Raw genomic sequence first — 72,089 nt, forward strand, 5'->3', positions numbered from 1 at the left:
GTTATGGCCTATTCGAATAGTTTAACAATAAATCAGCCATTATATTGAGGTTCGTGGAGAGGGACTACTTTGCTGTTTTTATTTGGTTGATTTCAAACAAGTTATCTTTTTTAGATCTTTGATTCTAAAAGGAGACCGGACTCAGTTCGAATTTCTATGTTCTGTGCTTGGATTCACTCTGTCTCAGAATATATATATGAGGTTAAAAGTGAGAACCATAGTTTTCCTAATAGCTCTATTCTTTCAATCCTAATACCTAACAAGTGCCTATCTAGATGACTAATATATATATGGGTACTATTATCTGACTAAATAAAAAAAAAATTGGCACATGCTAAAGTTTCCTGAATGCCTGATATTACAAACGAAGTTGGAAAAAATAAAGTTACTGAAAATTTACTTCAAAATTCCTACATATTACATCGACTTTTCATTATTTAACAATGAATCTTGAATTTCTTTTCTACACATTACAAAACTTGTTGCACTTGCACTGAGCGTTCAATCACATAGCACATCTATTAGATCCTCTATTGTGATTGAATCCATGATGAGAGCATGAAGACCTGCAACCCTGATGTCCATAGATGCTTCGCCTATAAAGTCTATCCAACACTCTAATGTCTTCAGGAGACGACCAACACAACTCCAATCCACTTCATCAGTTGTCAATAGGACGTGTCTAATTACATCACTTGCCAAAACCATACTCCCACTAGTATCCTCCCCATCACTACCATAAACCCGCATCCATCATCTTGATCAGGCAATCTATAACATATTGCAGCCCTTTGGTTGAAGCCAGAAGTTTACATCCTTCAATGGAGGCTGTTATTTGAATTGGGACAATAAGGGAAGCATAAATAAAACATAATAGAATGGTCTTGGTTCATCATCACCCTTGATGGAAAGAGAATGTACTTGAGAAGATCCAGAGCCTTTAGCATACTGACAAAGGGTCATGGATGGATATAGGGGGGTGCGTGTGGGGGCGGTCGCACCCCTTGAGATTAAAAAAGCTCCACTACCACATAATTAATTGTCTAGAAAAATCTTCAAACTATAAGGACTCGCGACCCCCCCCCCCCCTCCAAATTTTTTTAACAAATTTCTACTACCACACCCCCAAAATTTTCACAACTGTAGTGAGAATATAATGAACAAAAAAAATAGTATGAAAAAAAAAAACTAATAAAAACATTCCAATAAAAACATTCCAATAAACCAATATTTTTTTTACTTCTCTTTTTGCCCTTACAAAATTATCATTTATCATTTATTTTGAGTCCAAAACCATTAAAGGGGACAAATGTGTCTTTGAATGTTTGAAGGGTTAATATGACTAAAACAAATAGCCAAATGCCCAAAGTCTAACCGGTCAATTTGTATAATTCTAATCACTCATCCTTTCTTTCACTCTCAATTCTTAACCAAGCGTCAGACCCTCAACCAAAAAAAAAACAAAAAACAAAAAACAAATTCAGAAAGGACTTGAGGTGTAACTTGTTGCACGCTTGTCCTAATTATTTGTAAAACTCGTTATCATTATCAATAAAATTTTCACTAAACAAAAAACAAAACAAAACAGGGTAATTTTTTACTTTCAATGTTAATCGTTTATAGTTTTCTCCACATGATAGTAGGGTTATATAGACTTATAACATTATAGGAAGTTAACAATTTGTTGAATTGTTGTAGACTTGTGGACTAGATTATGTAGATATATATAGGCATAGTAATATCAATTAATGGCTTAAGTGCTTAAGTAGTTTACTTCGTCAGTCCATATTCAATTCTTAGTAGTCAACACACTTTAGTTTTGTGAATTAAAATAAATACATAATTTTGTTGATATTTATTGTGTAGACTTTCACAATAAAATAAAATAAAATAAAATAATTGCCATATATTTTTTTTTTTGTGGGGTGGGGTGTCCACATACATAATCTCGCATCCCCTGGTTTAGAATCCTGCCTCCTTCCTTGCAAAGGGTGATTCTGCCAAGTACTTCCCAACAAACAATACTGAAGCAAGAAGATCCTCTCCTTTTCTATGATCATGATATTTTGCCTCTTGCAAGAACTCTAGAACCCTACTATTCTGGCCCCACAAATGTGGCCCAATAAAAGCCCAATTCAATACAAACCCATGCTCAGAGCCTATCTATAAAAAAAACCCCCGCTCAGAGCCCATGCTCAAAGCTTATTTACAAAAAAGCCCATGCTCAAAGCCTACATACCTACACGTAAAATCAATATCAATTGCGCACATGTTTTGTGAGTCAAACAACTTCCACCAACTTCATCCCACGATCCCCGCCCGGTTCTCCAACTTCATCCCACCACAAATGACAATTCTCCAACTTCATCCCCCACGAAATGACAAATAACCCCCCCCCAGCCTCCAACTTCATCTCCGCGAGGTCTCCTTGGGTTGTCCCGCCCGATTCTCCCCACTTCATCCCAACGAGATGACAGTTGTCCCACCAGTTCTCCAACTTCATCCCACGAGATGACAGTTGTCCCGCCAGTTCTCTAACTTCATCCCACGAGCTGACAGTTGTCCCGCCAGCTCTCCAACTTCATCCCATGATTGGACAGTTCTCCCGCCAGTTCTCCAACTTCATCCCACGATTGGAATATTGGAGAACGAGGAAGTGACTATCACTAATCCTACCTATAAAATCCAACATTCGTCATTTTTTCAGAACTACACATCGAGACTTGATCCCAAGCAATACATTTGGGTACATAGGCAACTTCAAAACCGAAGTCCAGTCTCATCTTTTCCCAACCACAATCTCCTTCACCATTTCCAAAAAAACATTACTTCCGACCTTCAACTGGTGTGTTTTGGCAAATCTTGCTGAAACATATTTGGTGCCATCTGTGGGGATACCCTAAACCATAAAACAAAAGTTACGTCAATGGCTTCTCAAAAACAAACAACGGTGAAAGTATCCCTTTTACGCATTGAGTTCGAAGATTCACCTTCTGGCGGGAATTCACTTTCCAAGTCCGATGGTCCTCGGCCATCTGCGACTGAGAGAGTGGGTATTCATGTATCCGATCCATCAACTCAGGTAGACCGTCGTCTCCGACAATTGGAGAGCAAGAATAACAATCTGAAGAAACAGTTTGCGTCAACTTCTCGAAGATGAATCAGGGTCCACGGCAAAAAGTGTTTGGGATCGTTTGAACAATGAAGCATCTCACAAAGACTCAGGTACAAACTCCCACACCAAGAGAAACCGTGCGAAGTCGCTACTACGAAGGGCTTCAAGAAACAAAATATGCAACGCCCGAAAAGCCTACACTTTCTAGTGTAATCGTAGTTTAATCCACAAACTCCTCTCACCGACCTTGATGCCGACCACCCTGTGAGGGATCACCAACTCACAAAAGATCTCATGACGAAAACCGGTTTTGCCGATTCGAACCGTACCAAGAGAGATCGGCAAAATATCTATATAAGTCGGCAAGATAGACTACCCAACCAACGAAAAACCAATGAAGTTCCTACCCCAAGCTCTAGAAAGGGTAGGCAAGCCACTGCAAGTCCTCATCGCAACAGTAGTATGTGTCGATCTCAACAGCAGCACTATTCACCAAGCAGTTCCAGTTCACAACCTAGTCGCTTGATATCCACTTTTACTACGTTAGAGATTGTCTCTCTAATTTCACAAAAGTGCAAATTCAAAGTTTCTTTACTCACAAAATTTCGTGTTCATATAGTTGGAGTAAAGATTCGATCTAACCTAAAGTCTAGGACAACTACAACTTGGTTTTTACTCTTAGGGAACTAGTGAGTAAGTTTAAATACTAATACTATATTTCTTTTCTACACAAACATAAAAAAAATGAGTTTCAAGTGAATGCAACTAAAACACAATACGATTTACTAAAAGAAAATATGGAGAGTTAATCCTCCTTATGTGAAGTTAACTTTTGTTGTTGATTTTAATAAGTTTATTTTATTCTTCCTAGAACTCATAGACAAGTCTAATAGAAAAAAACTTGATCCCTAACATGTATGGCTCATCTCTAAGCTCATACATGCTAGCAAGTGGAACCAAAGCAATGACTTATCTCTAAGCTCATCACTTTGATCCCTAACTAGACACTACACCAACTATCATTTTGGGATAGGGTGTAGGTCTAGTTGTTCTTCCTAAATAACCCACCAAACCAACAACAAAGATTTTTTCCTCACATGAGTTTGATTAACTCCCCAAAGGGAAGTTAGCTCATGATCCTTGGGATGAAGGATTACAAGTTAAAAAGTACAAAAAGAGAGAGAAAAAAAGGAAAAAGAAGACTAATTATCTAACTCACTTGCTTTTGATTTATTTTCAACTATAAGAAAACCAAAGTTTTCTCCATTAAAACTATTACAAGCTTTTCTTACCAAACTAAAACTAAATAATAAAAATGACTAAAGAACTAAAATAATACAAGGTAAGGAAAAGAAGTCAAGGGAGTAAATGGAGTGTCCCCCCCTTGTTTTGTTTTCTTCTCCATTTGAGAGAAATCTCATTTCCTCCCATGTGAAACATCAAACCACATTTATTTCATTTTTATCCACCACATTAAAACAAAGTGACACCTTGCCTTTTTTTCACTATTAACACCTAATCTAATTAATTACATGCAAGGTGTCAACTTTGTTTGATATGCAAGGTGTCAACTTTGTACTAATAATTTGTCATTTTTGTCTTGACATGCTCCATGATTGGTAACTCATCCAATCTTGCAGGCCCGCATAGTGGGTCCTATGTGCAGTCCAGTGGCGGTCCAATCTTTGGTCAATTTTACAACTTCCCGCCTATGCGTAGAGTTCATTGCCCTGATTGTCTGAGCAGCTCACTTGTCGCATTCGAGTCCTGGTTCAAGAGGTAGGAGCTTCAGAAGTTTGATGCTTCTGTGCGGATTTGGAAGAATTCATATATATGTCGTTCCTCGTGCTTTATCGCAAGTTTAAATAATATTTCCATGTTTACTGTGAATACCTGCAAAAGTATGAAAATATATTTATTTCATGATTATTAAACACATAATTAACCAAATTTATATGTCTCAATGGGGTTTCATAATACACTTTTGGGTGCTTATCACACTACCCCCAAACAACACTTTGCTTGTCCTCAAGCAAAAAAGAGACATTAAAACAGATAAGTGGCCAAAAATGTGTAGTCCTAACTAATTCTCATTTTAGCGAGTCGAAATAGTTTTTTGATAAGTGCTCAAAAAGTGCTATTTAACCCTCGATTATGCCTCTTGTTTAGCCATCTTAGTGGACTAATAGTGTTTATAAGTTGTGTTTAAGATTCTAAAACTTTTTGTAGAATATTAGAAAATGGGGGTAAAAGCGAAGCAATTCGACATCAATGATCACATGGGAGGTCCGTGGACAATCATGGAGAAGGCTAAGGAATTGGAGCTATTAAAGATGTGACTTGGACCTATTTTAAAGCTTATTTGGAAGCCCAAGGCCAAAGGATTCGTTGCTTGGACCAAAGCCCGCAAAAGAGGATAGAAGGATGGAGCCTAAACTCAATGCTTTGCATCTATCGTGAGTCGGGACGCGTTACTTGAGTCAACGCATGGATAATGAGTCAAGACGCATGAATTGGCGGTTTGGAATGCTTCTAGAGCTCATTGTAACCCCTATAAATAGAGGACCTAAGTGCCTCATGTAATTTGCCAATTCACTTATATTCTTGTCTCGAGAACTTGAGGCGGAGAGTTAATAAATTAGTCTTTCTAGTCTTATGTTCTTCAACTCTTCTTCTTCTTCTGGTTCTTCGTGTTCTTCCTTCTATATGGAAGGCTAATCTTCTCCTTCAAGGGAGGAGATGAAGCCGATGTTTAAGGTTTAATGATTCTTCCGGTTCATGGTGTTCTTCAATCAGGGTTAGTTCTTTATGTTTTAGTTATTAGTTCCAATCTTGGGGACGGGGGATGGAAGTATAGAAGAATTAAATATCACGCTAGTTTAGGGTTTTATTTATTGCAATTGAATATTCTAGTGACATGCTTTTATTTATTGCAGTTGAATATAATGCTAGAATAGGGTTTTATTTATTGTAATTGAATATTATACTAAACTTTTCTTCTAGTTGTGTAGTGTTTTAGAGTAAAGGGAAGTATTCCTTGTGTTTGCCTTAGATGGTGATTCATTGAATAGCTGCCCAAGCTCACATAAAAGGAAAGAAGATACTAGTAACATGAACATAGGAACAACCTTAAGTAGAGTTAATTGTTTAACCCAAAAGGCATCGGCACTTTCGTTGCCCGATTGTAGTCTACTTAGAGAACAACATGAAGCAAAAGGTCATTGAATCAAAAGCATTGGTGGATTTGAATCTCTTGAATCTATCTCTCTCATATTCTCTCCTTATTTCCAATTCTTAGCTTTAGTATAAGTTTAGTTAGTTTAGTTTAGTTTAGCATTAGAATCTACAATATCTATAATCATAGTTTTTAATCCCTCAAACCCCCTTTCCAGTCCTGTCCTTCATATAAACATACACTTAAAAGTGGAACGATACCGTGCAAATCCTTTACTTATTGAGGGATAATTAGGTTTTGAAACCATCATCTATCTACATCATCCATATACCACATCTAAACACACAAAAAGAGGTTGGTCAATTGACCATATGCAACAAGGCCTTAAACCACTAGGAATTCCCTAGTTGACGAGTTATAGCCTCGTGAGAGTTTTCCAGAGAAGATACTCACAAACTTCATTTATATTACAACGACTCAGTGACAGAAACTCGTTTCCTAAATTAATATCAGATATCCATACATCTCCTTAGCAGGGAACGAGGATTGATTTCTTTGAAACTCAAGTTAATATGTATTCAATAATTAAAACATCTACATATGATCATGCATGTAGTGAACTTTTCATTGAAATGTACTAGCAGTGTTGTTTCTGAATCCTTTGGAGAGTGTACCTAAATGGGTTCTCACAGGTATGTGTCAAAACATAATTTCACTCAAAAATTTTCCACTCAGGTTTTGTTAACTCCAGTGTGCAGTGGGCACACGTTTCCTCATATCTCAATGATAGTCAGAGGAGCCGATGTCGATCAATCACGTCTACTACTTATTATCACACCACCCTACTCCTAATTGAGCTAGAGGTCTTTATTATGTATTGTGGGGCTTAGGTGATAGTGTACAAGAAAATGGAAATGGATAATCAAAATTTATGAGTATGAGAGAATAGGGTCTTCATATATTTACACTAGAGAAATCCTTATTTTCTTTCCTTCTTCTAACTGAGTTTTCCAACCTTGTTCTTAAGCCTCTAATGGATTTTTTTTTTTTTTAGATAGCTTAAGAACATGATTCTATTTTTCTTTCCTGAAGCAAGTAACTGACTTTTATTTGGGACAAGTCTTTCTCTTTATTCTTTCCACATTTCATCCTATTTCTCATACTCATCACTTAGGTAGGTTCTTTTATTTGGTTTAATAGATGGGTAAGGATTTTTTTTTTTTTTTGAAAGTGAAAGGTTTGATGAAAGGTTCAGTGGAATGACTAGCGGTAAAATTTGTAACAGGTAACAATTTTTAGCTATATCGATCCAAAGATGGCCTAAATTTTCGCCTAGGGTTCGGGTGGTGATCAAGTAAGTAGATGCGTGATTTTCTCTAATCAGAAAAACTACTCCTCTGTGTCATCACACACAAATCACTCATGTCAAGGTTTTTGGTTAGATTCTCACAGGATTTATAGTTTAAGTAACTAACCGTTGGTTTCAGAAACTTACTGCTATATACAATCGATGATACTCAGTACATGAATATTCATGAAAAGATGTATAAACTATTGCATACGTATTATCTTAAGTTTCTTAAAAACAAATCCTAATTCGGATACTAATGTGAGATTTCTAGACAATTTTCATCATTGAAAAGGAAACAAGTCTTTGTCACGCAACAAGACTTTGGATTCCAAGTGTAGTTAATGACCCATGTGATTATGAACAGCAACAATGGGGATCCATAGTAAGTCTTGTTATGTCAGATTTCCAAAAACAATTAATAAGATGTTTCAATGTTAGAAAATATGGAGGAAAGTTTCACAAGGTAGTTAGACTTACACGTAATTTCATAAATGATTATCAGACCTCAGTAATAGCATATGGATAGAATAATTGAGATGCATGTGTGACAAGTGTTATGCGTACCTTGTAGGCGTCTTGTGATCTTCTCTCGAACATGAGTATCAATTAATTAATTTGGTGAGTTTTGGATGGTCTTTCTTTGTTATGGTTTGTTTATTTATTTATTTATTATTATTATTTTTATTTTATTTTTTTAGAGAGGAAAAGACAACTAATATACACAAATATTTAATACGAAACTTCTCCATTTAATACGTAACCCGTACAAATGTGTGAGAATTATTTAACACACCATACTAATATACAAAATGAAAGTCATAAAAAGAGATGGTTACATAGATCTAGATGTTCTGGATCATGTTATGCATGAGTGACAGGAGAATAATGATAAACACTGTTATCACGAATACTGTGATAGCCCATTCTCGTTGCTCCTTTTCCCATCGCTCGATTGGATTCATTATGATCAAGAAAATGAGAATTTGTGTGTGAAGTGTGAAGAGTGAGAGAAAGGGATGGGTGAAGGTGGAAAAGGAGAGTTGTATTTATAATTAGATTTTTGACCATTGGGCTTCTGACCGTTTGGATCAGTCCGTTGGGTTCTGACCGTTGGGCTTTGAGAGTAGGCCCAATGCATCGAGGAACAAACTACTATATTAGAAAGTACAATAATTGCATAACATAAATAATTTCTCATTCAAACCGTCTGGAGATACAAAATTATGAGAAATCAACCGATATATAATATTTTTATCATAAGAAAACTAAAAATGCAATGCATAAGGGAAATAAATGACATAGTCATTTCTAAACCAAGGGAAATAAACAACTATCGGGAATCTTCCCGTTAGCGTAGATGAACCCGGTTTCGTCGCCGCCGCCACGAATTTAACTTCTTCTGGTGAGCCGACCGGTCTAGAATGTGGCCTATAGACTATAGCAATTGATCTTGGAATCACCGCTGATTTGCCATCATCATTCTCTGGAAACGGCCTTGGCGATTACGCATTTCTTGCTGGAAGTCATTTTGGGAAGTAAGCATCTTTCCTAACGAAGAAACATCCTACGCATACTAGTGTTCATGTGTCTCAAGGCTTCCATGGGAGTGTTGATTTGGGCGATGGTAGCCTCATTAAAACAAATCGGGTGGGTGAAAGGGGAGGAGGAGGTACGTTATCACGCTCAATATCATCTCTAGCTCTTGGGTCCCAAATGGTCGAACACAAGTCTCGAAAATTCCAAAATTCTCGAAAGACCTTGTTGGAATGAAAGGAGTAGCGGACTGGAACCCTAAGTTAAGCATAAGTTGAGTAACAAGTACAGCAAGAGGAGCTGACCTATTTGACGCGGTCGTAAGAATATGGCCCAGGAAATGGACCATACAGAAAGTGTTCTTCTTCTCCTGGAGGATCCATAGCAGGTGCAAGAATGTCTTGTTCACGTCAGACGTCTTTGAAGTTCCAATGACGTTGTACGCCAGCCGTTGAGTGACGGCTAGTTGGTTTCGTCTGAGCGAGTGCTGGTACACGTAGTTCGAGCCATTATTGTACTCTCCCTCGAGAAGCATGTCAAACATTAAGTCCCTCATAGTCGGATACTCTGATAACAACAGGGTCGGACTATCAGAGTTTATTGGAATCTGTGATGTATTCGATATTAACTCCAGCGTGAGTTCACGTTCCAACCCATCCGCCATAATCCAAAATTCATCACCCTGAAAATCTCCATTGTCGTAAAATTTCAACACCAAATCTTCTAAATAATCAGTTGGAATTCGATGCAAGAGATATTCCCACTCTCTACTAGCAATTTCCTCATCGAAAAATGGATGAAACATCCCGAAATTGTAGAGATTTTCAAAATTTCTCTCAACTGTGATTCTCCTTCGTGTTGCCATAGCAAGGTCTAGATGAATTTCTGAGGGTGGAAATTGCTAGGAGTGATGGAGGAGATGGTGCTGGAAGAAGGGAGTTCGAATTGGTGGAGTTTAGCCCGCGTGCGCGGGTTGAATTCAGGTCTGTCTAGTCGCGTGTCGCGAGGTGAGTGTGAGGGAGACCAAGATTCGGATTTTAAGGGGGAAGAAATGTGAGGGATGGACGCGTGGGTGCCCCGCGTGTGGGTTTTTGTAAACGGGTCCGTGATTTTGGGTCAGGTCCAATTTTTTGCCCAAACCCAAATTAATTCCAGAAATTCCCCTTATGTCCCGAAATGTTCCGAAATTTCAAACGTGGAATTTCGATTCGTTTTAACTCCAAATTGAAATAATGATATATCAAAACGATCGGTATTAAAAATGTCATTCACTGGAATATGACAAAATCACATTCAAACCTTTTTATTTATTTATTATTATTTATTTTTAATTTTTTTTTATTTTTTTATTTTATTTTTTTATTTTATTTTTTTATTTTTTTTATTATTATTTTTTTAGTTTTTATTTATTTACAATTTTTATATACAAATGTACAAGTCGAAAGGAACGTGTCAACAACACCGGAAGTACAAATAAAACAACACATCACAACAAATTTTAACTTTCGAGGCAACTTTCATGTCGGCTGCAGGGCGAACCCAATCCACCCGGTCGTGGCCTAACCTTTATGTTTTAGGGCCTAGGGTTCGGGGCGGTACCATCCCCTCGACCAATGTGCAATGGTCTAATAATAATATTACCCTTAGTACATATGGTATAGCCTCAAACCCCCCTTGATACAATCCAAATAAAACCGATCGGGATTGGCACGGGTGGAATCCATTGCCCGCACGAACTAGGAAATGTCCGATGTTGCATATCACGACTCTCTTTGGGCACCATGCTTGGTGCTAAGGGAAAAATAAAAAACGAGTATATACATGTTGAGTCTTTTTACGTCAGATCCACAAGACGAATGTGAGTCTTTTAACGTCAGATCCTCAAGACGAATGTGAGTCTTTTAACGTCAGATCCTCAAGACGAATGTGAGTCTTTTAATGTCAGATCCTCAAGACGAATCCCAACCTGTGGGAACGATGGGACGATGACGAAGTTTATCCTGCTGAGTTGGTGTCAGACAATAACATACCTTATACCAGCTCATCTCGGATAGAAGATCAAGACCTGGATAGAAAGGAGTTTGACAATTCATACACCACCCCATCCTTTTCGCCCGTCGCTTTCGAGCAAAAGTACTACGACCATTACCTATTAAAGATGGGTGAGATTTGCACCAAATGATGAGTTGGAGTTCGCGAGGAAGAGAATAGAAAAGGGAGGAGAAAGAAGGAGTTGAAATTTTTGGTACCCATTGTTTTCTAAGAGGCACATTTGCTCGATTATCAGAAGACATTAACTCAGTTCTGAAGTAGAGTTTTTGTGGACTATGGTTCCAGCGCTTACAACCACACACTCTAGGGATTTTTTGAAAAGAAAATAGAAAAGGATTGCAGTTAAATGAGCTTCAGTAAAATGACTCCATGCTTCCGTAAAGGATTCATGAGGATTTTGACGAAAGAATTGAATTTTCTAAAGCATTTCAGTTGTTTTCTTCTTAGTGTAAAATTGAAGCATGAAAACTTGAACTAGTTTATTCCATGTGTCTATGGACTATGGCTGTTGTCCTGCTAGCCAAATTGACGCTTTTTCCGCTAAAGTGAATGGAAATAGCCGAAGCAAGAGTTGTTCCTTAGAGACTGCTGGATGGTGAAATGTTGTGGCCACTTGTTGCAGCCTACGAAGATGATTGTAAGGTTTTTCGTGATCCAAACCATGATATATAGGTAACAAACTAAAAACGTTTGGCGGGATACGAAAATCACCGACAATGTCCTCAAGTTTGATGTAGGAAGAAGGTCTTTCCTGTAATGCAGTATAGAAGTCCGACAGGGGCTTCTCAGCTGGTGGAGAATCGTTAGCCATAACGACAAAAGTTAATGGCGACGAAGGATCGTGATGAAGGTAATTAACAGAAGAAGAACAATTTTTAGGTGAGAACTTACGCAATTGCTTATCCTATTTTTTTTCCACGATAGGTATGTTCAATTTCTTTAGTGGAACCAAACCTTAATCTCATGCAAACATAAAATTAGATCTAATTTACAGAAGGAATTTAGTAGTACTCGAATTTTATTATTATCTTTAAGCATAAGAGTTGAACAACGTAGCAGTGAAGCTAGGAATACGTGTGCATAAACCAACAACCAGGTCACAAGAGAGATATGAGAGAGGCTTTCCGTGCGAGCACGGTTCTAATTAAGTAACCTCAATCTTTCAAGTTTCCTAGACACCGTTGGAATATAATTAAGATTTATGGAATTAAAATTTATGCAAAGTCGGTATTAATTTTAATTTAATTTGTTTTTTATTTTTTTTTATTTTTTAAGATTTATGCAAGGGTGAAAATACAAACATGCAAATACGATCTACTCATACAATACTAGGTGCAGTAGCATGTGAAGATACTCTACTCATACGTATAGCTATAAAAATAGGCAAGCTTGTGTCATCGATAAATACTTCCATACGTACAGGCAAATATACATCAGTAATACGTATATGTATGCTAATTTGTAAATCGATATTATGTAGACGTATATCAACATGAATGGCAAATTTGAATCACTCATAATTATCTAAATACATTAGCATGCTTAATATAATATAATGCGATGTAGATAAATCTGAAAAACTAAACATGCAAGGTATTATACAAAAACTAAAATATTTACTCTTGTATTGCATAATAATTCGATTTCGACAATACTCATTGAGATTGGCGGGTGTCATATAGAGAGCATCTTCACCCCGTAGGGTTTAGAAACAACTTATCCAACTCAGATTTTAACCCTCGTTGGAATGTTCTCCTCTTTCTTGACAAAATCGACTTATTAAACAATACCTTGTACTTATACGTAGAAAAATACTAAACATGCAACAATAGACACTTATACATAGACAGACATATAACCATGCAAAACAGTACCATTTATATGTATATATACATTGATATGCAATTCATGCCCAGTTAAACGTGTATAAATATTTGCAGGTGTTTGAACATGATACATGCATATTTCTAGGCTAATACGTAAATAGTATTCCATAAACTAATTTATAATAACTACGTACATGGCATTCATGCAACAAAATAAAAATAAAATAAAATAAAAAAAGTAAAACTTTGGAACCTGTAGCTTTCTGCTAGTTTGCCAAAGAAATGAAACAGACGTTTCAAATCGTCGACGTGATTAATCCCAATAGAATAGTCGAATTTTCAGTTACAGGTCTAAAGAGTGAGGCCTGGATATGGATCAAGATAGATCAGGGGATGCTGGAGGTAAATTATGAGCACCAACAAAACAAATACACCCGCAGACGCAGGTTAAACCTGCGGACGCGTGTTCAATACCGCGCACGCTTGTCAATGATGTCACAATGAGTTCAACTTTTCACAGAACCCTTAGAATCACCTGCAGTGTACTTTCTCAGTCCTAACTTTTGGTACCTGAAAGTACATAAAAAAAAAAATTAGACAGGTCAGTTCATTTGGTTTTTGACGACGAAGAAATAAGAAAAAAAAAACATAAAAATAAGAAAAACAAGGGAGGATGAGAGGGGTGTTTCCCCTTGGAGTAAAGTCTAATCCGTAGCACTCGTCCTATGCCTTTAGAACAGTAGCGGCGCCATTTTGATATCCACTTTTACTACGTTAGAGATTGTCTCTCTAATTTCACAAAAGTTCAAATTCAAAGTTTCCTTACTCACAAAATTTCGTGTTCATATAGTTGGAGTAAAGATTTTATCTAACCTAAAGTCTAGGACAACTACAACTTGGTTTTTACTCTTAGGGAACTAGTGAGTAAGTTTAAATACTAATACTATATTTCTTTTCTACACAAACATAAAAAAAAAATTAAGTTTGAAGTGAATGCAACTAAAACACAATACGATTTACTAAAAGAAAATATGGAGAGTTAATCCTCCTCATGTGAAGTTAACTTTTGTTGTTGATTTTAATAAGTTTATTTTATTCTGCCTAAAACTCATAGACAAGTCTAATAGAAGAAAACTTGATCCCTAACATGTATGGCTCATCTCTAAGCTCATACATGCTAGCAAGTGGAACCAAAGCAATTACTTATCTCTAAGCTCATCACTTTGATCCCTAACTAGACACTACACCAACTATCATTTTGGGATAGGGTATAGGTCTAGTTGTTCTTCCTAAACAACCCACCAAACCAACAACAAAGATTTTTCCCTTACATGAGTTTGATTAACTCCCCAAGGGGAAGTTAGCTCATGATCCTTGGGATGAAGGATTACAAGTTAAAAAGTACAAAAAGAGAGAGAAAAAGGAAAAAGAAGACTAATTATCTAACTCACTTGCTTTTGATTTATTTTCAACTAGAAGAAAACCAAAGTTTTCTCCAATAAAAAAAATTACAAGCTTTTCTTACCAAACTAAAACTAAATAATAAAAATGACTAAGGAACTAAAATAATACAAGGTAAGGAAAAGAAGTCAAGGGAGTAAATGGAGTGTCCCCCCCCTTGTTTTGTTTTCTTCTCCATTTGAGAGAAATCTCATTTTCTCCCATGTGAAACATCAAACCATATTTACTTCATTTTTATCCACCACATTAAAACAAAGTGACACCTTGCCTTTTTTTCACTATTAACACCTAATCTAATTAATTACATGCAAGGTGTCAACGTTGCACCAATAATTTGTCATTTTTGTCTTGACATGCTCCATGATTGATGACTCATCCAATCTTGTGGGCCCGCATAGTGGGTCCTATGTGCAGTCCAGTGGTAGTCCGGTCTTTGGTCAATTTTACAACTTCCCACCTATGCGTAGAGTTCATCACCCTGATTGTCTGAGCAGCTCACTTGTCGCATTCGGAGTCCTAGTTCAAGAGGTAGGAGCTTGAAAGTTTGATGCTTCGTCTTGGTTTGGAAGAATTCATATATATGTCGTTCCTCGTGCTTTATCGCAGGTTTAAATAATATTTCCATGTTTACTGCGAATACCTGCAAAATTATGAAAACATATTTATTTCATGATTATTAAACACATAATTAACCAAATTTATATGTTTCAATGGGGTTTCATAATACACTTTTGGTTCTTATCATCGCTCAAGTTGTAGTCCCAATCCAAGAGCTCATTGTCGGCCAAAGTATGTTGACAATGGTAGCCATGGAGATGGAGACTCACTTGCATCAGGTCAAGAAAATGGTTGTGATGATCCAAGACTCCCCGTCATTATTCTCCGATGTTCACCATAGGAGACGAAGGAACCGAACTCCTCTACTGGTTCGGTCACTTTCACCTGCATGGACGGGTCGACAAGAACTCACTCCACCTCCTCCGAAGAAATCTTGGCCAAAACGTCCATAGTTCGGTCGTGACCATCGTCAAGAGAATGTTCCATTTTCTGAACGACGTCACCACGAAATGATACTGAAGGCTGTTAATGATAAGGAGTCCACGAGAAAACAAAATACGGAATCTCGTTATAGAGAGTGGTATCGATTCTCCCTTCTCTCTCCGAATCCAAACAACCGTTCATCACAAGGACTTCAAGCAGCCAAAATTCGAAAAGTATGATGAGATTGATGGAGATCCTTTGATGCATCTTGTTAATTACAGAAACAAGATGATCTTATGGACTTTCGACGATGCTCTTCTTTGCAAGTTATTCCCATCCACACTCATTGGAATTGAGTCGATGAGATGGTTTAACATCCTTCCAGAAAGATCCATCCACAATTTTACTGATCTTGCATATAAATTTGCCGAGCATTTTCGTCACAATTGGAAAGAACCAAAAAATATTGATTCTCTATTCAATATAAAACAACAAAAGGACGAAAAGCTCAGTAAGTTTGTTGCGAGATTTCGGAAAGCGGCTGTTGAAATTCCCGATGCATCTGATATTCTTGTCATTTATGCTTTCAAGGAAGGCATTAATTATGACAGGGACGGCGTTTACAACTCTATTGTAAAAGACGTCCCAACAACTCGTTAACTTTTTGCTCGAACTCAACAGTTCATTCGAGTTGAAGATGATGCATCAGCACGAATTCACAGAGATAGGGATCGAATAAGCAAGCCGCAAGAACAGAGTCAAAAACCGAAGTTTGAACAAACAACCGATCAAAAGTCCAAGAGTGATGGTAGGCCACAACAATGGAAAGGCAAATAACAAAAGAAACTTCCCGAGTTAAAGCTTATCACCCTTAACGAGAAGTATACTGTTATCTATGAGAAGATTAAGGGAAAGAATATCTTATCTCCACCTTTTCTTCTCTCAGAAGATACTAAGGCTACACGTGACAAATCACTGTGGTGCAAATTCCACGATGATTTTGGTCATGAAACTGAACAATGCCGATCTCTAAGGGGTAGAATTCAAGGTTTGATCGAGAAAGGTATGCTTCAGGATTACGTGCTGGGTAAAATGAAACAAGCTTTAGTCGTGACCGCACACAATGTAATCAAAGTCGGTCATGCCAGAGTTGATTCAATGTCTAACACCCAGCGCAAGAATTTCAATCACTCCAAGATTATTGATCTCAGCCACCACTATATTTATAGTGGATACGATTTTCTCCACGGCATGGGTACTGAGACTTATAAGGAAGGACCTCTCTGTTGGACTGACAACGATCTAATAGGAGTGCACCATCCTCATTATGATGCTATTGTAATACAAGCTTTTGTTGGAATTCATCGTGTGCAGAAAATCATGATCGATACAGGTAGTTCGACAAGTGTGATCTACAAGCGTTGTTACAATGGACTCAATCTCCCCGAGAAAATGATAGTTCCCGATCCAAATCCTATCATTGGCTTCGATGGAACAGTAGCAAAATCAATTGGTAGATGCTCTCTTCCGGTGACATTAATGAACAAGGAAGTTACAATTGATTTTCTTCTCATGGATTGTAACTCCTCCTACAATGTCATTCTGGGAATAGATTGGATCCACTCAATGGAAGCTGTCGTTTCTACTTTCCATCAGGCTATCAAGTTCTGGTGTGATGGTATGGTAGGCAAAGTTAGAAGTGATCAAATAGCAGCTTTGAAATGCCATGAGTCTATACTCGAAGATTATAAAGATTCGGAAGTCAAGGGCAACTCCATCCTAAATGTCGATGGGGGAAAATAGCAATTACAGAATTCCATTGGTCGGGTAAACGCTATGGAGCAGCGTTTAGGTGGCCCCCCGACCATCGACAGGCTCCTAAAAGTACAGATCGGCAACAAGGAAGAAGAAACCACTTTTATTTCTGCGGAAATTTCCAAGAAGGAACAGGATCAACTCATTGAGCTTTTGAAGAAAAATTGCACAGTGTTTGCATGGACGGTCGAACAAATGCCTGGGATTGATCCTTCACTTGCATGTCACAGGCTGGATATTGACAAAACACAAAAGCCAGTACGTCAGAAGCCTCGCCGAATGGCTCCCGATCGAAAGCTCAAAGTGAAAGAATAGATCGACAAACTTCTAAGTGTTAATTTTATTAGGCCTGTACTATATCCGAAATGAATATCCAATGTAGTAGCAGTCCCTAAGAAAAATGGGAAACTTAGAATCTGTGTTGATTTTACAGATATCAATAAAAAAATGTCTTGTTCACCCGTAACCCTTGCCTCGTATTTCTGAAATGGTTGATGCCACTTCAGGGTTTAAACGAATTTCTTTTATGGATGCCTCAATGGGATTTTATCAAATTGCATTAGCTGAAGATGAACAAGAACTTACAACTTTCATAACAAACCAAGGCTTATTTTGCTATAAGGTAATGCCTTCCGGTCTAAAAAATGCACCGGCAACATATCAGAAATTCATAAATACATCATTTTCAAACTTCTTAGGCAAGTTTATGGAAGCTTATATTTACGATATGGTCATCAAGTCGCATGAAGAGTCTTCTCACCTTCATCACTTGCAAAAATTCTTTGATCGGCTTGTGCATATTCGAATGCGTCTAAATCTAACAAAATGCACATTTGGGTTAGCATTAGGTAAATTTCTGGGATATCTTATGACCAAACGAGGCATTGAAGCTAATCCTGATCAAATTCATGCAATTACCGAAATGCCCTTGCCAAAAACAAAGAAGCAGATCCAGCAACTTACGGGTAGGATAGCAGCTTTAGGTAGATTTATCTCAAAATATTCAGATCGGCTCCACCCCTTTTTTCAAGCCATTAAGGGATCCCCACAATGGACAAATGAGTGTGACGTAGCTTTTTAGAAAATGAAAGAATACCTAGTACAGCCACCAATTCTTGCTAGTCCGACCACCGGACAAACAATTGGCATTTATTTGGCAGCATCAGAAAAAGCTGTGAGTGTCGTCTTATTCATTGATGATGAAAATGAACAACCAATTTTCTTCATAAGTAAGACCCTTACAGCTCCAGAAGCAAGGTATTCACAGATTGAGAAAATAGCTCTCTCACTTGTCTATAGTGCACGAAGATTGAAGCCTTATTTTCAAGGGAGTATCATCAATGTCTACACTGAATACCCCTTGAGAAAAGTTCTTCGAAATGCTGATTCGAGCAGATTAGCAGAATGGGAAACATATTTGAGTGCCTACGAGATTATCTACAAAGCCCGATCATCTGAGAAAGGCCACGCAATGGCATCACTTATGGCCGATTTTCCTGTCAATGACATACCGACCATGGAAGAGCAGTTTGAGGAACCTCCTCCTAATCCACAACAAGGATCGGCTGATCCATCCACAAGTGCCGACCCTTCTTTATGGATTCTACACACGGACGGTTCCTAGAACAAATCAGGTTCAGGTCTTGGTTGTGTTTTGATCCGACCTGATGGCGAGAAAATGGAAAAATCTGTTTGCCTCGGATTTTACGCATCAAACAATGAAGCTGGATATGAAGCGGTTCTTTATGCAATGCGAACAGTACTTGAACTTGGGGGGACAAAGATCGAGTTATTCACTGACTCAAAGCTTGTTGTGAATCAATTTGGCGGATCATTTGTTGCTCGAAATGATAGGATGGCTGCATATGTCTGAAAAATGCATGAGCTATCCATTCATTTCAAATCCATTGCAGTTCACCAACGCTCTCGCAATGATAATCGTCACGCCGATGCCTTAGCCTATCTCTCTGTTGCAGTTGATGTTAACAATGAAAGAAAAATCTATATTGATTTCCAACCTTTTCCAAGCATAACTGTTATAGAAGAAAATGTTCAAAACTTATATATTGCTCATCTATGCTATTTCTAAACGACATCTCGGCATTTCAAATTCGAGCAAGTAAATGCCGTAACAACAAGGAAAAGAAAAAGAGAAGAGCTAGCTCAATCAGCCGGCACAAGTTCAGAATCTCACTCAGAGGAAGCAGCTTAAGAAGATTTAGTCAACCATCAAGATTTGGCCGATCATCATTTTGAGAGTGATTCTCCACTCACACAGGATGCCGACCAAAGCAATGTTGATATGGAAGATAAGTCCCATGAAGCAGATAATTCTCCAGAAGTACCACATTTGGATCTCCAATCTATCAACGGTGATTCTTCATCAGATGATTGGAGACCTACTTATTTAGAATTTCTGCAACATGGAACTCTATCTGAAGATTCCTCACTTTCCTACAAAATTAAGAGAGATGCCTGGAAATTTGTCATAATTCCAAATTCTAAAGGCAAGCTCCTACTTTATAGGAAAGCAAACAACTTCAGTCCTCTTCTCAGATGTCTTTCCAAATATCAAGGTCATCTAGTTCTCGAAGAAATACACTTTGGACTTTATGGAAACCATTCTAGGGGACGTAGTCTTGCACATAAAGCCATGACTCAAGGATACTGGTGGCCTAGCATGCAAAGACACTTTCGGTTTTGCCCAAAATGCATACCATGTCAAAACATGCAAATATGGGTAAACTCCCAGCAACGGAACTCCACCCAATTCTAAGCCCTTGGCCTTTTGCAAAATGGGGCTTGGATATTGTGGGACCCCTACCAAAGGCTCCTGGAAGTGTACGATTTTTATTGGTTGCCATTGATTATTTCACTAAATGGGTAGAAGCTCAACCGCTTGTCAACATCTCAGCAACAGATGTACGGCGTTTCTTATGGAAAGACATCGTTTATCGCTTTGGAATTCCATCTAACATCATCTCTGACAACGGTAAACAATTTGATGCGGAAGAAATTCACAAATTTTGCGCTTCACTGAAAATTCAGCATAATTTTTCTGCTCCATATTATCCACAAGCAAATGGACAAGCAAAAGCAACCAATAAGACGATTCTCTCGACTTTGAAGAAGAAGCTTAATGAAGCAAAAGGAAATTGGGTTAAAGAGCTACCAGCAGTGCTTTGGGCTTATCGCACCACTCCAAAGTATTCTACCAATCTTTCCCCTTTCAACCTAGCTTATGGCATGGATGCTGTCCTCCCGACAGAATTAATTGCACCAACTACAAGGACAGAAGCGGTACAAAATGGAAACAATGATGCTGCTCTAACTTTGGTGGAAGACTCAATCGATAAAACTCGAGAAGAAGCTTTACAATGTCTAATAAAATATCAGGCAGACATGAAACGCAAATATGATAAAAAGCTTCGCCTCAAGAGTTTTGAACCATAAGATTGGGTACTTAGCCTAAAAACGTAAGCTCATTGAATCTGGGAAGCTGTCAGAGAATTGGGAAGGACCGTTCATCATTGATAGGCCAGCATCTAAAGGGTCTTATTTCCTTCGTAGAATCACTAGAGGAAAATTTGTCAAGCCATGGAATGCTTTTCATTTGAAAAAGTTTTATCGTTGAATGTTTTGTTCTTCATTCATTGTAATCATTTCATAATTCAATAAAATTCGATCCATCTTTCGTTTTAACTAGGAATCAAATACCCCAAATTTCATTACGTTATTATTACACTTACACTGTGGGGGTGACGACACCCCAAATTTAATTACGTTATCATTACACTATGGGGGCGGCGACACCCCAAATTTTATTACGTTATCATTACACTATTTCATTATACGTTATCATTACACCCCCATTTCATTTCATTACGTTATCTTGGGGGCGGCGACACCCCAAATTTCATTACGTTATATTAGGGGCGGCGACCCTCCAAATTTCATTACGTTATCATTACACTATGGGGGCAGCGACACCCAAAATTTCATTATGTTATCATTACACTTTGGGGCGGTGATACCCCAAATTTTATTACGTTATTATTATATTATGGGGGGGCGGCGACACCCCAATTACGTTATCTTTAATACTTATATCTATTTTGCCGACCTAGCTCAAGGCCAGATTACCTAACTCTTATATATTTTGACCGACCTATTCTGATTACCAATCTAATAAAAAATATATAAAAACCAAATATCATGAATACAGTGGAAAAAATAAACATAATTGAGAAAGAAAAAACCGTAACCTAACCTCACATCATCCTAACAATAAAAAACAAAAACTTCACTCAAGAAGTTGCGGCATAATGATATCCTCCACTGGAACTGGAACACCTTTTAGATCCGACGGTGATACATCTTCCAACTTCCTATAACACATAGTATAATAATCGGCAAACTGCGCAATTTTTCCGTTTCTCAGAATCTCTCGATTTCCAAAGTCCAACACTTGCTGATGCTTCACGCAACAATGCCCCAGATTTCTTAGTTTCAACTGCATGCTTCTCAATCATATCATCCTTCTCTTCACACCCAACCCTAAAATTTTCCACCCTCTCATGATATTCATCTAACTCCTTCTTCAAAAATGCATTCTCTTCCAATAGTACCTTGTAGTCTCCTCTAATCCCCTTAGCCTCGTAAACTCGTTTTGGCAATTCCAATTTCTCACATTTTAAAATCTCAACTTCATCACTCAAAACCTTCTGCTCCTTGAGAACAACAATTTCTTGATTCTGTTTCGACAATTCAGCTTTCATGATATTCATTTTCATCTCATAGTCGTGCAAAACTACTTCATTTCTCATAAGTACTCCTCTCATACGTTCATTCTCCTGAAAAGTGAGCTCTCTCTCCTTCCAAATATTTCTCAATCTCGAATATTCACTGGTTTTAATCTTATAATTTTCTTTTGCTTCTAAGATTTCTTTAGCACAATCTCCAATCTTCGATGCCTAAGAGAACAAAAATAATGTGTTGATAAAAAATTAAAATAAAATAAAACACACACACACACACACACACAAAATTACCTCTGCAAGCTTTGAATTCAACATATTAACGGTTTTTCCAAAATCTACACTTCGTTGATAATCCAAACACAATAACTCTGGATCTGAAATATTAGACAAAATAATTTAAAATAATAATATATAATAATAAGTCAATACTATTAAAATAACTATTCAACATCTAACCTTCAATTGCCAAGGCTTGCGTGCGGAGTGATGAGCACAAAGTTGTAGAATCGCTTGCTCATCCCCTCGGGCATTGAAGAAGATGCGATTGAGCCAACAATGATGTTGGTACTAACCACAGTAGACACTTCTGTTGATATGCCTGCATCGATGTCAATAGAAGTCGGCAATCCAGCACTAGTGCCAACAACAGTTGATACTAAACTCGACACACCAGCAATGGTGTCATCTGCAGAAGTTGTTACACCAGCAATGGTGCCATCGGCAGAAGTTGCTACACCAACATTGGTGCCAACAACAGGTGTTGGAACTCCAAAACTACTTCCACCAAAAGGAGTTGGCACTCCAAAATTGATCTTGACAACAGAAGTTGAACCCATTGTATCTCCACCATCAAAAACTTTTTCAATCTACATTACCAAAAGAACCATTAAACAACAATAACGAATATTATTCTAAATCACAGAAACAAGATCAACAATAACATCAAGTCCAGATATACTGTTAGTCATCGCTGACCCACCGATATCATCATCATCATCAATATCAAGCACATCAGTAGTTTTTTGTGCAGGAAGACAAAAAACCTGTCATAATGAAACATCATTTCAAAACATATTATAGGTATTACATATATGATATTTTAAAATAAATATTATATACGTACCATTTCTCGACTCTCAATCCCTTCCTCAATTTTACTTGAGTTATCCCCAATTTTCTTTTCCTTCTTTTTTGGACGACACTTCTTTTCTTCTTTCTAATATTTTCTTATCCACTATCCTCAGAGTCATCTCCTTCTACTTCTTCATCATCTTCACTGCTATCATCTACAATAACATTCTTTCTCTTCTTTGAGCCACAGTAAGGTGTTAATTCCCTAGGCTCATTAAGCAGTCCAGTTTCTATATCATGATAATAATCTACAATATCGTCTGGAAACGACATATCATAGATATCTGCATTATGACTAAACAAACTAACAAATTTCCTTTTTATCATCTCGCTGCTAAACACTGATTTATTTGGAAACTTAAAAAAATCCCCTATAAAAATTTTTAAAAAAAAATGATGCTAACTATTTAAAATTATAATTATAAGAATATTGAGTTAACATCTTACCTGATATATTGTTAGGATAATCAATATTTTCGAACCTCTAATTGCCTTTGATCTTAAAACCATACAATTTCGCATTCTTGTAGTTTGAAGGCATCCCATAAAACCTATAATTCTGGTTGTGATGGTTATGATATCCCAACGCATAACTTTTAGAAGAAGCCTTATTTTGCCGCAGAGGCTTCAATAACTCAAACAAAAGGTCTAACGACATACTCTTTTGATAAACCTTACAAATTCTCGCTACACAAGCAAATATAGCCCAATAGCCAGGAGATAATTGTAAAGGATGTACTCTCCATTGAGCTAATAACTCGAAAACTGATTTTCAAAATGGAACACTACAATCCAGCCAAAAATGTGAAAACAATAAAATTATCTCGTTATTTTCACACTTTTGTTCGATATCGCTACCAACATACTCAATAGAAACATCATCTCCAATATCATACTGTGCTCTCAAACTATTAGAATCAATACCCTTCACCACCCTATTCATATTAAAATCCCCTTTATCACCCCATCTTCTCTTCAAATTATAAGCTCTTTCCATTAGGCAAAAAATATCAGACTTTGATTAAAAGAGAGATCCAAGCAGAGAATAGACTAACTATAAACAAAGAAGTCTCGAACACTTAACTGACACTAGACGAAGAAAAGAAGATCAAACCTTTTTGCTCCCTCAAGTTTCTCTTCGGTCTAATAGTCTGTAACTCCAACCCAGCAAGTTCTCCTTTTATCTCTACTCCAACACACAATACCTTTCGTCTCCCCCTTTTATAAAATAATCACAACCTGCAAGCTAGAGTCTCAAACGGTTATTCCACTCTCCCACTTCACTACGTTTCTAGATATATATCCTTTGCAACAACTCTCCAAAAATCTATCTTCAGATATATATCCTTTCACAACAAATCTCCAAAATCTCCGCTTTCCAATTGCCGATCAGCAATCACAACTGATCGGTCTATAACCGATGAGTTTGTTTTCTTCAAACCGAACCGATCTCATTGAATCGAAATATTCCTTAGTTCAGTACTCCCACAAGTTTACTAATCTCTTCTACCTCTATTTCCCAATCCAATTAACAAATATCGATAAAAATCCCCAACTGTTTCTAATAGATCAACCTATCTTTCAGAATGCCGCGCACAATACCCCTATTACCCACCTCTATATATATAACACTTTGAGAGTTTGAGCCGCTTCTATATTAAAATCCTTCTCCACATCGGATTAGTATTGTTAAACTTTATTCAAAATTTGACCGACCAGTTCAAGTTGCCGCCTTGTTTGTCGATCAAAGATACCGATTTAATATAAATTCCTAATTCTAACGGAATTTGGAAACCACTTCTGTCCAGACCCTCTACTTTGATCGGTTTGCACTTTGAACTGGTGTAGCTATGAATGGCAGTTCGCTACTGGCGCTTTCATGGCAGGCACTGAACTCAAGAACACATGCCCGTTATGAACACTGATCCATGGTACTGAAGGTGCTGAAGGTGGTACTCAAGGAGCTGGGTTGTGGAGGGAGATCCATGCAATGGCATTTCATCAACAGATCGATACCACTGATTATTGATAAGGAAAATCAAGTTGATAGGATTTTGCCGCTGGAAGAAGTGCCGATTAAGTTGATAAGATTTCTGGTGAAAGGAAAAAACTCGTACAAAGCATTGTGAATTATTATTTCCTATCTCATATAGAGAGAAGCCGGTCTCAGCATGTAACACCATCAACCATTGAAGCTGGAGAGAAAAAAAAAAACGCAGTTCTTTACCCCATGCATAAAATGGATTTTGGAGATGGATCCCCAGTAAAAATGGTGGAGTGTCGGATTTGCTAAAGTGCCGATCAAGTTGTTGGGTAGAAACCCTTCCAATTTAATCCTTTGCTAATGTATGTCGCTGCTTTTTTTTGAATTGCCGCTGGTTTCAAAAAAAAAAAAAAAAAAAAAAAAAACTACTACTCAGAACTTGTGCAGCTGGTTTCAAAGCTTGTGCGCCAAAGATACTGCTAATGGCACCAAGATATGGTCAGATGGCTGGAGATATCCTTCGGAGACAAATTCAACTAGTTGAAAAAGGCTGTAGTAATGCTGACGGGTTCCAAAATGCCCATCAGATGCAACAATGTGAGTGCATTGGATGAGGATGTAGATGGACAATCACTATTCGCCGATCTAAATGTGAGTGCATTGCCGATCCTGTTTTGCCGATCCCGTTGAACTACCGATGTCGCTCGATACTTTGAATTGTCGCTGGTGTGCTGATCCTTTGAATAGCCGCTGAAGAACTTTGAGTAGCCGCTGGTGTGCTGATCCTTTGAATAGCCGCTGAAGAACTTTGGGTAGCCACTGGTGTGATGATCCTTTGAATAGCCGCTGAAGTCGGCAATATCTCAACTGATTTAGTGGGGGCCGGTCCTTTTGTTAGAATGAACAAGCCATTGACAACAAGTTATCAAGGATTTGAGACCATCTATTTAGCTTTTCACATGTCCAGTTTTTGTCAATGGGTCCTTATTTCCCTAAGTTGATATATGCTGAGTGCTACTTGCAAAGAGGGGAACCGTTGTCTTCAAGAATCTCAAGCAATTTAAGTTGGATGGCAAAATAATTGATAACTTGACATTATATGGCATCGTCAAAATCTTTTTTTCTATGGTTATCCTGTGCTGGAGAATGTTACAATTGATGTTTGGTTCCCTTATCTACAAGGTGCATGGATTTCGGAATTTATGGAAAAAAAGTGTGTGCAAGGGAGACTACGTCATGGTTTTTTGCTATATAACCTTAAAACTGTTAGGATCGAACGGGTTCTCGTGTCGAAATGAAGAAATGATGCTCATAAAAGTTTTGTTCGATAAGGCTATTGTTCTTGAAGAGTTATTCTTGTACTTTCGATGATGGCTTGCACGATGGGGAGTATGAGTTCTTTACAACGGTTACCTAAAGGATCATCTTGTGCCAAAATTATCATGGAGAATGGTCTACGGCTCAAATACTTTTGAGAACAAGAAACGTATTTCCTTCGCTAGCTAGCATTTTATTATGAACGATATGTAATGAACTGAGTCATCTATATCAATCCTTTGTTATAAGGATAAATTTTAAAAAAATAAATAAAAATACTTCTTTGCCACACAGGCGTTGCCCATGTAACAAAGAGAGGGCGATGTTCCGGCCCCACAAATATGGCCCAATAAAAGCCCAATTCAATACAAGTCCATGCTCAGAGCCCATCTATAAAAAAGCCCCCACTCAGAGCCCATGCTCAAAGCTTATCTACAAAAAATCCCATGCTCAAAGCCTACATACCTACACGTAAAATCAATATCAATTGCGCACATGTTTTGCGAGTCAAGGTGTCAAACAACTTCCACCAACTTCATCCCACGACAGTTCTCCCGCCAGTTCTCCAACTTCATCTCCCGCCAGTTCTCCAACTTCATCCCACCAGCTAACAGTTGTCCCGCCAGTTATCCAACTTCGTCCCACGAGCTGATAGCTGTCCCGCCAGTTCTCCAACTTCATCCCACGACAGTTGTCCCGCCAGCCTCTCGACTTTATCCCACGAAATGACGGTTGTCCCGCCAGTTCTCAACTTCGTCCCCACGAGCCGACAAATTTGTCCCCCAGTTCTCCAACTTCATCCCACGAGCCGACAGGTTGTCCCGCTTAGTTCTCTAACTTCATCCCATGAGCCGACAAATTGTCCCGTAGCTCTCCAACTTCATCCCATGATTGGGCAGTTCTCCCGCCAGTTCTCGACTTCATCCCACGATTGGAATATTGGAAAACGAGGAAGTAACTATCACCATCCTACCTATAAAATCCAACCTTCGTCATTTTTCCGAACCACGATCGAGACTTGATCCCAAGCAATACATTTTTGATGCGTAGGGCAACTTCAAAACCGAAGTCCAGTCTCATCTTTTCCCAACCACCATCTCCTTCACCATTTCCAAAAAAACATTACTTCCGACCTTCAACTGGTGTGTTTTGGAAAATCTTGTTGAAACACCTACCCATCGTCTTGTTCAGACCATTGACCACCATTATTCCTGTGCTTTTATCAATATAACTCTTATTGGCGTTTTCTGCTAAGACTGATTTCATCATCTTTTCTTATGATGACTCCTTCACGTATGAATCTTCAGCACAAATGCGTGCACACAATAATAACTAGCCCAACACTTCCAGAGAGATAAGAGAACGAAGATAACAATAAAACAATCAAGCGAAACAAATTATATAAAGTACTACAGTGGAGAACCGTATTTATAAACAAACTTCACACCGCCACTTCAGTTTCCTATTTCGTTAATAAAAAAATTAGAAACGATGTATAAAACAATTACAATGTATATAAAATTGGAACTTGGACATCAAGACAACAATTATGATGTATAAAACATGTGTAACTTCTAATTAGAAACTGACCAACCTTCCTGGTTGGATTCCAATTAACTTTTGATTTAGAAACTATAATAAAGGCATTTTCTTCAATGCGCCAAAAGTCAAATGCACTCAATGTGCACCAATCCACACCCCTCATCCAGTGGCGGAGCCAGGGGGCCCAGGGTACACCCTGGCGTACCTTCAACTTCATTAAAACAAAAATCTACATATATCACTTAACATGTTTGGAAAGGGCGTACTCCCAACTCTACTTATATGACTTAACTTGTTTGGAAAAGAAACCAAATAAAAGGGTGCACATATGTACTGACGTACTTGATATTTATCACTTAATTTGCTTTTTGAAAGTAAACCAAACAAAAGGGTGCACATCGGCACATGTACCGATGTACTTGATGTACAGACGTACCAAAAAAGCTAAATAGCATTCACTCAAACTAAAAATCCCACCCATATATAAACCCAAACAAAGAAACCCTCTTCTATTTTTATTTTAAAAAAAAAAAAAAAAACATACTCTACTTATCCTATCTCTTTAAGTCTTCTACTCTTCTACCCAAACAAACACCTTTACACCTAGCGGTTTTGTAGAGACAACTGGGTGACCTTTATATTATTTAATTCTTTATCATCTTTTTGATTTTTTTTGTATTGATTCCTAAACCATATTATTTAGATTTTTATATGTTTGTGATTATTATTTTATTTGTAAACATCATTGGTGGTTTATTTTAATTCGTGTAATTTCAATTAAATTGATTGGTGGTTTATTTTAATTGTCATGTCTTGATCCTTGTGAGTCATTTGTTGCTTTCGATAAACAAAAGTTAATCCATTTTGCTCGACTTTATCTCGATGATTTTTCAGAGATAGATCAGATGGAATTAGCAGATCAGTTTGAAAATTATATCATTGATGTGCGTTCCGATACTAAATTTGGTAAAGTAAATGGAATTAACGGCCTAGCCAAAAAAATGGTTGAGACGAAAAAAGACTTGTCTATTTGTTGATTAAGTTGACGCTGATTTTACTTGTTGTTACTGCTACCGTTGAGAGGGCATTTTCTGCTATGAATATCATAAAAAATCGTCTACACAATCGGATGGCAGATAAATGGTTGAATGATTGTTTAATAACATAATTGAAAAAAAAAAAGTTTTTGATAGCACTGATACCGAGTTGATCTCGCAACGCTTTCAAAAGATGAAGGATGACAAAAAAGAAGGCCACCGAGGACAACTAAAAAGAAGTAATTATTTAGATTGAATTTTTTTTTCTTTTCTTATTTTTTTTATAATACATTTATTGCAATTATTTTATATGATTTCTTTATGTTCAAAATATACTTGTTTTGTGATCGAGTTTGAATTTTTAGTTAAAAAAAAATTGTGTATTTTTTTTTTATGCTTGGTTTCTGGGTGACTCACCCTCACTTAAATTGGGTGGCTCACCCTCACTTAAATTCCTGGCTCCGCCACTGCCCTCATCTACTCAAACCAAGGGTTGAGGATGTATTGCACAAAAGACAAATTTTTTTGAGTGAAAATTTTCACAAAAACCCAAATCTCAATGAAAAAGATGTCAAATCAAAGGCAACAAATTGTGCTCATTGAGTCTACTCAATGTGATGCACATTGAAGAAGCACTCATAATAAAGAGACTTGAAAACCCCAACCCATTCCAAACCCAGGCCCAACGTATCAAGACATGAAAACCCAGCCCAATGCCAGCTAACTCAACGGTACAGATGGAAATTAATGAAATTACAAAAAGCATGGGCTACCACGAGAATATCCTCATAGGGATGAGGGTTCCAAGACCGTTGGATGTGTGATCCAACGGTCCGAAAATCAAAAACAAAAAGGAAGAAAGAGAATATGAGTTTGTTTTTTATTTTTGGACCATTGGATGTGTGATCCAACGGTCTCAGATCTTGTCCGTATGAGGATATCCTCGAGGTAGAAGAACTCATTACAAAAACATGTGGACAACAACTTGGTACTACTTTTACCAATGAATATTATGGGGATTGGGGAGAAAGGTAAGTTTGAGCTCAAACAGCATTATCATATTCATTTAAACGTAAACACTAATTGAATGCAGGGTTGCAGGGTATGCTTCAAAATCGCAAGTAAAGTCGATGGCAAATTTCAATCGGGACATGTAGGGTAAACTCTGAAGGAAAATATTCCAAAGCTGAGCTGATGTTGCTCCTCATATGTGCCAGAGGTGGTAGCGTTCGTGCGGTGTTCAGATACAAGATAATGAAAAGTAGCCTTGGTACTACGTGATCTTGTACTCTTCAAACAATTCAGTAAATTGTGTAATTTGGGTTTCCTATTTCTTAAACTAGGAGCAATGCCACATCTCAAGAACAATGAGACCTTGGCAGCTTCTGAACACAAGGCCTAATCTCACCGTCTATATTATTTCGAAGGTGAGACTGAGCAATTCCCTACCCCAGGAGTTGGACTATAGCCACAACAAAAGCTTAATGATAAAAAAAAATACACTTATTTTAGTTTTGCTAGAGACGAATGCTTCAAGATCTTTACCAAACAAAAGAAAATCTGTGTTGGAAATCAAAATTCGTGAATTATAACTGTATACAGTTTCTTAGAACTTATTGTTCAAGCCTTCAAAGGTATACCTAATAGAACATGAACAAAAGCTCTATGGTTGGATCTTTTGTGCAGACTTTGGCTAACTATGTCTGACTGGACTGTAGGTTAAATAATCTTTGGCTTGTGCTGGACTGTAGGTCGAGAACTACGACTAGTCATTGGCTACATTATGACGGCATTTCAAGTATTACTGAACTAAATAATTTGACATGTTAAACTAATTTTCCACAGCTACATAGAAAGTATGAGAGGATGGATGATGGATATGAGCTTTAACATTAATGCAAGTGATGAATTGCATATCTTTTTGTTGGATATAGAATCAGAAAATATTTGCAGTTGTGATGGAAGCTAATAAATTGCCTCATTATATATTACTTCTATACTTCCGTCTTGATCGAGCAATAAACTGTCAGCAGGCTTTAGCACGCACTCAACTGCACCCGCAATTACATGTATAATTGTAGCTAGCTGCTCCCCATAGCACTGATGCATTTCAATCAAGCCTTCCCTAATAATCCCTTCTTATGCTCTCATAATCTCATACTATGAAGTAGAAAGACTCTCTTTCTTTCCGAGACTACCTCTCACCCAGAGCTTGCCTTGCTTGATATATGAAGGTGCTGGTGCTGGTGATGGTGTTGGTGTAGGTGATGGCGCCATTGTAACTCTTTCTGAATAATATCTCTCTAAGTATGTAATACCCATCATTCTCCTAGCCTTGCCGCGTACACCATCTTCATCTGTTAACAAAATGAGAGAAGAAAATTACTTCTCCTTGCGGGAAGAAAAAAGGAAAGAGAAGAACTCATGGTGATGAAGGACGTACACCTGTCCACATTGCCCCAAAGGCCGGTTGAGCAGTTGGATTCTCTTACCTTTGGAACTGATCTTTGCAGAGGCAGACAAACTAACAAGTGTTGGGGTCATGACGGCGACAAAAGCCCAACAAAAGAAGATTAAAACAAATATTCTCCCTCTCATTCTTGGAGAAGTCTCAGGTCACAGCACTGCTTCCAACCTTATTCTAGAGATATGATTAAGTATATGGAGTTTGAGAAACACGAAATAGAGAAGACCAAAACACATTGTTAGCTGGCAATGATTGAGAAGCACATTAATGATTTAGAAACTACCCTCTTTCATATTATTTTCTTTGAGCAAAATCTGATATTGAACAATAAACTAGATGATTTTCTTGGTCAGTAGTTGGAGGCTGTTACAAACTTACAATAGTGTCAATGATACCTTTTCGTACCACTACATAGTTTTTATATTAGAATCTCAACGCACGTATGAGAGTGTTTGGGATTAAGTTTACATTAGGATCCTTATTCAAAGTTATCTGGTGAAGTGTACCATCTTGTGACACAAGCAATTGCAGGTAATTAATAGTTGATTAACAACTACGTACCAGTGAAAACTATTTAATGAAAAACAATTGAATCCATTGCTCATCGGCGAAGCCACTTTGGCGTCATATTCAAATGTTAGTTCTATCACATTTCTACATTTTATTAAGTAATTACTTATCGAATTGATCTAGGGTGATCTTGGACACACCCATAAAAATACTCCCGTACCCCCATTTAATATCTCCCAAATTAATTTGGCGTATTTCCAATAGGGGTAAAGAAAGAGAAAAAAAAAAAAAACTTATTCTAAAAAGAAACAACAAATAAAAAAATGTGAAAGTAATACTCTAGAAGGGCCACCTTGAAGAATCTTTATGTTACAGCACTATAATAGAACTTCTAATAAAGGTAAAAAAAATGTCCAAAAAACAAATTGTCTTTTTCTTTTTCTAGAAATTGTTTCAATTTCGATTTTTTTTTTATTGCAATTACTTCTTATTTATAATTGTAGAAGGGTTAAAGGAGTTTAGTAGAAATATATCCAATTGGAAATTTCTCAAACGAAAAATGATAAAGGAAAAAAAAAATACATTAATGGCTGATAAATGAAGGAGGAGGAAAACTTGCGAAGGGTTTGTGTTTGCTCCAAGGATAAACACTTGTTTGGATATACTTAATAAAAGAAAGAATAATTTAAGAACCTAAATGTATCTTAAATAATTTTATTTATTTATTTCAAAGTTGGGATAAGAGAGTATTTTTATAGGTGTGTCCAAAATCACCCTTGACATAATCTAGCTAATCTAAATCCCCATGTTAAGGTTTACTGTGAAAGTACAATTTCGTTAGTAGTTAGAAGGCAGTTACATCTTAACCACGACATAAAAAGATATAGAGCGAAACGTAACTGAAAGCTTATTGATTTGCGAACTTCAAGTCTGAAGTATATTTCATTTTCATTTTCCTCCAGTAGAAAATATAATTAGAAATGATTAATGATTCTGTTTTGGCATGTGAACCAAAAATATTATACTGATTAGGATTGATGGTATCCGTATGGTGTTTTCGTATCATTAATGAAGTATCTTTCATTTTCATTTTCCTCCAGTAGAAAATATAATTAGAAATGATTAATGATTCTGTTTTGGCATGTGAACCAAAAATATTATACTGATTAGGATTGATGGTATCCGTATGGTGTTTTCGTATCATTAATTGAAAATGAAGTTCTGATTTATAAATTTTACCGGTTGGTGCTGTCACTTTATAAATTTTAGAGTGCTGAATATAAATCCCCTGCCGTGTATCTCATAATCCCCGGCACCTATCACACTGAAAAGACGCTTCTAAGTGCTGAATATTTAGACGTTGTCTCATAAATTTATTCAGTAATCAATGGTTTCATATTCAAATTACTAATTTGTGTAATACTTGTGAATCCGAATGTACAATTGGTCTATTGGTATATAGAGTGGCTAATTAGAAGAATAGATTAGTGTTGTGGCCATAGTCACACATTCAGAATTCATTATTAATTCGGCAAGTCTGTTAATTAGTACAAATTCGTTTAAAAAATTAGAAAAAATCTGAAAAGTCATAAATAATTAAAACATAAAATAGTACGCAATAGGGTTATTTCGAGTATATAACAAATCAGAAAATTGGGTATATGTAAGGTACACAGACGCAAATTTCTTAAGTTCAAAGGAAATAGCAAACTTTTTTTTGTTTTTCCTCCATAAAAACTGAAATTTAATATCTGTCTCAAATTTCAAACTGACTTTTACAATTTTGACTTCTTTTATTAGTCCCAACTAAAAAAACCAACTACCAACAAAAAACAACTACGAAATAAATCAGTTACCAAAAGAGTAGTGGGTTAATCAAAATAACTAAAATTCATCTGAAATCTATAAAATTCCAATTAAAAGTGAGATAATTTCTGGAGATACCAAAATAATGTGGAAAACATCAACTTTAAAAACGGAAAAAAGTAATGTTGATTACAACTAATTTCAATACAGCTTTAACAATTTAAAATGCATTTCTAATAATTTTGAATAGCATGTTTAAGCTTTGTTTGATGTAATTCAAATTGTGAAAAGACAAATGGTTTTTTTTATAAGACAATTGTATTATTTAATTGCAGCATATCTTGGAGCAATACACACACCCTTGCTTGATGAGTGGCCTCGATTGACACACACACCTACAGTCTGACACATTAGATTTTCATATTATTTATTTGTGGAAGAAATTGGCAGTTACAAATGAAAGGGCAAAAAAGATAAATAAGAAGTTTTAAAAATAGTTAATACACCCAAAAAGTGATGTGTTATTAAAATTGGAGTAGAATCAAAATATAATATTGGTCTTTCTCTAGACAAAAAGCACACTAAAGAAAGTGTCTAGAGCCCAATTTCTAGTATAACAAATTCAAAATTTGCAAATATATATGTAAAGTCTTGTTATATCTTACAAATATTTGCAATTCAGAAAATAAAATATTAAAATAAATGAATGGAAAGCGGAAAAAAATCAGAAATTCACTAAAAATCGGAAAAAAATCGCTAAAAATCAGTAAACATCGAGAATTAAAAGGCTTTTACTCTTTTTACTATTTATTCGTTTAGAAATTCGATAACCAATCAATTTAGAGACTTTTTACGTTTTTTTTTTTAAATCGGAAATTTTTGTGACTATGGTTGTGGCTAGAAGATTGTAAAAAAAACCGTTGACCCATCATCTAGTAGGGTACCCGATTTTCACCTGCCACCCAAACCCGCACCGATCTGAAAACAGACCCGCCCCGCTCAGCCACCGTTTTTATGCAGTCGCTATGGGTGTAGGTTCTATGCTCAAATCTGACCCGTTAAGCCGCCCGACCCGCACCGTGTTAAAAGTCGTTGACCCGCACAATTTCAATACTCTAACTCTAATATTTTTGTATTCTATTTATATTTTCTTTTAATTTTTGTAGAAATTTGGGAGATATGAACACAAACTTATGAGTTCAACATCAATTTCAAATATTTAAATTTGAACATTGGACATATATCAAAAGTTCAAATTCAATTTTCGAATTTTGGAGAAAATGAATCATTCATCCTTGTATTAATTTCTAATTCTTTTAGTTTATATTTTATTATTTTATACCATAGATCCTCGTTCCCATCTTCATTTTATCATACTATGGAAAATAATCAATTTACAAATAGTAAATCACGATAGACAAGTTTCAAATTTACAGATATAGTTTTGGGTTCAAGTTCAAGTTTTTTTATTTTTGTTTATTTTTTATTGATTGATTATATTTTTTTTCTCTATGTTGTGAATTGAAAATATATTACTTGTAGAATTAAAAAGTTTTTTTTGGGTGAAATTGGGTTAAAATGTTAATTTCCACCGGATGACCAAACCCAACAAGAACCCAATGGTACTTAAGACATAACACTTCAACCCGCCCCCATTCACCCTATTATTACCTATTGGGACCACATTTGGATTTGTATCCCCAAGACCCACCCCAACCCAACCCATCACTATTTGACCTGCGGTTGACCCGCCCCGCCCCACATTACACCCCTAGTTGTGGCATTGGCCCTCGTGGGCTTCTTAAATGTGGCTTAAGTTTTTGTCAGGGATTTTTGAGTATCCAGTATCCACTGACCACGGCTAACAAGCTTTGATGACCAAGTCTTAGTCAAACATTTGATCTGCTAACAAATGGTGTAGGTCTTAACTCTTAAGGCACACTAACTAATCATGTTCTGTATAAAAAGGAGTCATGCTGCACTATTTGCCTAGTGGGAATATGTTTACAGACAAAATGAATTGGCAAAGTGAACTTTATTTCATTGTAAATTTGTAGTACAGCTGAGAGATAGCTAAGCTGTTGAATCATGGAAGTATTATGTTCTATTTTCAACCTTATATGTAGCTGGAATGGAATCATACATGGATAGGATGAGGCCTTGTCGCTATTATCTCAGCACATATAGTTCGCTTATATGTGTTTTAAATATATGTAAAAATTCTCTGGAATTCAAGAATTGTTGTTCTCATCGATCCAAGTCGACCATATAGTATTATAAAATTTTGATCAGATGTGATACCCTCGTTTCCCTACACCAGGAAAGACAAATTTGGAATATCCCTACGCCTTTTATTACTAGACTGATATTCCTCTATACACTAACTGCACAAAGTTTTCCTCGCTCGTGTACGAGGTCTTATTGCTGCAAGGTAATGGCCAAAAACATTACATATATATCATTGCCATACAAGCTATTCAGGCTCAGGCAGAAACAGGAGGAACGAATATTTTCTTTATGATACAGAATAGCAGTGAGGGACTTCACACAGTACACATTCCTTGGACTGTACGTATCTGGAGGACATGTCAGCCATTTGAAGGTCTAGACAAGTGACCTGATGCTTTTTACATCAGGCTAAACCCTCTTGAATCACTATTCTTCTTAAAATTCTCTATCAACCTGGCGCTAACTTTGTTACTTTAAATTTCTCTTCCCTTTGTTTTAAAATTTTAAGAATACTTACTTTGCCAGCAAAATTTCTTAGCAAAAAGTTGAAATATATTTGGAATGTTGTCTTCGGAAACCTTTATACCCTGCAATTCCGAAATGCTCCCTCTATATAGTTATCCCAAAGGAAAGTACGTTTGAACCTTCTAAATTGCGATCCTCTTGTGCTGTGATGAAGGCCAAAAATCAAGTTGTTATGATAATTCGCCAAGTCCAAACTCCTATTTTGCACTAGAAAACCCCGAGGCATGAATGAATCAATGAACTCACATATTTAAGATCTGAGTCATTTCATACACCAAACTACTTTAGATTCAGCAACATGTAACTAGCGTACTTTTTTTGCATTTTCCTTCATTAATAGAATAGTCACTTATCTAGCAAAACAATATACACTAACTGACAACAACGAATATGGGGTCGCCGACAAATGGCTAAGACATTAGTCTTGATGAATTTGTATGACATTGCCGCGTAGACTTTCCAAAAACACCAAACTCAACATCGACGAAGCAAACACATTAGAATGACATTGAGCTTAGAAATTGCAGGAAGGCCAACTAGCCTTCAGTTGTACAACTTCTGGAGTTAAACTCTTGACAACTAAAAACAAAAGACAATCAACTTTGGCTTCAACGAGGCATCTACTTAGTAATCAACGTTTTATAAATATAAGCAATTAAGCATCCTTCTTTTCCTGACAACCCTCCAACAATGTCATTATCAAATATCCCAACCTTAGCTCTCTCACAAGTATATTCCAAAATGAAGCAGCATTCGATTTTGTTTTAATTATCATCCAAAGATAATCATTGCGTAATGCTTGCCATGGAGAATTCATCAAGATATGGCAGGAGTACTTCTCAATCGAATTCATTCAAACAACAGCGTAGTGGTTATGAACCCTCGGATACTGAAACTGAGTGGCAAGAAAGTCCATGGCATGACCTGAAGAACAATATGCGTCCAAGGGATCGAGCTATCATTCCAGACCGCTCGAAAACTCCAACAAGAAATATAAGTTCTTTAGGTCGTAGTATGAGGAGCTCTTCCACTCGTGATTATGATATTCAGCCAGTTGCAGCCTCAAGAACTAGTCCAGTTCCAAGAAGGAATAGCAGATCTCCATATAAACCACGTCAAGACCATAATCCGGATATTTATGTTTCACCCAGATTGGATAATTTGGACACTAGACGAAATATTAGTCCATTATCAAAGTCTTTGCGCCATCAGGATTTCAATCAGGATACTAATGTTTCACCGAAATTGGATGGTTTGGACATGAGAAGAAATATTAGTCCATTTTCAAAATCTGAGCGCCTTCCACATATTTCTCCTTATAAGATTAGGAGTGAAGAACAACTAGATGATGAAGAGTCCAAAAATCTGAACAGAAAACTAAACCATAGAATTACGCATACTGATTCGGTAGAAGTTGGGGCTCAAGAAGCTTCAAGAGTTAGTGAGAGATCAAATTACAGTCGTAGATCAGCATCTGTTCCCAAACCAAGAGCAAGAGAAAAAGACCAACAGGTCAATTCAGGTGTTACAGATCGTGCTGGGGACAGGAAACATTCACCACTGTCGAGGAACCCTATCGGGAAACAAAGGGAAGCTTATCACATAAGGGCTCCTTCAGCAGTTGATATTAATGTAATGGCTGCCAAGGCAAAGCTCGCAAAAGGTACTAACGATGCTGCAGATGATGTGGACACAGATTCATCACTTGGGGACATATTTTTCTCACGTCAGTACGCACCGTTGGCCATGCAGAAAAATATTACTCCAAAGAAAAATGGTTTTGGAGGTAGCCTTCCTCCAAGGCCTAACACAATCCTCGAAAGAGATACTGTTCCACATCAAAGAAGCAGATCAAGTGTCACTCCCAATCCAAATAGCCATGTAGTATTGTCTAGTACCGATGCATTACGAAAAAACAAAAGTTCCAGCTCTGCTTTTAGTAGAACCAGTAGTAATAAAACTAGCACAGAGAGTAGCAAATTCACTGATGCTAGTGTGCGGTCCAGTGAAAGTTTAAGGAAGTTCACAGCCAGTAGACAGAAGTTGCAAAAAGATACGTGGTTTGGTTGCATGAAGAAAGGGACATGCAAGACTTCAAAAACATCTGAAGCAAGGGATATAGATGAAGCTTCATTTATCGGCAAGGCATTTGTTGTGGAAAATCTGAAACCATTCTGGACTGAGAAGCATCAACCTTTTTCTCTTGATGGATTTACTTGTCACAAACATCAGGCACAGGTTCTCAAGCAACTGGTAAGTTGAACCTAGGATAAACCACAATTAATTTATGCTGATACCATCACATTCTTCCCCTAAATTTACATAAGTATAGTACCAACATCAGCCGTTTCTAGCTTGATGCTTTTACACCACTGCAGTAATCACTCCTGCTTAGAGTCTTTATGGTTATCTGTTCTTTCAAGTGATGTAGCAACTTTTGGTATATAAAAATGTTTATGATAAATAATATCTGTTTTTCTGTACTGTGACTAGGTATCGCATAAAAGCTGCCCGCATATTTTGTTCAAAGGACCTCTGGGTTCAGGAAAGAAAGCATTAACAATGGCTTTACTGCATGAAATCTATGGTGAACAAGCTTGGAGTGTAAGTATTATGTTCAATTAAAAGCAGTAATGTTAGTAGAGATCCCCTTCAGTTAATTTAACTGCACAATCACTAACGAGGTTTTACCAATTTATCGCAGATATCTCATGAACTAAGACACTTCCAAGTTAAGGTAAACTACAGAATAGCAGAATTCTGTGTAATTATTTTCTGGCACTTGCAAGTATTTTTGGTGAAAATTTTACAAATAAAGATATCATCATGGCATTCATGGCTTAGCAAAACATTCATTGTTAATGAGATACAAATCAGTTCAATTGGCGATCAAATATTTGAGGAAACTAAAATAGTCACCTACCAATTGATACATATCTTGGTTGATCTATGGCAAAATATTTTTCTATTGATATTTTCATGGGATACAAACTTGTTTAAGTTGTCATTGGAGCTGACTAGTAATAAAAATTTGGTGAATACAGAAGAGAGCCTTATCTTAAAACATAACTTCAAGAACAAAAAACAAAAAGTTTGTTTAAGATACAGAACGGTTCATAGTGTTGTAAGAGGTACAGCATCCTAGTCAAAATCAGGAGTTTCACGTTTCATTCAATTTTGATATGAATAATCTATGAAAATTAGTATTACATCACGCACCATATTGTACCATATCTCACCTCACACTTTGACAGGAAAATAGGCCAATGCAGGGTGTAGCTCAAGTAACCTTGAGTCCTCACCATTTTGAACTTAATCTGAAGTCATCCAAGAATGCTAGATGTGCATTAATGAGTCTAGTCAAAGAAATAACTGGCAATGCAATTGCTCCTGATGTCAGCACCGCAAGTTTCAGGACAGAATACAAAGGTCAAGCCCTGTTTTACCTGTTTTTCTCATCAGTATAACAAAATAGCATGATTGCTTAATTAGATATAATGTCATCTGTGAATTTGATATGCTGTTGATTTTCTGTTGATGACTACAGTACTTGTTCTATATGAGGTTGACAAAGTCGAAGAGAATGTTCAGCACATGATAAAATGGATAATGGATTGTTATATGGATTCGTGTAAGCTCATACTATGCTGTGAAGATGATGTAGATATTCTTGATTCGGTAAAAAATCGCTGTGAAGTTGTCAAGGTCGATGCTCCTGTTACTCATGAAGTAAGCATAATCCCCACGTTGTATGTTCCAATATACTTTCCAAGTAGGCCTTCCTAGAATGTAATTATGTGCTATATATACATGATTGCTCTTGAATGCAATCAACTCTCTCTCCCGCTCTCTAAGTGTAAGTGCATTGCTAATAGGCTGACAGTAAAGTAGGAAGTACTACAGATCATATGGATTTTGTAGCCTTAACACCTCTGCTGTCTTATTCGACTTCTCACATTTATCAGATAATGGAGGTCCTCATTCAGATTGCAAGGCAGGAGAACATTGACCTGCCAATGAGCTTTGCAGCGAAGATTGCAACAAAATCCAAGCAGAACTTGAGGCAAGCAATCATGGCACTCGAAGCGTGCAAAGCACATAAGTAAGAACAGAAAAGGAGGTATTAATATGCATGAATTTCAAATTTCATTAGGTCACTTACTGGAGACGTCTACCTATACAGCTACCCCTTTGTTGATGAACAACCAATCCCATTTGCCTGGGAAGAGGTATTGGTGGAACTTGCTGCTGAGGTTCTTGCTGATCCATCACAAAATAGGTTAGCCTCTTACTACAATATTAATCTAACAAACTAGCCTGCTTAAGAATGCTGAAGCCCAAATCATCTTTTGACGTTAGTTTTTCTTTGCTCAACAACCCTGACACTTAAACAAAAAATCCTATTCCATTAAGGAAACTTTAACAGAATTTCAAAGACATTAGGATCCCTGCATAAACTGATCAAGTAAGTACGGCAGTAACCAGAGTTGTTTTTACTGTGAGCTACTTGGTGGCAACTACATTCCAATTTTTAAGGATTAGTATTTCTTTTTCAAGTTGAGAGTCAGGGTCTGGTTAGCAATCCCGTCACAGCTGTGTGCTTGAATTATGAAAACCATGTTCCAGCACCAAGAAAACTTTAAGTTGAGAAAATATATCTATCCTAAGGACTTAAATTGAGGAATTCTGTGTAGAGTAGATTAACAACACTTAAATACAGAGTATCAAATTACACATAGCAACGAATACCACTTTTGAAGAGCTTTACTATCAAACTTTGTTATCTCAATGTATATATTTTGTCAGATCCTTCCATGTTCGGGGGAAGCTTCAGAAACTGCTTATAGATTTTGTTCATCCCAAGCTGATTCTCCAGGTAAGACATAACGTATAGATTGTGAAATCAATTATCTATCAAGCTTTTTTTTTTCTCGATTAAATCATATGTATCCAACTTGCAGAAGCTTGTTGAATTGTTTCTCAAGGGAGTTGAGGCTAGTCTTAAGAGGGAACTGTATTATTGGCATTCATATTATGTAAGGCATTTTATCTTTAAATTTTTTTTGAGGACAAGGATGGAAGATCTTAACATCCTCTTTTACAGGAGAAGAGACTCCCCACGGGAACAACTGCCCTACTGAAATTAGAAGGTAAGAAGGATACTAGTTGATACCATAGCATCTTTCTTACTCTTCTTGTAATATTATGCTTTGATGCTTTCTAACCTTGCAGCACAATTTGTTGGTGGCGCTTGACCTCTAAATCATTTGTATGATTTATTTTGAATATCAAATAAAAAAAAAAAACTGGAAAAAAACTCAAAAACTGGAAACTGGAAACTCATTCAAAGGAACATATTGTAGTTGGCTAGTCAACACGCTTTTGGCATCCCTACGTTTAATGATCGTATTATGAAGTCTAACAAAAGTAATCTGCGCCGAGAACATTAAGTCACTACAGCTCCATTAGTATCGGAGTAAGGCCAACCAAAATGCTTGTCATTACTGCTAACATTATATAGAGATTTACTGGTTTTTTGTGGCTATGTGTAGAATTTGTGGCGAAGTTCATGAGTATCTACAGGAAGACTTTCAGAGATAAACCATATCCATAGGTGAGCAGGTGCTTCCAAATATAATTTCACCAGAAGGACAAGTATGCATTGCACATATGCAACATGAACCTTTGGATGCGCGCTCACTCTGATGTGAGAGACCATACATGTAATAAATTCAAATGTTGATTTGTGAGAAACATATCAAGATCTAACTTTTGAGCATTTCATAATAATAGCTAAGTAAAAAGTTTCAAAGAAGAAATGTGAAAAAGTAGTAGTGTTTAACTGTTTATATTCAACCTCGCTTTTCTTTTCTTTTTTTATTCGGTTCTGACTCCTATTGTCCCCTCTCAAGTACTCAAATTTAGGATCAGTCCTTTCTAGAGATGTCCATCTTGTCCGAAACCCGCCCAAAACCCGAACAAAATACCAGCACCGAACCCTGATCGAACCCGACAAAACCCGAATCCGAACCCAAACCAAAATTCATAGGGTAGGGTTTGGTCACACTCTTTAAACCAAGACCGACCCGAGCCCAACCCAATAATTTAGCCTTAAACCCGTTAAAAGGGCTAAAAAACCCGAAATCAAACCCCAAATCCAGTTTCAATTGCATACTACTAATCTCATATAAAAAAATGAGTTAGATAAATATTTAGATTACGATCTCATTTATGTTTACAATGATGAGTTATTTAATATATTGGATTATGAAAAAAATTATGTCGAGATTTCCAATTTTTTCAGTAATTGCACGTAATCATGTGTCTATAATTCATTATGAGTCCATCTATTTTTAAATCATATCAAATAATTATATCCGAGTATAGGTGATAATTACTTCCAAATTCATTAGAAGTTTTATTTTGTTTGAAGGATTGGTGGATAGCCAAAGACTGAATAAAATGTAGATATATATTTCAAATAAAGTTTCTTATTGTCTTCTTTCTTCATTTATACCGGGCTTTATCCTACCCGAAACCCAAACCCGAGCCCGATGGGTACTCGAAATATAGGGTTAGAGTAGGGTTTGGTCACACTTCTCAACAAAATACCCGACTTTGAACCCGACCGGCTGAAAACCAGTCTGGGTTCGGGCCGAGTCGGGTACCCATTTGGACATCCCTAGTCCTTTCCACCAGAAGCAGGTCTCGGTTGTCACTAAAACTAGGGATGTCCATCTTGCCTGAAACCCAAAATCAAAACCCGAACAAAATACCCGCACCGAACCCTGTCCTAACCCGACAAAACCCGAACCCAAACCCAAACCAAAATTCATAGGGTAGGGTTTGGTCACACTCTTTAAACCAGGACCGACCCGAGCCCGACCCAATAATTTAGCCCTAAACCCGTTAAAAGGGCTAAAAAACCCAAAATCGAACCCAGACCGAAATCGAACCCCAAATCCGGTTTCAATTGCATACTACTAATCTCATATAAAAGAATGAGTTAAATAAATATTTAGATTACAATCTCATTCATGTTTACAATGATGAGTTATTTAATATATTGGATTATGAAAAAATTTATGTCGAGATTTCCAATTTTTTCAGTAATTGCACGTAATCATATGTCTATAGTTCATTATAAGTCCATCTATTTTTAAATCATATCAAATAATTATGTCCGAGTATAGGTGATAATTACTTCCAAGTTCATTAGAAGTTTTATTTTGTTTGAAGGATTGGTGGATAGCCAAAGAATGAATAAAATGTAGATATATATTTCAAATAAAGTTTCTTATTGTCTTCTTTCTTCATTTATACCGGGCTTTATCCTACCCGAAACCCGAACCCGAGCCCGATGGGTACTCAAAATATAGGGTTAGGGTAGGGTTTGGTCACACTTCTCAACAAAATACCCGACTCCAAACCCGACCAGCTGAAAACCAGTCTGGGTCCGGATTCGGGTAACCTAATACCCGTTCAAAACCCGAAAAGTGGGGTTTGGGCCGGGTCGGGTACCCGTTTGGACATCCCTAACTAAAACGTTCATACATTTAACAAATTGAAAGTTAGCTAGGAGAACATAACCAAATGTCACATTTCATAACTATTTATGAATTTATACATGCATTTTTACATTTCACGACTACTACACTTTCAAGTTGAATAAAATATTGTAAAGGTTATGTTTCGTCTAACCTTACTGGAGTAGGTAATTTGGGGGAGATGGATTGGTTGATTGGGTTTGACCGAGTTCGTTCTGAGCGAACTGCCTAAGTATCAAGTTCTCTCTGCTGGACGGAGACTTGCATTAGGTCAGACGTAGTTCCTGTCCCATTTATATAGAAAACCTTGGCAGTCCTTCCTATTCTTTAGCGTCAGGTCAGATCCTGGTCTTCAGGTCATGATGGCTAGTTATGGCGATTGATGAGGTGCGCGACTGAAGCTGCGGCCTTGAATGCATCAGTAAAAGCGTATGTTACTAGCCGTTATGGAACGGGGTGAGCAAGCACTATGGAGGTCGCTCTAGGACGAGGTCGTCCATTCGATTCGAGCCACTTTGAAGTGAGGTCGTAGGGTGAGGTGAGTTTGTTGGTTCTCTGTGAAGCGATTTGTCATGAGTTCGTCGGGGGAGGTGTCTTCTGATAGTGTCAGTTCCTGATAGAGAAACAGTTTGGTTCGCTATGAAGCAAGTTGTTATGAGGGGGGAGTGCTCTCTTGATGAGTTGTGCTGAACACGTGTATAATCTACATTGGTTGTGTATATTAGCCCCTCACAAATATAACAATTGACAACATTTAGTTTTTTCTCAACTATCTTCTATGTCAAGTGGCATATTCAAAGAATATCTAGGTCAGCTGGAGAAGTAATTTCAATTTTGCAAAAGTCGTCCGGTCATTTTCCATTGTGGAGACCAAAAAATTCTTCATTTATAAAGTATCAAATGACTTCTAGTTTTGTGTTAGGTATATAATGACTATTCATCTGTCCCTAAAAAAAACTTTGGAACTTTGGTGTTTCTTACCTAAAATGCAGTGTACTATTTCTCTGGCTTAATTATATGTGAACTTTCAATCTTTTACAATTGATTCAATATAGAATCAATCTTCATCATCACTAACAAGAAAGAACATTCTGCTAAAAAAATTACAGACTGCCACTACCTCACTACAGATGCCTCCTAGAATAGTAACACTAACCAGGCAAGCCTCCAATCAGTTTTCCTAAATGGAATAACCTTAGATATTGTATTGGTGTAGAACATGACAGATTCAGTGCCGCAGACTAAGAAGAGGTAGAGGCACGAGCCATCCAAGGATGAGTAGACTTGTGTTGACGTTTGCAGCTCTGACATGTTGCCATTTTGACGGACTGCAAACACCTAGCTAAAGTCCGATCCTAGAGCAAAAATGACCAAATTTATCATGGGGAGCTAGATCAATTGCACACGGTATTTACTCTTATATCTCTTGTTCTGATCATTGTAATTTCTTTTACAGTTGCAAAGACTTGAACATTACTGCTCATGTACTCGCGGGTAGGGCTGGCAAGCCCCTCCGCATTTTACTTTGACCCTTGCTACGACAAAGTCGCTTATTAGTTTATGTATGGATGTACCAATTCCCCAATTGTAAGGAGCTCTTCCTAGCTTTGAAAGTGTCTTCCTTAATTTTATCTTTAAATAATGATAATAATAATAATAATAATAATAATAATAATAAATAAATAAATAAAATTTGATTCAATATGTTAAATTTGATTGGATGGGATATTAGATAGCCGACTAACTATATTTCACAATTTCATTCAAATTGACAAAATTGCAATGATTCAGCATGTGGATATTGTATGTCTTTTGTGTTATGTGGATATTGTGTAAAATTGTGGCTATGTCTGGATTCAAAGCGTTTGATTTGTTGTGGATTCTTTACCAAATATAAATTTTATTATGGATTTCGAGCCAATTTTAATTGCATATTAATTAAGGGATTCACCATAATCATGTGTTTGTTGGATCGTTTTATGAAGTTTTCCACAAAAGTGCTATTTTGTGTAGAGTAAACTGACAACACTTAAATACAGAGTATCGAATTACACATATATAGCAACGAATACCACTTTTGAAGAGCTTTACTACCAAACTTTGTTCTCTCAATGTGTATATTTTGTCAGATCATTCCATATTTCGGGGAAGCTTCCGAAACTGCTTATAGATTTTGTTCATCCCAAGCTAATTCTCTAGGTAAGACATACCATATAGATTGTGAAATCAATTATCTATCAAGCTTTTTTTTTTCTTGATTAAATCATATGTATCCAACTTGCAGAAGCTTGTTGAACTGTTTCTCAAGGGAGTTGCAGCACGTCTTCAGAGGGAACTGTATTATTGGCATTCATATTATGTAAGGCATTTTATCTTTTAAATTTTTTTGAGGACAAGGATGGAAGAGCTTAACATCCTCTTTTACAAGAGAAGAGACTCTCCAAAGGAACAACCGCCCTACTGATATTAGTAGGTAAGAAGGATACTTGTTGATACCATATCATTTTTCTTATTCTTCTTGTAATATTATGCTTTGATGCTTTCTAACCTAGCAGCACAATTTGTTGGCGGCGCTTGACCTCTAAATCATTTGAATGATTTATTTTGAATATCAAATAAAATAAAATAAATAAATAAATAAATTTTTAAAAAAATACAGTTGGTCTGAGGGAAAATATGCATGTGTTTATGTAACTGGAGTCTCTCCGTTAGTAGGGTTAAGGAATGGTGACTTTGAGGTGGGAGAAGCAGCTAAGAGAGCAACGACAGGGAAGATGGAGAAGCATGAGGAAGCTTGCAGGGCTAACCAGCATTGTTTCATTCTGTTCAGTTTCGACACTTTCGGTTTCTTGGAACAACAGTCTGTTGAGCTCCTCAAGAGACTTCAGAAAGTTATGGATAGTAACGTCATGACAGCTGGTTCTAACGAGTTTGTTTTTAGAAGAATAGGATTTGCTATTCAGAAAGGACTTGCGGCGCAGCTTGTTGCACATTTGTCCTAATTATTTGTAAAATTTGTTATCATTATCAATAAAATTTCCACTTAAAAAAAAAAAAAAAAAAAAAAAAAAAAAAAAAAAAACTAGAAACTCATTCAAAGGAACATATTGTAGTTGGCTAGTCGACATGCTTTTGGCATCCCGACATTTAATGACTCGTATTATGAAGTCTAACAAAAGTTATCTGCACCGAGAACATCAAGTCACTACATCTCCATTAGTATCGAGTAAGGCACATCAAAATGCTAACATTATATATAAGTTTACTGGTTTTTTGTGGCTATATATATGTGTAGATTTTTGTGTGAAGTTTATGAGTATCTACAGGAAGAATTTAAGAGATAAACCATATCCATAGGTGAGCAGGTGCTTCTGTTCAGAGTATTTTTGAATTGAAGATTTTTATTGAAGGATTTGTGTCTCACCACCCATAGTGTTGATACAATCTTTCCCCATTGAAGATCACAACAAAAAGTCAAATGTAGGAATTTTCAATCAATTCCAACGCACCAACCATAGTACAACCTCTACATCTTCAGGTTTGATTTTCTACAATCCACGTTTTTCATCTTCTGCCCCTATCACCCTACCACCAACGATCCTTACCCACCATTATTTTCATTAAACCACCACCACCACCTAAAAAAAACTATGAAAATTTCTTAGTTAAATCCACAACAATTTCATGCTCGAATTTGTGTTATCGAAACAAAAATATGTGAGCTACAAGACGATCTTCGAGATACTGATTTTGAGTATTATAAATCTCCTTACCATGATTACTATGATCGTTTATGGTAACTGTGTGTACCCTACATCATATTTCCGGTCCAAAGTGTACTCGGATCATGGACCGAGTGTAGGACTAGTGGCGGACTAGTCTGGTAGCTGTCAAAAAACGCTTTGGATCATCCGGTTCTCTAATCCATCAAAGTTCACAACAAGTCCAGGGCCCATCCGGGTTGCCCAAGTTCATGGACCCAATCTGTCCGGATCACTCTGATCCAGTAACCCAATCCACAGAGGCGAGAAACCCTAGTGTAATCCGATAAGATCTTGCACAAAGATAGAATGATATCTTGATGAATGATCCTATTCTTGAATAGAATCATGCTAGGATTCGTCAAGGAAGGCAATCTCCGAGAATTTTCTTGGCCGCCAAGGCAGGAGATTGTTATATATATAGTTATTTGGAGATTTGAGACTTGATCCCGGCTTCCTCACTGGGTAAGGCAGGAGATTGTTATATATACTGAACCTTCTGCAGTCTCCAGAACTACGTTATTTGGAGACTTGATCCCGGCTTCCTCACTGGGTACATAGGCAACCAGAACGTTGGTGCAATCTCTCTTCCACAAAAGAAAAACCTAATCCCCATCTCCTTCGAGCTTTCGGAGGCGCCACCACTTCGGGAGTGCCAGGCTAACTTTTTACCCAGATAGTTTCAACTAGACTATTCTGATTGTTCTTACAAGTTGTCTCAATTACAAACTGCTCATAGAAAGTATTCTCAAGCACTTCAAGATTATGAATTTTGTCGTCAAGAGAATATTAGACAACAACAACTTTACGCACAAAGAGTTGTTGAAGAACAGATGTATGCTCAACAACTTGCTGAAGAGAATTATCGTCGTTTGCAACGAAAAAAAAAAGGAATCATCGTAGATTGCAACAAGAAAAAGAAAAGAGACAACAACAGGAAAAAAGACAATAGCTTTCTGACATGAGTAAAAGAGTGATTTTTGAAAATTGAGCTTTTGTTACTAAGAAGTCATCTCCATCTCCACCACTATGTGAAAAGGTAATTTCTACATCCACTCTTGAAGATTGTATTGTGCTTTCTACTACCCAGAAAGATGAAACTCAAGTACTTACAATTGTTCCAATATCCCATCAAATTGTGGAGAAAGAACAAGTAGTAGATATTTGTTTTGAGGAGGAGAAAAATATTCAAGAAAAGGTTAATGTTGCTAAAGTTTTAGGAGATGATGTTGATTTGCATGAGATAATGTCACTTGTTGCTAAAAAGTTGTCAATGTTTCTAATCTTGAGCAAGAACTCAATGACGAGTTAATTGTTAAAGAGGAGGAGAATATGGTATATTACAGTTTTCCAAAGAAATTTTGTTTGTGAAGACCATAACCCCTAGTTGTTTCCAAAAAAAAAATGTATGGATGAAACAACTATATGGAGCTCTTCCTAGCTTTGAAAGTGTCCTCCTTACTTTTATCTTTAAATAATAATAATAAATAAATAAATAAATAAAAATTGATTCAATATGTTAAATTTGATTGGATGGGATATTAGATAGCCGACTAACTATATTTCATAATTTCGTTCAAATTGACAAAATTTCAATGATTAAGTATGTGGATATTGTATGTCTATTATGTTATGTGGATATTGTGTAAACTTGTGGCTATGTCTGGATTCAAAACGTTTCATTTGTTGTCGATTCTTTACCAAACATAAAATTTATTATATATTCCGAACCAATTTTAATTGCATATTAATTCAGTAATTCACCAGAATCATGTGTTTGTTGGATCATTTTATGAAGTTTTCCACAAAAGTTGTATTCTGTGTAGAGTAGACTAACAACACTTAAATATAGAGTATCAAATTACACATATATAGCAAAGAATACCACTTTTGAAGAGCTTTGCTATCAAACTTTGTTCTCTCAATGTGTATATTTTGTTAGATCAGTCCATGTTCGGGGGAAGCTTCAGAAATTGCTTATAGATTTTTGTTCATCCCAAGCTGATTCTCCAGGTAAGACATAACATATAGATTGTGAAATCAATTATCTATCAAGCTTTTTTTTTTCTTGACTGCTACATCATATGTATCCAAGTTGCAGAAGCTTGTTGAACTGTTTCTCAAAGGGAGCTGAGGCTAGTCTTAAATGGGAACTGTATTATTTGCATTCATATTATGTAAGACATTTTATCTTTTAAATTTTTTTGAAGACACGGATGGAAGAGCTTAACATCCTCTTTTATAGGAGAAGCTAGAGACTCCCCACGAGAACAACTACCCTGCTGAAATTATTAGAAGGTAAGAAGGATACTTGTTGATACCATGCATAGCATCTTTCTTACTCTTCTTTTAATATTATGCTTTGATGCTTTCAAAACTTTCTGCACAATTTGTTGGTGGCACTTGTCCTCTAAATCTTTTGTATGATTTATTTTGAATATCAAATAAAATAAAAAATAAAATAAAATTTGGAAACTCATTCAAAGGAATATATTGTAGTTGGCTAGTCGACATTCAAAGGAATACATTTGTCCATATTCTTAAATATGTGAAAATCTAGAAAAAGTCAATGGTCAACGGTCAATGGTCAACGGTCAAAGTCAACACGTCATAATCAAAGTCAAACTGTCGTTTCCATGTTCAACAGGTTCAGGGTCATAGCCATGGTTCATGGCTAAGGGCAAAGGTGCATGGCTCATAGGCTCATGACTAAGGAAATGGTTCGGACCCAACTAGCCAAGCCCAAACCCAAACCTTAAAACCCAAAAGTCTAAATGTGGAAAGACCCCATTTGGATCTCTATTAAGTCATATGGACTGGCCCCAAACAATATTAGAAATTGGCCCCAAACACTTAAACTAACTTGCCCAACAACTTAAACTAATGTGGACCCGCCCAAACAAAACAATCTAATGTTGGCCCAAACAACTAAAACAAAATCGGGCCCAAACAACTAAAAACTAATCCAAAAACTGAAACCGGCCCAAGGCCCAGCCGGTCATCTTCCTCAGCTCCAGCAGCCACCAAATCGGCCACCACCAGTTCCGATCGTCACCACTCCCAACATACTCGAAAATGAAGAGGGTAAAAACCCCTACCACTTTAATAAACGTGAAATCCTCAATTCTTGAATTCAACATCTTCAACCAAAACTAGATCTAAGACAAATTCCCGCCGCCATTAAAGCTTCTTCAAGCTTCAATCTTACCCCTTACCAGCACCCATTCAACCATTAATAACCAAACATCAACCCCTTACTACCACCAATCTTCAATCAACACCAAAAACAACACTAACAGTATAATACATATTACTGGCGATTTTTCTTAGTGTCGCCATTAATGAACATAAAGCTTCAACAGCTCTTCCCCACTCTCCAGCACCCATACAAACATCCCTAACCAACCTCAAACCAACAAATTTAACCTCACCAAAAAAAGTTCAAACAAATCAAACGCCATTAACGTTGGTTCTTGGGCGACGCCATTAACGCCTGTCAAAGCTTCAAGCTTCCAATAGTACCCAAATCTCAATCCCGACGTCCCCCGACATCAACCAAATTGAAATAAAATCAACCCACACAACAACAGTATAGCAGTTTCAAACCACATACAGGACAAACGTTGGTTTGGCTCACGCCGCCATTGACGCTCTTTCGAGCTTCAACTGTTCAAATCAATATATCAATACCCCCACAAGATCCGCGATGCGCATACCGCATTTAGGGAGGATGTTTGGGGCTCGCGCCTCCAGCAACACTATCTCCCCACTTCAATCAACTACATAATACTCACAATAACAGTTTATATGGACGGTACCGCAAAATATTTGAATGAACCGGAAGAATTAACAAAACTTATATATTTTGGACAGTAAATTCGTAAATTCTAAACAGACGAAAATCTTAGTTTATGAAATCGGTAAATTCTAAACAGATGAAAATTATAGTTTTAGTAGTGGTGAGAGTTAACTCTACTCACCTTTATTAACAGCTCGACGACGAATCCCTCCTAATCCTAATCCCTCGGCTCCAACGCTCTCTAGCCAACGAGCTTTTATCTCTGCCTCCATTTTTATTATTTTTTTATTTTAAAAACCCTATTCTCTAGAAAAATATGAATATATACTTGGGTTTGAAACCTAATCCCAATACAGACTTGGGCCCAGAAATCAGGCCCACATATCCCAAATCCAATCCAACCAATTTTAAATAAATAATTAAATTAATTAATTAATAAATAAATATGTATTTTAAATACGGGCGTTACATTCTCTCTCTGCCCATTTAAAGCTCAAAAAGGCCAGAATAAAGCCCGTGTACTCAACACCGACCATTTCTGGGTCAAATTAAGACAACAATGTAGAAAAGCCGTGGAACTTCTGACGATCATATCTTCTAATTCTGGACTCTGAATTCAACATATGAACTGTCAAAACGATTAATGTGGCGAGCTCTATGCAAAGACGTGAAGTTGTAAAAATCATCAGGGCCCACATGGACCCACCATTGGTCAAAGCACATAGGCCCATCACTTAGTGATTTCTCCATTATTTGAGCACTAATTAAGGTAGACAAAGTAGAGCACTACTAAAGTGGAGCAATACCAAAATGGAGCACTTGTGATTTGCACTAATTCCATTTTTTGATTCATAAGTTAATTTTTTCTTACGTAAAATATCATATTTTATTTTTATGTTTTTAGTTTGGAAAAACCTTATAGTTGTTAATGGAGTCCTCTCCATAGAGAATAAAACTTATTCTTCATTTTATTCTCTCTTTCTTCTCTTTTAGTTCTTTAGTTATTGATTCCTAGGATCATGAGCTAATAATGCTCATGTGAGGAACAAGTTCGATTTCTAGAGTCCCGAGTCATTTGCTTAGGTAGAACAAACTTTATTTTACATCCTATCACAAAATGACAATGAATGACCAATTTTGGAGTCTGGAACTCAAGATAGAGTAGCGTGCACGACCAAGGTAACACTGGAGCTAGTTGTGTGCGCTACTTCCTAGTAGAAACAGTCCTTGAACTTTGGACGACTGGTATAGAGTAAGGCTAGGAATTGAATGGATATTTCAAAAATCAATTCCTTATGCTAACAAGGTGTTCTTAGAAATGAGTTCATCGTGTTAGACATCGAAACTCGAATCCGTCTTTGGGTTTGTCTATAAACCCAAGAAGGATTAGAGATGCAGTGATGAAGTCCTTAGAGATAGTAATTGATTTTCACATGAGTGGATTTAATCCTACACACATTTTCTCTCTTCTATCTTCTCTCGTAATTTTAGAATTAAATTGTTATTTGTGCATGAATTTAAAGTAAGATTAAGAATAGTGTAGTGCAAAACTTCTAATCAAAAATCCTTCTCACCATGGAATTCCTTTGAATTGTTCTAGCACCTTTGTTAAATGTGCTCTAGTGTTTAGGCATGGGACAAAACCTTTACTCGAATTGTGCATCAACATGAATTTGTGAGTAAGGTACTTGACTTAAGTGTGAGTTAGAGTAACATCAAAATAACACTTATCACCAAGTAAAAAGTGTTGAAGAAGAAGAAATGTGAAAAAAGTAGTAATGTTTATATTCAACCTCGTTTTTATTTTCTTTTTCTTTTTTTTTTTTTTTGATTCTGACTCATACTGTCCCCTCTCAAGTGCTTGAATTTAGGATCAGTCCATTCCACCAGAAGCAGGTATTGGTCGTCACTGAAACGTTCATACATTTAACAAATTGAAAGTTAGTTGAGATAACATAACCAACTATTACATTTCAGAACTATTTATGAATTTATACATGCATTTCTACATTTCATGACTACTACACTTTCAAACATAACAATTGCATACCAGAAATATGTGAGGCCCCTCGGCCAATAGTCAGTAAGTTTAAAGAACAGTTTCCAAACAGAAACTTGGACCAAAACATTTTATTTTCTTAATTAATTAAAGTTTGTACTAATTATATTTTAGCTGCTTGATGAAATACCTCATATGAAATTGACAACATTTAGTTTTTTCTCAACCTGTAAGTGGCATATTCAAAGAATATCTAGGTTAGCTAGAGAAGTAATTTCAATTTTACTAAAGTCGTCCAGTCATTTTCCACTCTTAAGACCAAAACGTTCTTCATTTATATAGTCAAATGACTTCTAGTTTTGTGTTAGATATATAATAACTGTCCGTCTGTCCCTAAAAATACTTCGGAATGACTTTGGTGTTTCTTACAAAAAATGTCGCAGTGTACTATTTTTCTGGCCTAATTATATGTGAACTTTCAATTTTTTACAATTGATTCATTATAGCATCAATCTTCATCACTAACAAGAAAGAACCTTATGTTAAAAACATTACATAGGCAGTTGGCCTGAGATAGATAATGATTGCCACTACGGCACTACCTCACTACAGATGCCTCCTAGAATAGTAACACTAACCAGGCAGGCCTCCGATCGGTTTATCTATATGGAATAACTTTGGATATTGTAATGGTGCAAGGCATACCAGATTCAATATTGCGGACCAAGGAAAGGTACAGGCACGATCCATCCAAGGAGGAGTAGACTTGTGTCGACGTTTGCAGCTCTGACGTGTTGCCATTTTGAGGGACTGCAAACACTTAGCTAAAATCCTAAAGCAAAAAAGAACAAATTTATCCTGAGGAGCTAGATCAGTTGCACAAGATATTTACTCTTGTATCTCTTGTTTTGATCATTGTAATTTCTTTTACAGTTGTAGAGACTCGAACATTATTGCTCATGTACTTTGACTTGGTAGGGCGGCAAGCCCCCGTATGCATTTTACTTTTTCCTACCCACTCTTGTTTTGATCATTGTAATTTCTTTTACAAGTTAAGCTTATTGGTTTATGTATGCATGGATGTAACAACTGTAAGGAGCTCTTCCTAGCTTTAAAAGTGTCTTCCTTAATTTTATCTTTAAATAATAATAATAATAATAATAATAATAATAAATAAATAAATAATGATTCAATATGTTAAATTTGATTGGATGGGATATTAGATAGCTGGCTAACTATATTTCATAATTTCGTTAAAATTGACAAAATTTCAATGATTAATTAAGTATGTGGATATTGTATATCTTTTGTGTTATGTGGATATTGTGTAAACTTGTGGCTATGTCTGGATTCAAAGTGCTTGATTTGTTCCGGATTCTTTACCAAAAATAAGATTTATTATGGATTCCGAACCAATTTTAATTGCATATTAATTAAGTAATTCACTAGAATCATGTGTTTGTTGGATCATTTTATGAAGTTTTCCACAAAAGTGGTATTCTGTGTAGAGTAGACTAACAACACTTAAATACAGAGTATCGAATTACACATATATAGCAATATATAGCAACGAATACCACTTTTGAAGAGTTTTAGGGCATCTCCAATGGGGGGTGTAAAATTATACCTCCACCTAGGCTCCACGTAGGTGCCATTAGGATTTTACACCTCTAATTGTATAGTATTGTATAGCTCATAAATATCCACACTCTATACTCTCCAATGGAAGAGTGTAAAAAAAATAGATTTTAAACTTGGGCGTCCACTCCAAGTGACGTCCTCTTTAATTTAAACTGGGGCGTCACTTGGAGTGGCGTCCGGGAAAAAAATAAAGCTTCAAACGTGTGTTGAAGTGGCGTCCGAAGTTTTAAGTTAAACAGGCGATATTTTTTAAGACGTCCCGGCTTTTATTAACTAATAGCGAGAGGGGGAATTCCCCACCCTCTCTATTAGCTAATACACTATTACCTACGGTTTAGCACCTCCATTGGAGAGAGTTTTTTTTATATTTGGGGTGTAAAATTTCTACTCTATACGGTTTACACCCCCCATTAGAGATGCCTTACTATCAAACTTTGTTCTCTCAATGTGTATATTTTGTCAGATCATTCCATGTTCGGGGGAAGCTTCAGAAAGTTCTTATAGATTTTGTTCATCCCAAGCTGATTCTCCAGGTAAGACATGACGTATAGATTGTGAAATCAATTATCTTTCAAGCTTTTTTTTTTTCTTGACTAAATCATGTATCCAACTTGCGGAAGCTTGTTGAACTGTTTTTCAAGGGAGTTGCGGCTAGTCTTAAGAGGGAATTGTATTATTGGCATTCATATTATGTAAGGCATTTTATTTTTAAATTTTTATTTGAGGACAAGGATGGAAGAGCTTAACATCCCCTTTTACAAGAGAAGAGACTCCCCACGGGAACAACCGCGCTGCTGAAATTAGAAGGTAAGAAGGATACTTGTTGATACCATAACATCTTTCTTACTCTTCTTGTAATATTATGCTTTGATGCTTTCTAACCTTGCAGCACAATTTGTTGGCAATCATTTGTATGATTTATTTTGAATATCAAATAAAATAAAAACCGGAACCTCATTCAAAGGAACATATTGTAGTTGGCTAGTCGACCTTTTGGCATCCCAACATTTAATGGCTCGTATTATGAAGTCTAACAAAAGTAATATGTGCCGAAATCATTAAGTCACTACAGCTCCATTAGTATTGGAGTAAGGCACATCAAAATGCTTGTCATTACTGCTAACATTATATAGAGATTTACTGGTATTTGTCGCTATATGTTGAATTTGTGGCGAAGTTCATGAGTATCTTCATGAAGACTTTCAGATATAAACCATATCCATAGGTGAGCTGGTGCTTTCAAATATAATTTCACCAGTATGACAAGTATGCATTGCACGTATGCAACTTGAACCTTTGGATGCACGCACACTCTGATGTGAGCACCTGTTACCTTCATCTCCTTCAACCACCCTTCTTCTCCAACCAGCTGATTTCTCTCCCTCTCCCTCCCAACCACCATTTAAATCGCTTAGAACCTAGAAATTTCTATAGTGTTTCATAGCATAAGCCATGAAAGTAGTGAAATTACTATTCAGAATGAAGCCATGGAAGTTGACTTAAAGAAAATTGAACCACGTGATTTGAAGAAAGCAAGTAATGAAATTATCATTGCAAAATTATCACTGGTTGTAAATGGCCGAAATAATCGAAAAATGGAAATGGGCAAACATCTATCGTCTATAGTGTTTCACCTGGTTGTACCCAATGGACAAGGCTTCACAATAATATCACAGATTTTCTTCAAAGAATGGATAATATGAAGTTCACTTCGAGGGATTGTGAACTAGAAGATGAAAGGAAGTTGAAGTCTTGAAATTTTAACTGATTGAAGCTAAATTGTTAGAAATGGCACAATCATGCCAATCGAAATTGTTTCATACGACTTGTGTATGCCGCTACAAGCTCTCCAAAATGACTTGTGTAGGTTGATTCAAGACATCCAATTGACACTACAGTACCGCCCCAAGACATTCCCAGTCGACTTCGTTGGGTCGATTCAAGACTTTTCCAGTCGACTTGGTTTGGTCGATTCCAGACTTTTTCAGTCGTTACGACACTTGGAAGCAGTGAAGCAAGAAGAATTCCGGATGACATTGCCAGCAATGCCACTGTTAGCATATAACAATTCTTTCTTGTGTCGAATGCCATTAAGAGATTTCCTGACTGTAAATTGGTCGGGGAAGAAGCAATTCCTTTAGGAATTTGGACAATAATGGACCTTTGGATACAAAAAATTTTATAATGTGGATACAAATTTTTGGATTAACATGTGGGAGGTTCTTCTTTGTTAGTAAGTTCCATTTGTGCCAGACGATATAGCTGGCACGCATTGATCACCTAAACCCAAACGACTTGGTGATGTCGCCCCAAGCCAATAATTCCAACAAACTTTTCAAGGATCGGGGGAAGTCAAAAAGGGCGCGCAAGTTCATGCCGTTTGGTTTGGTATACAACGACTTAGAGCATCTTTAGGAGTGATATCAACATAGCACCAAACACTAAATTTCTAACAATTTTTTTTTTGGTGTTTTTCAATTCCGCGGAGATCTACATGTTGATTGAAATACCTAAAAAAACACCAAACCAAATACCAAATCGGCCAATATTTGGTTCCGGTTTGATGTTGTATCAAATCACTCACAGTTTTCCCAAAACACCAAACTTTTCTTCTCATTTGGGGGCTGAAACCGCAAGAAAAATTGGGAAAAAAAAAAATAAAAAGTTTATGTGCGATACATGGCGTGGTTTTCGAAAACCGCTGCAAAACCTTGGGGTCGGTTGGATGTTTTAAATCACTTTTTTGTGGTGCGGTTTTTCTAATTTTTGCAAAACCGCGTGGAAACTAAATATATAGGGAAAGCGGTTTTGCCAAAACCGCATAGTTGTTTCTTTTGAAATTTTGATGTTACTCTTTGAAAACACAAAACAAAATGTTTGGTATTTTTGGTTTGGTGTTTGGTTTGGTTCAAAATTTTGATGTTTTTGGTAGCTCTCTTAAAGATACTCTTATAGGGGTTGTTTGAAGCATTTCGAGCGACATTACTAAATTGAATGTGCTCCCTTGTATAAACACCCCACCCCCACTTTAATAGTCTTTTGACACTCTTTTTCTCCAACCCTTTATGGACAACCAATTTTCATAAATCAATTGTTTTAAAAGAATTTTAATTTTTTGCCGTATGCTCCAACAATTTTCTCCAGAGCTTTTCAAGTGATGCAAATGGTGGTGTCGCTTTAGTTTTTTGCGAATAACTTGATGATGTTGAATGGAAACTAAATTTATGACTGGACTGGGCCGTCCCAAGGCCAAAATTCCATAAAAATATTTTGAAGCGACACTCATTTTTGCATATTTAAAATATTTTAATTAAAATACTCATTTTTCAAACACACGTACAATTTGATTAAAATTACATCTATTGAAAAACACATACAACCTTTTTTTCTTTTCTTTTTTAAAAAAAACACACACACACATACATGCAATTACGTCAATTGAAAAACACAAACAAAAACTTCATTTTATTTCATGGAATAATCATTGCTCCTCAATTTCTTTAATTCAAAATGTTCTTCATTATTAATTGGTAGACGAATTTTTATTTTTGAGGGTTGGGAGAAGGATTGAGTAAATGAGTAGAGAGATAGAGGGAAAGAGAATTTGGTTTTAGGGAGTGTATGATGATGATGGGGAAGAAAGTGAGGTAGTGTATTTGGTGACCCTTTAATATTGTGAAGGGCAATAGCAGGTGGCAACATGTTACTATTGATGTAGTTGGTGGACTGGCAAACTTGTAATATATATAGATAGAAAGATAGAGCCACTCCCATTAGAACCACTCCCGAGCCACTCCCAAAACATACAAGGCTATATTTCATCCTACCAGTTGAATTAAGGAATGATATTTTGTAGATATGATCTTTGAAAACATCTAACATTGGCCAAATTCATTATAACATGCCCACCAAATTTGGGAAGATAATCATTATGTTGAGTGCTCATTCAAATATGTCTAACCTAATCAAATGTTATTATTAAATCGGAAAATTCTAGATCGTTAGATAAATGTTCAAAATTGAACACTAGTTTTCGCAAGGTTAGACATATCCAAATAGGATGAAATTTTGTAGGCATGCTATCCATTGTGAGAAGATCATATCCATAACTGATCGGGTCTTAATTCAATTTGTAAGTCGATGGAGTGGCTCGGGAGTGGCTCTAATAGGAGTGGCTCTATATATATATATATAGTCCTTCTCTTAAAAGTAACTACTTAAGTTAACTTTAAAATAAGTACATAAGTAAAAATTTTTGTTAAAGTTTAAAGGGTTTTGGGCGATTTTTTTTGGGGGACTGAAAATTGGAATAAAACCTTTTTTGGATTTGGGCCAAATGATATATACTCAATATTAAGATCATCTCTACAAAGTTTCAGCTCATTTGAAAACATCTAACATTGGCAAAAAACAATTACAAAAATTCAACATTTATGGACCGTTAGATTTCTTTTTAAAGACGATAACAATTTTTATCTATGTTAGAGATTTCCAAATAAGCTGAAATTTTGGGAAGATAATCATTATGTTGAGTTAGTGCTTCATAACCACAAAAAATTAGGTTTTTAATTAAAGAATTTTGTAACAATTTTTTGTAAATTTTTGGAAGATTTATACTATTTAAGTTTAGGTTTTAATTATCCAAGATTTTAAAATAGTTTAGGGTGGTTTTTGAAGTTGAGATTTCACACCTCTGATATCGAAAAGAGTTTCGGGACAAATAATGTTTTTCCTTATATTGGGTTGAAATTGTGTTGACATACGCATTCTATTTTAAGTTAACTTAAGTAGCTACTTTTTAGATAATTATCAGATATATATATATATCGGGCCGGATAGGTTGATGACCAAGACAAAAAATCTAACAAAGAACCTTTACAAAATTAAACTCACCGTTGGATCACCCAATCTAAATTAGAAATCAAAGGCCCAAATATTGCCTTAACTAAATAGAGTTGGGGTATTTTGGTAAATTACTTTCTTTCTCTCCCAATTTTCATTTCTATTTTGCGATCAAAACTCTTACCTTCTCGCTCTCTCTCTCTCCAAAAACCGAAAATTTCCATTTTAACTATCAAAAATCAAAATTAAACCAAACCCAAAACAAACGTCTCTCCTCCAACAAACTACTCTATTTCACATACCCAAATTTGAAATCAAAAGATCCCAAAACCCCCTATTTTCAATTTTCAGCGCCCAAATTTGAAGAACTCATCTTAAAATTCGATTTGAAGAACCCAAAATTTTGAAATATTTTGAAATTCTCGATTCTCACAAGGTATGTACTTTTTAAAATTTTGAAATATTTGTTCAATTTTTTTTTTTTTTTAATTCTCAAGTTCGTTTGTTTTTTTTTTTAATTGATACATGCGGTTTTTGCTAATTCTGGAAGTGAGAAAATAACCTTTGTTTTTTTTTTTTTTTTTTTTTAGTTTAATTTTTTAATTCATATTCAAATGTATATTATTTACTATCCTTCATTTTGGGACTATATGTATGAGTGAGTTTGTTAACATGTCAAAATGTAAATTATGAATTATTAACATATTTTGTTTGAGTGAGTTTTTAATTTGTTACTTCTAGAAGGTGTCAGATTACTTGATAAAAGTGGAGACAATGTGGTTAATAGAAGCAGCAAGTCTGAGATACCGTATAATTGTGTCTTGTATTGTACATTGTTAGCGTGTGGTTATTAGTGCTTGTGAATTTAGTTTGTATGGAATTGTTTCAGATGGGAAGACCTTTAAGATGCCCCGTCTTCCATATGAGAAGGAGTGTTTGGATGCAAAACTAAAGCTTGTTGGAGAGTATGGGCTCCAATGTAAGAGAGAACTCTAAAGGGACATGGTGTCTAACAGGCTGGAAGTAGATATTAAGGTGGAAAAGCAAACTCAAAGTCAAGATGGAAGATTTATGGGGGCAGTCTACAGCAGTCTATAGCAAGTTTAAATGTGAAAGTGCAATCCAAGCAGAATTAATAGAAGGGATTCTGGTTTCAATAGGGGTTCAGGTGGTGCATATTACTACAATGTTGTTGGTGGTGAGAAGCAACTAACATATTAGTATTTTCATTATCTAGTTTGTAATATTAGGTGGGTGATAGGTTTTAGAATGTGTAAGAGAGTTTGTGTGTGATAACATACAACAAAGTACTTCTATTTAGCGTTAGATAAGTCTTTAATTTAATTGTATGTTACATATTCAAGTGTATGTTACTTCTGTGTGTGATAACATTCATTGTCCATTTAATTGTATGTTACATATTCAAGTGTGATGAATATGAAGAAATGGTATTGTTCGGCTTTATGTTTAATTTCCGAACAGAAGGTTTGAGTAGTCTGCAGATGTATGTTGTAAGAAGTGACATAACATATAAGTATGACAATTATAGTGTCATATATATCTACTCGTAAAGCTTATATACGACAATGTATAAGTTGTGCACGACACTATATAACAAAGAAAGTTTATATACGATAATGTATAAGCTGTCCAACAAGAGTATAAACATTCATTGTTCATAGTCCAACAAGAGTATGAACATTCATTGTTCATAGTCTAATAAGAGTATGAACACTGAATGTTCATAGTCCAACAAGAGTATGAGCATTCATTGTTCATAGTCCAATGGCTTCAAAGTATGAACACTAAAGCCTGTTGATTTCTTGTGAAATACCAGGGATTAATGGCTTCAAGGTTTGTTGATTCACACACAAGGAATACCAAACAATGGAAACAAGAGAAGTAACTCTAAATATTATTAACTCAAACCAAAACTGAAAACCCTAATAGAGACTACCAGCCTTTATATATGCGAAATACCCTAATTACCACAAAACTCGAAATTTTCCAAAAATGGAAAGTTTTGGAATAACTACATATTAAGAAACTACTAATCAAAATAGAACTAACCCAACTGACCAAATCAAAAACGGACTCTCCTATCAAAAGATATAGCAAAAACAAAACTTTCCTAAAACGGTAAAAATGTGATTTTGAAGGCCTAAACGATGGATTTAGGGCCTGAGAGGGTGGTGCCCACGGCAAAGTGGTGGGTTATGCTTATTTTGACGTTTCCAATCAAATATGGCCGCGTCCATGTCTTTCCGACTTTGTTGCCGCTTTTCCAGTTCATTGACATATGCCAAGTTCATTAACATACGCATCATATGCCAAGTTCATTGACATACACATCATATGCCAAGTTCATTGACATATGCATTGGCAAACTGTACTACATCAACTATGAACACTGAATGTTCATAGTCCAACAAGAGTATCAACATTCAATGTTCATAGTCCACTAGGAGTATGAACACTGAATGTTCATAGTCCAACAAGAGTATAAACATTTAGTGTTCATAGTCCACTAGGAATATGAACACTGAATGTTCATGGGTCAATTTGAGATACCCCCCTGTTATCTCTTCCACCTCATTACCTTCACATACTACTTCAAACACTTCACCATCCCCAATTGAAAATCTTTTAGGAGGCACAACAACAAATTCCACAAATAAATTCAAAACCCAAGATCATCAACATCAGAATCCTTCACAAACATCATACAATCACTGTCATTCTTTATACTTAGTCTATCCCCATTTAAGCAATATATTGGGTCACCACCAATCTCAAGTTCATAACGAAATGGGTTCGGGACAAGCGTAAAAATCAATGCATTCAATCGAACCAAGCACAAATTTTTTGCATCAACATTAAAAATGCAATAATCAGACCCATTAATATAATATTTAGCAGTAGTCACTATAGTCAATGAATTTTCCCCCATGGTGCACCCTCATTTGTATCTTGGGCAATGGAGTTTCAACAATTCAATTCAACTAAAAGATCTAGTTTATCATTTCCCATCTCAATCATAATTAAAACAAACATCCACATCACAAATTCAAAAGAAAACAAGATATGTATACTATGAACGAAAACTATTTCTATCTACTCTCTTAATAATCATTATCCTTAACTCTGCTTGCATCAGTATCCTAAATTCTAACAGAACTCAAAACTCTGACACCCTTAACTCTAACAGAACTCAAAACTCTGACAGACCTCAGCTTGCATCAATATCCTTAATAATAGACCACGAAAACGCAATCAATAACCAAAAATACTTACATTTCACAGATTATGTATTCTTTTTCTCCGGACAATTTCTCGAGTCATGGTTAGCAATCTTTCCATAGTTTCTACACATTCTTCCTGGATTGTTTAGGGCTATCTCCCTAGGGGATTTAAATCTCTTCGCGTTCTTCTTTCTCCCTTTTGTTTGAGAAATATTAGGATTCAAAATCAATATCTGAAAGAAAGATTTGAAAGTCAAAATGAAATAAATATTAATATCAAATTAAACATTAAACCTATATCAAATTAAACATTAAAATCAATTAACCTGTGAGGTATCAATCGAAGGCTCTTCAACTGGAGGCTCTTCATTATCTGCGACTCCTTCGGAAGTTTCATTCAACTTTGAAACTCCAATAGCCATTTCACCCATCTTTTCTATAAAATATGAATAAGCCTGAACAGTATTCCCTGCATCGTAAGCCACTTGAGAAGCAACCTTGATACAATGAGCCACTCTCAAAGGTTCATGGTTTTCATGGCCGACCACTAATCCAGTATCAAACTCCGCTCTATACGTGTTTGCCTTTTGCATCCACCGTTTCAAAAGAAAATGCATTGGAATCTCTTCGATCTCATAGCGTTGAAAAAGCTTTAACATGTGACCACAAAGTAACCCCATAAACTGAAAATGCTTACATTCACAGTCTCTCTCTAAGGTTCTTCTATTGAAACTCACTTTCCAAACGAACTTCTTCTGCGGGTCTCTGAATTTCACCATGTAGCTTCCGGTTCCATTGTTGACAATCTCGTCCCCATCAAATTTGTACTCCGTCTTTGCCTTCTCTAATTGCTCCTTAAATTTATTGAATGGATTAATTGTATAGACCTTCGCAGCATGCATAAGGAGAAAATCATCTTTAGGCATAATTCAAGAACTATGCTCGGTGCGGTAATCAGAATCTCTTTCATTCCTAGCAATCAAAGTCAAGGACCTCTCATTACCATGTACAAACTCCATCAGCCTAGTTGTCGAATTTACGAATTGGTCATAATAAGAATTCATCAATTTACTTCTCCCAGTCGTATGCATACCAGCAAAAAATGTGTCACAGAGATAACAAGGCACCCATTTCTCCCGTATATTATACATTTCTGTCAACCAAGGATTTTCAGACAACTCATTATTCTCTATTATTGTACATCATCTTCTTTCAAAATCACTAATCATATATGAGAAAGAAATAGTGTTCTTCAAGTCAGTTACCAGTGTCTCAATTTTAGTAAATGACAGCTTCTCTTGAAATTTTTGCATAATATGCCAAAGACAGTAACGATGACGAGTATCAGGGAACACTTTGGCAATAGCTGCAGTCATCGCTCTATCCTGGTCAGTGATGATTGTTGTTGGCGCACGACCACCCATGGCTGCAAGCCATACCTTAAATAGTCATATAAATGTATCTTCTGTCTCATCAAGTAACAATGCGCAACCAAACGGAATCGACTGCATATGATGGTTAACTCCAGTAAAAGGGGCAAAAGGCATAGAGTATGCATTGGTACGATATGTGGTATCAAAAGAGACAACATCCCCAAAATACTCATACTGCACTCGAGACCTCCCATCAACCTAGAAAAAGTTTACTGCAGTCAATTTTGATCTAGATTAATGGCGTAGTAGAACTGGGGATTCTCGGCACTCTTCTGCATAAAATAGTTAAGCATGGCAGTTGCATCACCTTCTTTAGGCATTTTTCTGGTTGAACCGTAATGATTGTTCCAGCAATCCCTCTTTGTAAACCCAAGTTCTTCCCCATTAAAAACAGCTGCAACTTTGCCGACTGGTAAACCATTTTCACCAAAAATTTTAGTCAACCTCTTCGCCGCTTCAGGCATATTTTTGTTTGATCTCATACAATTTCTCTTTACTGGATTAACCAAACCGTGGCTATGGTCATTTTCAGCACAACTTACATAGTATCTTCGTGTTTTCTTTTCGTAACACGCATTCTAGCGGGGAAACTACACCTGATAGTGCTAGTATTTCTAGAAACACCCACTTCTCCCACTTCTCTCTTGTTATGGAGTTTTTCACGAGAGCAAACCATTAAACAGCCCGTAGCCAAATCCACACCGCTTTTTTTTCCGATCTTTCGACCGAACACAAGTCTCAAATCTCTCTTGTTGACCATACTGTTTGTAGCAAGCCTTTGCATTGTCAACACTACTAAAAACCATACCTACAAACGGATCAACTAGTTTATGCATTTCTCTATCCGGGGATTTATTGGAAGAAGACCCAACAACTACGTCTTCTTCCATACTGATAGCTATATTTTTGGCCATTGACTCCATTATACACACATATTTCGGTTTGATTAAATTATTAAATCAAAATATTCAAATGTAAAATCAATTATTCATAAAGCTCTGTTAAAGTTGATTTTTAGAATTTTAATTTTCAGTTTGATTTTGGGTTTGGGTTTGATTTTGGGTTTAATTTTGGGTTTGATTTCAGTAGTGGAGGAGAGAGTGAGAGCGCGCGAGAAGGTAAGAGTTTGTTTTGGGTTTGGTTTGATTTTGATTTTTGATAGTTAAAATGGAAATTGAAAGAGAAAGAAAGCAATTTACCGAAATACCCCTGCTCTATTTAGTTAAGGCAATATTTGGGCCTTTGATTTCTAATTTAGATTGAGTGATCCAACGGTGAGTTTCAGCTGTAAGGTTGTTGTTAGATTTTCGGCTGTCAACCTATCCGGCCCGTATATATATATATATATAGTATAGCCCTTCTCTAAAAAATAGTTACTTAAGTTAACTTAAAATAAGTACGTAGGTAAAACTTCACTTAGAAAGTGAATTCAACCCCAATGTTTTGTAGATATGATATACTCATTATAAATATAATCTCAATAAAATTTCAGCTCATTTGGAAACCTCCAATATTGACAAAATATTATTGCAAAAACTCGATATTTCTAGACCGTTAGATTTCTTTTTAAATATAACAACAATTTTTATCTATGTTAGAGGTTTCCAAATGAGTTGAAATTTTGTGGAGATGATCTTTATGATGAGTACTTCATAACTACAAAAAATAGGTTTGAATTCATTTTCTAGGTAAAGTTTTATTTACGTACTTATTTTAAGTTAACTTAAGTAGCTACTTTTTAGAAAAGTGATTGTATATATATTTGGAGTATGCCCAAGACAAAATGGGAGGTGCCCAGCGGATATGATTATTAATATTAATGAGACACCATAAACACGGACGCGGCATGGACGTGCGTCTGATGCGGTCAACACAGTCAAGACACGGTCAACTAAATCGGACACGGGTCAAAATGCAATCATGATGCGGTCAACATGGGACACGGATTTTGACTCAAAAAAATATAAAATAAGTCAAAATAATGCTAAAAAACTCAATTTTTCTAGATTTTATTTTGGGAAGATTTATGACTCGTTTTTAAAGTTTGATTAGGAAATATTAAACTTAATCTTGTGGTTATTTATCTTGAATAGTTTTGAATTTATGAATGTTGATACATTTAATTTAGTTTTTAATCTTCTATTTATATAAAATAAAATTATAAATATTAATTAATTTTCGCGTTTGCGTCTTTCTTTTTTGAGATATAACTGAATCGTCGACGCGTCTGTGTATGCATCTGCTTCAGTTTCGTGTTCGTGTAAACATAGGTGAGGAACTATAGGGAAAAAATACAACAGTGCGGGGAGATTAGGCCAAATGTTATAGTTGTCAATTTTATGCCCAAGTACAATTAGGCCTAAAGCCTTTACGCCCACAAGCCCATAAGAATACTTTTTAGTTTCTTAAAGATAAAAAAACGGGAGCGAAAGAGTATCAAATCATATCAAAAAAGTTAAAAAGTTAAAAAAAATGGACAAAAAAAGACAAAAAAGAAAAGAAGGGCGATGAGGTCGGTGCTAAAAGCGGAATCGACCATAAAAGCCGGTGACTACGTGGGATAATTTACAGAAAACAGCTGCCATGCTTGCTGTAGTGGGTTTTGCTTGGAAAGCTGGTAGCAAATTTTCTTCTCCAAGTACTCACTCCCATGTCAGTGTCTCTCCACAGGATCCTTTACTTACACTGGATCCTTTACTTGTATTGTATGAGGATAGTTTGTTAGGGAAGAGAGTCAAGAGACTATATATTGCGAATCATAGATGGATATAAGGGGGTGCGTGTGGGGGCGGTCGCAACCCCGCCCCCCTAATTATTTTAGCAAACTTCCACTACCCCCCCCCCCCCTCTAAAATTTTCACAACTAGAGTGAGAATATAATCAACAAAAAAAAAATAGTATGAAAAAAAGGACTAATAAAAAATATTCCAATAAACCAATGTTTTTTTTACTTCTCTTTTTGCCCTTACAAAATTATTATTTATCATTTATTTTTAGCCCAAAACCATTAAAGATTGACAAATGTGTCTTTGAATGTTTGATGGGTTAATGAGACTAAAACAAATAGCCAAAGACCCAAAGCTCAACCAGTCAATATAATTCTAATCACCCATAACAAACTCGTAAGCTCTCTCTCCTTTCTTTCACTCTCAATTCTTAAACAAGCGTCGTCATACCTCAACACAAAAAAACAAAACAAAAAAACAAAACAAAACAAAAACAAAAACAAAAACAAAAAACAAATTCATAAAAGACTTGTAGAGCTTGTTGCAAACTTGTCCTAATTATTTATAAAACTCGTTATCATTATCAATAAAGTTTCCACTTAAAAAAAAAAAAAAAAAACAAAACAAAACAAGGTAATTTTTTAACTTTCAATGTTAATCATTTATAGTTTTCTCCATATGATAGTAAGGTTATATAGACTTATAATATTATATGAAGTTTTGTTAAATTGTTGTAGACTTGTGGACTAGATTATGTAGATATATATAGACATATAGTAGAATCAATTAATGACTTAAGGCCTTAAGTAGTTAACTTTATAAATCCATATTAAATTGTTAGTAGTATAATTTTGTTCTTCTTTATTGTTTAGACCTTCTGACAAAAAAATAAATAAAAATAAAAAATTGGCATACTTTTTTTTATGTGGTGGGGTGGGGTGTGCACATAATCTCGCACCCCCTGACTTAGAATCCTAACTCGTCCCTGGTGCGAAGGTACATCTCTAACAAAGTTTTTCAAGTTTAAGTGTTTTTTTGTTTTTGAGTAAGTGTGTTGGGTTTGTTGTTTTGTAGCTAATGAAGGTTCGAGTTCTCATGTATCCCCAAGCAATTTCTAAGATAATATTTTTTATCGGATGATTGGGTTTTAGTTATAATTTGTTTGATTTAAGTATATTGTGAAATGAGACTTCATTGTGTTTGTTTATATTATGTTGATGTGTACAAAGTTGTTGGGTTCGTGGTAAGTTTATGCTTACTGTTAGGGGTTTCACATTGTTTATTTGAGTTGTTTAGAGTTGTGTAGTTATTAAGTTGATTTGTTGGAAAATGGGTATGGTAATGTAGGAAACAATAATTCTAGGGAGACAGGGTGTTGAGCCCGTTCTAGTGACCTGCTGAGGTGGAAGGCAATTTTTCCTCCTCTCTCTCTCTCACTCACGTGCTCTTTAATTTACAAAAAGATAAAAAAAAATAATAATAATAATAATAACTTCTCTTCTATCTCTCTCTCTCTCTCTAAGTATTTATTGAAAACACCCCCTATTTGAAACCCCCACACTTTCATCAATAAAAACATCATACATGAATTTAATGTCAACATGACTAATATAAAAACACCTCAATTTTTTATTCATTTGTTGTGTTGGGTTTTCTATAGATTAATTTAGATTTTTTTTTGCTTTAAAATTGAGAACTTTGAGGTTTTAGGAGATACCCTCAATACCTATTTTAGTTTAAATGATCTGAAGTTCGTTTGATTTTGGATTAATATTTGGTGATATATTAAGGATTTCTTGTAATCTAATTGTTTTACAAACTTGTTAAAATTCTAGTTAAGGTAGACAAAGTCTTGAGGTTTGTTTATTTATAATGAGTACCATTGCCGGTAGGTGTTATTAAGTTTTTATGATGATGATGGCAGTTACATACTTACAGAAGTGAAAAAAAAATAAATAAATAAATAAACCATGGTGAAGAAGAGACTTATTTAGCTTGTATTTGTTTTTCTTTTTATTTTGTGATTTAAATGACACGTGATAAAGGAGCAAAATTTTACCTTCCACGTCAGCAGGTCGCTAGAACGGGCTCAAAACCCTGTCTCCCTAGAATTATTGTTTAGGAAATGAACTGTAGTTAAAACTAACCACAATTAATGCCCTTAAATGAATAAGAAAGAACTTGGCGATATTAGTGAACAGGTTTAGAAATAAGGAACTGAAATACACGTCTTGAATTTCAGTGATTTTGTTTTGCGTGAATGTCGTTGTCTTGGTAAGTGTAACTAACTAAATTTCTGACGAGCCTGTTGTCTGGGTTTAAAAATCTGGTGCCTTTCCTGATTTGTGCACTGCTGATAAACGTAAAAAGATAGTTTTACCTACGCATAAATGATAAAATTCAAACGCAAGTAAAACTAAAACTTTACGAAGACTAATTTATCAAAGATTATTATACTCTCGAATCTATCGAAATAGAGTGGAGTGAAAGATTCGTTCCACTCCTAGTTCTTTAGCATTCAAAGTTTTCTATATATTATCAGTTATAGCCAAAGTCAATGAGAGTTTTACGAAGGGAATTATACTACGATGTGAATTCAAATAACAATATATGAATTTATACGACTACGAAATACTAAATTGATACTAGATAAAGAATTAGGGGGGATTGATTCCACCTTAACTCGACTTAATTTACTAACGAAGAATCGTCGTAATCCGAATTGAAATGCTTTCGCATAACAATTGGTTCTTCCTAATCCCTAGTTGTTCATGGTAATCTCTACCAACTAACATCTAGCATGTGAAACAATCAAACCCATTCTCATGGTGAACTAATTGTTTTCTAGAATGGAATGGAAATTACGACTATTCTACGCTTAACAAAAATCAAGCTTCATCAAGGCTTCATCAAGCCCCTCTAATGGAGGTTTAGCCTAGAATCATTATGCTATCATTTCCAATTGAATTTGAACAAGACATAATATAAAGATTCTAACTTTACTTGTTTGAATTCAAATGGAAACTACTCATGCAAGATTTGATTGAAACTAGTAATGACAAATAAGTAAATCTATGAATTGAAGCTAAATAATTAATGGAAAATGATACTAATTTATCAAGAACTAATTAACTTTATGGATCTAATGAATAGTAATAACAATCATTCAATACTGAATTTAAAACAAGAATAAAAACTAATTAATTAATGTAAAAACTAGATCTAGAACTATGCTCTAATGGCTACTTGCTACCTAACCTAATTGATATCTTAAGAGTTAAGTCTTGTGTATTCAAATGGAGGAGACAAGATCCACATTTTCATACATGGGCTGAGGAGCCATGTTTTGGGCCGAAAAATCGAGCCCAAAACCCAATCTCTTCAGTCCACATGGCCCTTTTCAGCTAGATCTTACTTCAGTAGGCTTTTCATCCATTTTTGCTCCTCTGATTGGGTCAATGTTTGAACCATTGGAAATCTCTTTCCGAGCCAGTCGTTTTGACATAAGGTAAGCCCAATTCCGAGGCCTGAGTCCAAAGATACGGTCTTTGGAAGTTCTACTGACTTTTGTGTGTTGTTTCTGCCCGCGTTGACTTTGACTTTTTAGCTTTTGACCGGGCCTTACAAAGGCTTTTTCTCCTTGAATCTTGGCCTTTAATCACAAACTTCTTAGCAACCGACCCTTGCTCATTTATCTCGCCAAAGTGGCACATTTCTGCACATAATTGACTTCAATGCCTGAAATACATAAAAGCACGTAATCAACATTAACTATTATTTATTACTCGCATAATTGGTCTAAAAGTATTATTATTAAGGGGTTAAAACTACAATTTTGGGCTCTTATCAACTGCCCTCAGTTTTGATCGCTATTGTGATCACTATGTTTTCTTTTGTGGAATTTGTTTGGTTCTAGTGCAATAGGATTAGTGGGAACTGGCTAAAGGTGGAGAGTGTGTGTGACCGAGAAGATTGTGGAGAGTCCTGATTTCCTATTAGTAGCTTAACAAGATTGTTACTTTCCTTGTCCTCTCATATAGATTGTGTCTCTGTGCCCTTCACTCTCTCCATCTTCATGCCACTCTGATTTCACCAATTAAAAACCACGCACTTGTGTGTTTACATTTCCTATAGTCCCATTTGTATACATATTGCACATTCTTAGTAATGAAAGTAGAATTAAACTATATGGAAGTGTACTTATTGACCAACATCAACTTTTTCATGGGGGTATTTTGGAGGTCTGGGAAGATTAGTATTGCGGTTATCTGGGGGATAGTTTCTCGATTACTTAGTTTTGTGATGTAAATTGCAGACAAATTATCAACTTGTTTTATGTTACGTTTACTTTAGTTGGAAAGAATTGGAACCTTTCTTTTAGAGCAAGTCCAATGGAGGGCTGCTAAAAGGTGCCACATAGGTCTTTTAGCAGGCCCAGCCAAATTTGGCAACCCAAGTTTCTAAAACCATTCCAACAGGACT

The 72,089-nt window shown here is 36.1% G+C and overlaps 2 protein-coding genes and 1 long non-coding RNA gene across 3 annotated transcripts; all 3 read left to right on the forward strand.

Annotated features, from left to right (window-relative positions):
- The first annotated feature begins 16,745 nt into the window (after positions 1–16,745).
- Positions 16,746–17,297, forward strand: LOC147502954 (uncharacterized). Its single transcript, XM_086604664.1, has one exon. The coding sequence runs from the start codon at positions 16,746–16,748 to the stop codon at positions 17,295–17,297; it is 552 nt and encodes a 183-aa protein (XP_086460790.1).
- Positions 17,298–37,166: 19,869 nt separating this feature from the next.
- Positions 37,167–42,436, forward strand: LOC147502955 (uncharacterized). Its single transcript, XM_086607765.1, has 11 exons — positions 37,167–38,870; positions 39,111–39,221; positions 39,322–39,354; positions 39,872–40,046; positions 40,165–40,346; positions 40,583–40,719; positions 40,801–40,896; positions 41,424–41,493; positions 41,579–41,653; positions 41,722–41,767; positions 42,170–42,436. The coding sequence occupies exons 1-11, from the start codon at positions 37,413–37,415 to the stop codon at positions 42,229–42,231; spliced, it is 2,445 nt and encodes an 814-aa protein (XP_086463891.1). The 5' UTR covers positions 37,167–37,412; the 3' UTR covers positions 42,232–42,436.
- A 3,566-nt stretch (positions 42,437–46,002) lies between these two features.
- Positions 46,003–47,141, forward strand: LOC147502956 (uncharacterized). The gene is made up of 3 exons (XR_015220084.1): positions 46,003–46,363; positions 46,449–46,637; positions 46,880–47,141. It is a non-coding gene; the product is annotated as an uncharacterized LOC147502956 (long non-coding RNA).
- Positions 47,142–72,089: the final 24,948 nt, after the last annotated feature.

The sequence above is a fragment of the Coptis chinensis genome, chromosome 4 (genome assembly GCF_015680905.1).
Source record: "Coptis chinensis isolate HL-2020 chromosome 4, ASM1568090v1, whole genome shotgun sequence".
NCBI lineage: Eukaryota > Viridiplantae > Streptophyta > Magnoliopsida > Ranunculales > Ranunculaceae > Coptis > Coptis chinensis.

Excerpts from the sequence above, each read along its gene's own strand:
- LOC147502954 (XM_086604664.1), top strand. The coding sequence starts at position 16,746 with ATGGGTACTGAGACTTATAAGGAAGGACCTCTCTGTTGGACTGACAAC.
- LOC147502955 (XM_086607765.1), top strand. The coding sequence starts at position 37,413 with ATGCTTGCCATGGAGAATTCATCAAGATATGGCAGGAGTACTTCTCAA. Across the intron at positions 40,347-40,582 it reads ATGCTCCTGTTACTCATGAA|ATAATGGAGGTCCTCATTCA; the intron begins GTAAGCATAATC and ends CACATTTATCAG. Across the intron at positions 41,654-41,721 it reads ATTATTGGCATTCATATTAT|GAGAAGAGACTCCCCACGGG; the intron begins GTAAGGCATTTT and ends CCTCTTTTACAG.